Here is a 72,089-nt window from a genome sequence, read left to right on the forward strand (position 1 = left end):
CAATAATTGAATTACAATACGTTGTTGTGTCTTAGATAAACCGAAGGTCCCAGCGGCCCTGAGAGCTCCAGTGAAAGTGTGCAGATATAATGGAAGTATTTATCAACCAGGAGAGACCTTCACCAAACACGACCTTCCTGCCAAGCCAAGCAACCAGTGTGCCATGTGCTCGTGCTCTGTGAGTCATTATTCACTTTAATTTATTGTGTAAAACACAAGTGTTTTTATCTTCTTACACTAGATCTTCTCCTGGGACAATGCTATATAAAATTGAAACATGGATACACTTTGAAGTAGTCAGGGGACACGACTGCTTAAATCACAGTATAGATTCACTATTCACCCGAAATGAGTCACCACACAGACATTATTATCCCATTACTTTTGTCCAGTTTAATATGTATGCCTTCACAATTGAGCCAATTCTTTTGGCTCGGCTTCCTAAAAAGAGGCGGTGGCTCCTCAGATTTTTGTTGTTTTTAAAATGTATTACCAGAACACATCTATGATAGAACGCCTTGGGATCCCCCGGGAAGAGCTGGACAAAGCAGCTGGGCAGAGGAAAGTCTGGGCTTCTCTGCTTAGGCTGCTGCCCCTGCGACCCGACTTCGGATAAGTGGAAGATGATGGATGGATGGATACATTTGTAATGTGAAAACACTAATTATATACGAATCAACATGACTTATATATTTGTATGTATATGTTCAACACAGCAACCCCCGTCACCCCGAAAGGGACAAGCGGTAGAAAATGGATGGATGGATGGATATTCAACATAGAATATATTACCATAAAAATAAATGAGAAACTACAAAAACAAACCAATTTCAATTAGACAAAAGATACAATTTGATTGTGTGTACTATTTATATATTTACAACTATTTAGAGTGAAAGAGCAACAACACATTACACAACTGGATACGCATTAAGATGTGCACAACTAAAAGAAAAACAATTTTGACTTGTCTTTTGAGAAAATTGGCATTAAAAAACACAAATTACCTCAGCTTTTGTTTTTTTTGCTGTTCATTTTCCTCGACTTTCCAGTGTGTAGTTTCTAATTATGTAGCTTCACTCTCTCACGCGCACTTGTCTCCTACCCTATGTGCCTTTGTGTGTGTAACCCCTCCCTCTAAAGATGGGTACCTTTCATATTTGAACTGATACGGTATCAATGCCTTGGGACTCAATGATACTGTAGAGGTTGCCCTCTGGTGGGTTCTCCTGACCACCACACACTGGCACTAGAGCCCGGTATTCAGATTGGATCAAGTCTTTTATTCCCATACACCAGCGTGGTTTGCTTTTCAGCAGTATAAAGTTAGGACTTTTCAGTCCAGCGTGTCTCTGCTTTGCTCTCTAGTGTGTCTCTCTCTCTCGCTCCAACTCCAACACTCGTGTCCCAGCCTGGCTGTTGCTAATAAGCATGACAGGTGATTGGTTGATCAGTCCCAGCTGGGTAATCCATTCACCTGCCAGCTGTGCTTTGAGGCTGGTCCTTCCACACCCCGCTCTGCGGCAGGCCCGCAGACCAGGCCCCTTTCCATAGATACCAATTTAATTTAATATTAAACACTATATTTTGTTTCCTTACGCTTTTGAGTCTCATTTGCAAGTTTGCATTTATTTCGATTTGTCCGAGGTGTGTTGCTTGAGCCAGGAAGTAGTCTTTGCCATTAAATTGTCATTATTATACTTATGACACACTAGCTCTTTAATTGTATTGGAAAAGTATAGCTCTACTCTCGAGTGCTTTCTATCAGCCGTTCATGCTTTGTTGGCATGGGAAATTGCATCATTACCTAGATGGAGTCTGCTATGATTACGCCTGTTAGCCTGCCAAGTGCTTAAACCAGTGCCGAATCTGCAACTGTACATGACGTCACATGCAACAAAGATATTCAAATATTGTACTGTTCAATTTTACGTGAATCAGTACATTGTACTGTAGTAGGGACTGGTACCGATTTTGGTACTTTAATAGGTACCGACCTATTTCTGTCCATCTCTGAGTATAAACTGAGTGTCACAGACGAACAAGTTCATGGCTAAATCCTCCTATTACCCAGATGAGAGGCATGATTTATAATCTAAAATAACTTTTGACAAGCCGAGGTGCTAAACTGTAGCAGCAGCAGATGGACATCAAAGCACAATGCAATCCGTCCATTTGCTACCGCTTGTCCTGTTCGGGGTCACGTGGGGGAGGGGTGGAGCCTATCTCAGCATAGTTAAAAAAATGTTTGCATTAGAGAACAATATCGGTAATATTTGGTTAATATTCAGGTCTCGATATGTAAATAGTGTTGTTGGCGGGTTTTGTGGGAAGAATAGAGAGCCCCCATTGACTCAGTTGTAAGTGGACTTTTTTTATGACTTAAAATAAAAAAAATGAAAACAAATATATGTGTTCATGCCTTACATAGGGATGTGAATGATAGACAGCACATTTATTTTCAATGTTTGCATATTTCCAGATATGGCCAGAGTGCAGAATCAATTCCATCCTGACGTCATCCCACTCCGAATCTACAGAGATTGCAAAAGACATTCGGAGAAGAATATTCCAAATGACCATCTGAAATTGTGGCATTTTGTGATGTTTACGCAGTATTTTGGGTACAATGAAACCTGCTCAGTGGCCTAGTGGTTAGAGTGTCCACCTTGAGATCAGTAGGTCGTGAGTTCAAACCCCGGCCCAGTCATATCAAAGACTATAAAAATGGGACCCATTACCTCCCTGCTTGGCATTCAGCATCAAGGGTTGGAATTGGGGGTTAAATCACCAAAAATGATTCCCGGGGGTGGCCACCGGGAATGTGTGTGTGACAATCATTGGTACTTTAACTTTAACTTTTCAAACGCAATTGAGCATATCACTCTACTGGTAAGTGTCCATACGCTTTCTCCGCACGGCTTTGCTGTAGTCTATACACTACTGCCATCTAACCACTTGGAATTGCAACTACATGCAAAGTTTACTGTATAATACTTGCAAATGAGACACACATGTTTAAAAAACAAGATGATAACTGGACAGCATAGTGTAAAATTAACATTTATTAACACATTTGAGCACATACAAAAGCACTGAAAAGTGCTACTGTTGAGTACTAGTATCGATGCCCAGGTTGGGCCGTTGACTTCAAACCTGGCTCCCGTTTTTCAAAGCTAGATCGTTTTTGATTGCTAACTTTGTTGCTCATCTGTATCTTGTGTGTAATTGCATTGGACTGAGTTTTCTAGGAACTTAAAACTGTGCTGAAACTACTACTCCCCAAGAAAAATAAAGTCTATCCGTCCTTAGAGCTTCCTGGAACATGCACTGAAAAATGTTCAAACTTTAAAACCGCTGACGTTTTGTTCCCCCCGCAGAATGGAAATATCTTTTGCGCTGTAAAAACCTGCCAACCAATCAGCTGCTCCTCTCCGGTCAAGGCTGCAGACACCTGCTGCTTGCTGTGTAAAGGTAGGCCAAAGTCTTCCAGCTGACTAAAGAAGTATTTTCTAAAGCTGGCACAGGTTGGTCAGGGCCGCACGAATACTAAATACTTCATTGTTCAAAACAGGTCAAGACTCCACTGGTGGATCTTCATCAGCAGAGGATGCAAACCAGCAGCTCAATAGAGGCGTCGTAAGTCATGTCATCATGCATGCTTTGAAAATATTATTCAATCAGTCCACACAACTCTTTTGTATGTGTGTTTGTAAAAAGAGGCACTCGCAGGAGCAGTGTGCTGCCGAGCAGGACGCGGCACGTTCTGTCCAAACCGGGGGCGGAACTTCCCCCAGACGCCTCAGCCTCAGTGAACTTGACCTCAGAGGGGCTTCTGGGACCAGAGTGAAGATTTTAATGCAGCAGAAACACCAGAAAGGTTTGCAAAAGAGGCGTTTTTATATTCTAAACATTTTTATATCATACATTTAAATCAGGAATATATGTAATTGCGATTAATTGCATTTTATCAATAGATAACTCATAATTATTCACAAATATAAGGTCTCTTTCATAAGTGAAACTTATTAAAATGTACATCCAACTGGGCAATTTGTTGGATTTATGCAAATATTTGCTTATAAAACATTATGTATGTACCTTATATTAAACAGCTCAACGTAAAATGGACACAAACACTCTTTTAAAGGCACACAGATGCAAGACATATACATTTTACAATATATGACACATATATATATATGTATGTCTATACCTACGACTGGCAGAAATATAGTATACCTTTTTTATAGCATGTTCTGGTTAAGTTCTTACTAACGTAATGATTAACAGGCTGAATATAAATTTTATCAATAAATAATGGAGGTTAAGACATTGCCATGCAGCAATATGAAGACCAATAATTTGTGCAACATGTAATGCACAGAACATCAGAAGCATTTATATATATGTATATATATATTCAGGTAGATATATCACATATATATATATATATGTGTATATATATATATATATATTTCATATATAACAAAATAGGCTTTATTTAGATAACAAGTACTTTATATATATATATATATATATATATATATAAAAGTACTTTTTATCTAATATATATATATATATATATATTATATATATATATATATATATATATATATATATACATATATATACATATATATATATATATATATATATATATATATATACATATATATATACATATATATATATGTGATACATCTACCTGAATATATATATATATATATATATATATATATATATATATATATATATATATATATATATATATCTATATATATATAATATAAGTACTTTTTATCTAAATAAAGCCTATTTTGTTATATATGAAATATATATATATATATATGAAATATATATGGATATATACATAACTTTGCAAGCGACTTTACAAATAAAATACTGCTGTTAAAGGAAACTATCATCAATTTGAATATATTTTGTATTTGTTAAAAAAAATACACAGCAGCAACAAAAGAGGCTTTATTTAGATGAAAAGTGCTTAACAAACAAAATCCACTAGTATGCCGTGAGATATTATCTGGTGTGTTGTGGGAAATTTTGCAACTTCACCTAATTGGTCCAAAAAATATTATTTGCAAATCAAAAATTATAATCTGCAAATAATGTGCCGTTGTCTAGTGCTGTGTCTGTGCTGTGTAGAGCTCGGCAGGGTAACCATGTAAAACTCCATATCAGTAAGTGGCAGCAGGGAGTTCATTGCTTTGTAGAACTTGGAACGCGTTGAGGATTGTTTGTCGTGATCCCAATATTCACTGCACAGCGGGAGACGGCGTGCGGGTAAAAAGTTATGTAACTCCTAAACCAAAAATGAACAAAAGCGAAAGGAAACGGCAATGAAGCATAGGGATAGCTATGCAAAACTAAAGTAAAACCAAACTGGCTACAAAGTAAACAAAAACAGAATGCTGGACGACAGCAAAGACTTACAGCGTGTGGAGCAGACACGGCATGCACAAAGTATATTCGTACATGACATGACAATCAACAATGTCCACACAAAGAAGGAAAGCATGCGCATAGCTGAAATAGTCTTGTTTGCCAATAGAAAGCAGGTCAGGCAGTCGCACTCAAAGGAAGGTGTGAAGCTGCTACAGGAAAACACCAGCAAAACAGGAAGAGCCACCAAAATAACAGCGCAAGATTGGAACTAAAACACTACACACAGGAAAACAACAAACTCAAAATGAAGCAAGACAACCTGGTGGAGTTGTTTTTTTTTTTTACCGTTTTCTGCTGGTGGTGTGCCTCCTTTTTGTTTTGTTTTTATGAAAAAAATGTGCTTTTGCTCAAAAAAGGTTGAAAAACTGCTGTAGATCCCCATGTTTTAAAGTCAAAAACCTAATTAAGGTTATTACATGTGTTGTAAATAGCTGGTTTCAACCAAATCCATACAATAATTATTTGTGTTAGTACATGTAAACATACCAAGTGTGTGTGTAAGGCAGACCTGGGCAAATTAAGGTCCGGGGGCCACATGCGGCCCCTTAAGCTTTTTAATCTGGCCCGCCCGACATTACCAAATATTTTTTTTTTAGATCTTTAAGATGGAAACTGTAGCTGCCATTATGATGTGCAGTGATGTCTTCAAATGACCATAAGTCGTAAACTATACAAAGTATTTCAATGGTTGGAATCTGCACTTTTGCATGATATTCTAGTTACTATGGTAATCTAAGTCAGCAAGCAGTGTGGGTGGGGAGCGTTTCCACAGAGTGTTTCCAGAGTGCCCGCCTGAAATGCAGGTGTCAGGGACAGGCGCGGATGGAGATTTTCATAGCAAAGTTCTAAAGCTCAGTGATGTATCAGATATATCAGATTGTAGGTAGAGTTTATTTGTACACTTCGTGTTCATATTTCGCTGTTTTGTTGCATTTCGCTTGATTGTAAAATATGTCGACGAGAGTTGATGTGACGTTCATATGTTGTCAATATTCAGTGTTTTATCCTTCATAGTTAATTTTGTAAATCCCACATTCTTTATTTTCATGTACATTCTGGGTGTCTCATTCAGTTAAAAAAAAAAATAAATACAATTCCATTCCTTTTTTTAAGGCGGTCTGTCATAACGTTTTTAGCATTCAATCAGACATCATTGTAATGTTTTGTATTAGTGTTCCTAAAAATAAATATACCGGCCCCAAGACACACTATTTTCTCAAAATTTGGCCCCTGAGTCAAAATAATTGCCCAGGCCTGGTGTAAGGGGATGGCAACGTTGGGTTGAAAGTGGGACAGGGGGCTCCTACAGGATTCTTACATATGGGAACCCAGAATTTGGTGCTCCGCCCATGTTTGCAATAATAAACCCACTCATCAATTCATTGTTTATATCACACCCTTCAATTGCATGATGTTATTGCTTTGTGTGAGTCTCTCATTCTATTGATTCCACTTAGTCACCCCACAAACTTTTAAAAGTTATGTTAACACAAAGCTGCTTTGCATTCAAGTTATAGCTCTGTATTGCATATAAAAGGGTTCTGAGAACTTTTTTTCTTATCTCAGACGTGTGTGTTCCATGTGTCAGCAGCATGTTTGTACAATGGCAAGACATACTCGCACGGAGACACATGGCACCCAGTTTTGGGGAAGGTTCTCGAATGCATCACGTGCTCTTGTAGCGACGGCCTACAGGAGTGTAAACGCATCACGTGTCCCAGTCAGTATCCGTGTCAACATCCGGTCAAGTCAACCGGAAAGTGCTGCAAGTCGTGTCCAGGTAGGTTGTAGTTGAATTTTGTTGTAAAAAAATAAAATAAATAATAATAATAATCCATCGTAGAGAGTAAAGCTGCAAGTAACCACACTGACTGTTTCCTGGGCTACAAAAACAAAGTGTTGGTCTACAAAGTCAGATCCGCTGTAAAAGTGGATTCTCCCACCAGGGTTCGGATCATCGCTATTGAAAGAGCAAGCGCTGCTCAAGTGGAGGTGCAAGTATGGAAGACAGTAGACGGTACAGTAAATATCAATTGAACTATGCAAGAAAACAATTTGCCGGGTGAATAAACACGTATTTTTTCATGCAGGTGTTTTACAATTAATGAAAATAGGTGACGTTGGAAGGAGCGATATCAAAGATCATCCTGAGGATTACACCTTGCTGACAACAGTCGATGAAGGTTTTGCACATTTAGCATTCTACAAAACCCAAAACCAGGGAAGTTGGCACGTAGTGTAAATCATAAACAAAAACAGAATACAATGATTTGCAAATTCTTTTCAACCTCTATTCAATTGAACAGATTGCAAAGACAAGATATTTAATGTTTGAACTGAGAAACTTATTTTTTTTCCTGCAAATAATCAACTTAGAATTTAATGGCAGCGACACATTGCAAAAGAGTTGGCCTAGGGGCTTTTTTACCACTGTGTTACAGGGCCTCTCCTTTAAACAACACTCAGGAAACGTTTGGGAACATTGGAGACCAATTTTTTAAGCTTTTCAGGTGGAATTATTTCCCATTCTTGCTTGATGTAAAGCTTAAGTTAAGCTTTAAGTTTATCTATGTCTAAGTCTTAAATTGTTCAACGGTCCGGGGTCTCCGTTGTCGTATTTTAGCCTTCATAATGCGCCACACATTTTCAATTGGAGACAGGTCTGGACTACAGGCAGGCCAGTCTAATACCCGCACTCTTTTACTATGAAGCCACACTGTTGTAACACATGCAGAATGTGGCTTGGCATTGTCTTGCTGAAATAAGCAGGGGCGTCCATGAAAAAGATGTTGCTTGGAGGGCAACATATGTTGCTCGGAAACCTGTATGTACCTTTCGACATTATTGGTGCCTTCACAGATGTGTAAGTTACCCATGCCTTGGGCACTAATACACCCTCATACCATCACAAATGCTGGCTTTTGAACTTTGCGCCTATAACAGTCCGGATGGTTCTTTTCCTCTTTGATCCGGAGGACACAACGTCCACAGTTTCCAAAAAAACTTTAAAATGTGGACTTGTCAGACCACAGAACACTTTTGCACTTTGCATCAGTCCATCCTAGATGAGCTCGGGCCCAGTGAAGCCGGCTGCTTTTCTTGGTGTTGATAAATGGCTTTGGCTTTTCATAGTAGAGTTTTAACTTGCACTTACAGATGTAGCGACGAACTATAGTTACTGACAGTGGTTTTCTGAAGTGTTCCTGAGGCCATATGGTGATATCCTTTACACACTGATGTCGCTTTTTGATGCAGTACCGCATAAGGAATCAAAGGTCACGGGCTTTGTCGCTTAGGTGCAGTGATTTTTCCAGATTCTCTGAACCTTTTGATGATATTACGGACCGTAGATGGTGAAATCCCTTAATTCCTTGCAATAGCTCTTTGAGAAATGTTCTTAAACTGTTCGACAATTTGCTCACACATTTGTTCACAAAGTGGCGAACATCCATGTTTGTAAATGACTGAGCATTTCATGGAAGCTGCTTTTATACCCAATCATGGCACCCACTTGTTCCCAGTTGGCCTGTTCACCTGTAGAATGTTCAAAATAGGTGTTTGATGAGCATTCCTCAACTTTCTCAGTTGTTTTTGAAGCATGTTGCAGGCATCAAATTCCAAATGAGCTAATATTTGCAAAAAATAACAAAGTTTTCCAGATCGAACGTTAAGTATCTTGTCCTATTCAATTGAATATAAGCTGAAAAGGATTTGCAAATCATTGTATTCTGTTTTTATTTACGATTTACATAACGTACCAACTTCACTGGTTTTGGGTTTTATAGATCCAAAATGCATACCAGGTTGATTGAAGAGATATTATTATGATTGCAGAGTTGTGGGGAAAATTCAAAGACGGAGCAGGGAAACTGGATCAAGCACAGAGCGTTTGTGAAAATGGCATGAAGGAGATGGTAACCTTCTTAAATCCCAAGCAGGTGGAAGGATTGTGTTCTCCCTGACTTACTTTGGGGGACGGTATTAAAAACACATTATATTAACTGCATGGTTTCATTGTACAAATGTTTTTATTACTGTATTTATTGTAAAATATATTTTAGTGGGAGTTTGACTATTTGAATGCACACATTGTATAAAAGTGGACGAAGCCTCTAAATGTGATGAGCGAAGCAATAACTGTGATTTCTTCCAGATCAGCAGAGGGCGAAGTGACTGGACATGTTAAAGCTGGTAAAAGAGATTTAAGTGAAAATACATTTTAAAATTAGCTCCCGAAGGACATCGTTCTGTTCATTTTGTAAGGCAAAATGAGGCCAAAAGTGTATTTGTTGTGTTGTGCTTCTTTGTTTAAAGATGGCGGCAGCTTTTTCGGAACTTGAATCCTTCAACCCTCTTTAAAAATATAACTGATGGTCCAACCATTAAATATTGTCTTGTCTTTTGTCTGCCTTCTCTTAACTTGTCATTATATTACTTATTTTCTGTCAAGTCCATCTTTAACAGGCAGGGGGAGCAGAGCATTGTCAACACCGTTTACTAGTATTTTCATCACTTCATTGCATGTTTTGGTCACCCTTGTCCATTAATCATGATTACTTCAAAACCCGTATAGTGAATACTGAATACTGTGAGCAAAAAATAAATATAAACAAATCGTAATTTCCGGCCTTCCCTGCACTTCCATACACACTTCCTCATGCTTTTTCAGCATTTCCTCAATCATGTTGCGGAGCAGTTAAATGAACACTTAGCATCTAACAATCTATGTGAAACCTTTCAATCCGGTTTCAGGGCAAATCACTCTACGGAGACAGCCCTCGCAAAAATGACTAATGATCTATTGCTAACGATGGATTCTGATGCATCATCTATGTTGCTGCTCCTCGATCTTAGCGCTGCTTTCGATACCGTCGATCATAATATTTTATTAGAATGTATCAAAACACGAATTGGTATGTCAGACTTAGCCCTGTCTTGGTTTAACTCTTATCTTACTGACAGGGTGCAGTGCGTGTTCCATAACAATGTGACCTCGGACTATGTTAAGGTAACGTGTGGAGTTCCCCAGGGTTCGGTCCTTGGCCCTGCACTATTCAGCATCTACATGCTGCCGCTAGGTGACATCATACGCAAATACGGTGTTAGCTCTCACTGTTATGCTGATGACACCCAACTCTACATGCCCCTAAAGCTGACCAACACGCCGGATTGTAGTCAGCTGGAGGCGTGTCTTAATGAAATTAAACAATGGATGTCCGCTAACTTTTTGCAACTCAACGCCAAAAAAACGGAAATGCTGATTATCAGTCCTGCTAGACACCGACCTCTATTTAATAATACAACTCTAACATTTGACAACCAAACAATTAAACAAGGCGACTCTGTAAAGAATCTGGGTATTATCTTTGACCCAACTCTCTCCTTTGAGTCACACATTAAAAGCGTTACTAAAACGGCCTTCTTTCATCTCCGTAATATCGCTAAAATTCACTCCATTCTGTCCACTAAAGACGCTGAGATCATTATCCATGCGTTTGTTACGTCTCGCCTCGACTACTGTAACGTATTATTTTCGGGTCTCCCCATGTCTAGCTTTAAAAGATTACAGTTGGTACAAAATGCGGCTGCTAGACTTTTGACAAGAACAAGAAAGTTTGATCACATTACGCCTGTACTGGCTCACCTACACTGGCTTCCTGTGCACTTAAGATGTGACTTTAAGGTTTTACTACTTACGTATAAAATACTACACGGTCTAGCTCCAGCCTATCTTGCCGATTGTTTTGTACCATATGTCCCGGCAAGAAATCTGCGTTCAAAGGACTCCGGCTTATTAGTGATTCCCAAAGCCCCAAAAAAGTCTGCGGGCTATAGAGCGTTTTCATTTCGGGCTCCAGTACTCTGGAATGCCCTCCCGGTAAAAGTTCGAGATGCCACCTCAGTAGAAGCATTTAAGTCTCACCTTAAAACTCATTTGTATACTCTAGCCTTTAAATAGACTCCCTTTTTAGACCAGTTGATCTGCCGTTTCTTTTCTTTTTCTCCTATGTCCCCCCCCCTCCCTTGTGGAGGGGGTCCGGTCCGATCCAGTGGCCATGTACTGCTTGCCTGTGTATCGGCTGGGGACATCCCTGCGCTGCTGATCCGCCTCCGCTTGGGATGTTTTCCTGCTGGCTCCGCTGTGAACGGGATTCTCTGTCTCGCTGCTGTGTTGGATCCGCTTTGGACTGGACTCTCCCGACTGTGTGGATCCATTATGGATTGAACTTTCACAGTATCATGTTAGACCCGCTCGACATCCATTGCTTTCCTCCTCTCCAAGGTTCTCATAGTCATCATTGTCACCGACGTCCCACTGGGTCATCATTGTCACCGGCGTCCCACTGGGTGTGAGTTTTCCTTGCCCTTATGTGGGCCTACCGAGGATGTCGTAGTGGTTTGTGTTGTGGTTTGTGCAGCCCTTTGAGACACTAGTGATTTAGGGCTATATAAGTAAACATTGATTGATTGACTGATAAAGAGGATGAAAAATAGAATACTCAAATTATTTCTTATTCTCTAGTTTTTGAGTGCCAGGTAAGTAAGTAAAATGTACTTACACAGACAAAAAGTGCTTCACAACACAGTTAAAATATCAGGAAGTACACAATAAAAAAGGCTAATATAATATACAACATAACAAACATAGTTGCTTAAAAGTAGCTGGTTAAAAGCCTGAACAAATAAATAAAATGTATGTCTGCTTTTGAAGGTGTCATCTGAGCGCAATGAAGGTGGAAGATGGTCCCAATACATGTGATCGGTCACCTCTCGTCCGCAAACGAGCGTTTTGGACCTTCGGAAAATTCTGATCCACTTAGCTGAGAGCCCGGGTATTTTTTTCTTTCTCCGTTTTAAGGATCACATTTGGCATGAGTCTTTTACACGTTTCCCATCCAAAACCCTTCTTTAAAGTCAGAATCATTAAAACGATGGCTGCCAATTACTCCCCCCTCACTTTGATTGGACAGGTCCCTACTTTCCTCATACCCCCATTATTATTTGAAAATGTATGCAGGCTGAACCCTTCTTTACTTGTGTAGCTATACAACCGCAACAATGCATTGGGCAGACATATTGGATTATTCCTTTAAATTCTGAACCCCAAATGCTACCCGAACACATACTACACAATATGAACTTGCCAGTGGGCTGTTGAAGACCCGCTCGCATTTTGGAGCTACAAACTGGCGTTCCAAAATGTGATGAAAAAAATCCCTATTGTGTTTATTTTGGAGTGAATTTTACCTGTAGATATCATTTTTATGTCCACCACTCTGAAATACCTGTTATCAGCATTAAAGGGGCCCTTTAAGGATCTGGGTCCCGAGGGGCTGTCTTGCAGCCTTTTGCGGACATCTGGGCTGGTGCCTCTGATGGGGTTCATTTAAATAGTTCAATGTTTGTATTATCAGTTTAGAGATGAAAAACCGACCTAAATAAATGTAAGTTCATTTTTAGAGAGTTACGATGAGTAAATGGCAACAATTCGGTGGAATGGCCCATCGTGATTGTAAACAGCAGTGACCTCCGACCTCACAAATGTTTGTGTTTTTGATAACTCAAAAATGCTAGGAAAATCAATTGTCACCAAAACTTTTTGACCAACTCTTTCTTTTGAAAGGCAGAATACGCGTAAAAAATGCAAAACAAGCACGTCAATGAGTCATTTCATGTCATTCCACCAAGTGATGCAGTATAATCAAGCCATCCTTGTTGAGTTGAATGCACTCAGAATGAATGAAATGTTTTATTGCCGTGCTGCAGCAAGATGTGTTCAAGTGCAAGTGAATGAATCGCAGCAAATTGCATTAGAAGATAATTAAGTCTCACAGACGTGTTTGCTTTCAAAGCCGATGCCTGCACTCTGTGGTGTTTATACACAAATACTTCAAAGATGTTATTTTCTGCACTCCCTTGGTGCCGAGTGACTACGGACAGTAACAGGATATGAGCTTGTAACACCTGAGTAGAGATCAGATGAATAGAGATTTCTTTTTTTGGCGTCTATTTTGTTAGTGCTCTTTGACACTCATCTACAAAGTGCCACCTTTTTATTACATGTTGCTCTGTTAAAAAGTGCGTTTGTCATTCCAACAGGAGGACCACATTGAAAAAAAATATAAAGTTGCATACTTTTGGGGAAAACATACACTGGTTGTACATTTTCCAGGAACAAACCATTAAGTTTTGGATTTAAAAGAAAATAAGAGAAACTTTCTGGAAATTGTTTGACATTTTGGTGTTTTCAAAAACAATGTGAAGTAGAAAGACTAGAATGTTTCCACTCGTTATGCCATATTTTCCAGAAAGTTTACATCATTTTGTAAATGCAAATGCTGACAACTATGCAATGAGGGAATTATGGTATTAGCAATTTTTTTGGAGGGTGGATTCCATTCTTTGATCAGTCTTTGAAAATCTGGTGGAATGACCACATTTCCCTTTTTTTCATTGATTGTCCATTTTTTCGAGAGAGTTTACCTTATTTTGAAATGCAAAAGTCGACAGGTTGCAATAAAATATGTAAATTATGGAAATTACAGTCTTTCCAAAAACTGTTGAAAAATCTGCTAGAAAGACCAGAATTATCTTTATTTTCATTGATTGTCCTTTTTTTCTCCAGAAAATGTATATTATCTTCAAATGAAAATGTTAACAGGTTGCAATAAGTAAATTATGGAAATTCTGATCTTTCCAGTTTTTGGTGGGAAAAAACAAAATACCTGGTGAAAATATCAGGACTTGCTTTATTTTCCTCATTGTACCTTATTTTACAGAATGTTCGCTTATTTTTCTAAATGGTAATGACAGCTATGCAATGAAGGGAAATGCAGAAATTTCTGATATTTCCATTTTTTGGGAGAACATTATAAATTGTTCTTTCCAAGTTATTTTTTGGGTGTGTGAGGGGATTACAGTTTTTCCAAAAACTGTTTAAAAATCTGATGGAAAAACCAGAATTTGCTTTATTTTCATGACTGTCCGTCTACAACTGTGTTGTATTACTGCCATGCTTTTATCTCGAAGGTCCAACTCTAGCGGTTAGAGAAAGTGTTACGCTGATGTGGCCTGAGCGTTGCTTAGACCAGAAGCTGTGCTCCTACGGCAGAATGCAGAGAGGATTTTTTCCCCCATCATAGTTAAAATAGTGGAACATGTGGGAAACTATTAAAACTCAAACATCAAGGTGGTGGAACTGAAGGACAAAATACAAAAGTTTTCTGAGGAAAACAGAAGGGTTGGCAAGTATATGAAAAAGGTGCATTAGAAAATAAAACACATTAAAAAATAAAATATATATCATTTTATTTGTATATTCTTCTATTATATTATGTACTGTAATCTATAACTGATTTTCCCTTTTAGAGTGTGTTCATCTTTTTTTCATTGTTTCTCAAATCAGAGTGTGAATCTAAAAAAACTATGCTACTGAGTGCCAAAACCATTTATTATGTCACATTTTTACATCCCTAAATTCCCTCGTGGGATTAACAAAATATATTTATTTATTATATCCAACATTTCTCTCACGGGGTGAATAATGCCTGAGCCCATTTATCTATCCAGTGTTGACAAGTTCACATTAATCGTCATATTTAAGAATTTCAACAAAATTATCTGATTTATTAACCACTGATAGAACTAATTTTATTGGCCCATATTTATGTGTAGTCATCAATATACTCAATTCAACATTAAACAAACGCAAAACAATGCACCAATCCAAAAATTTGGTTTACATTCTGTAATTGTGAATCATCTGGAAAGACTTCCAGAGGCCATATGGACTTAATAAAAGATATGCAGATTGTGCAATTTGTCTTTTCGAGCTTTGCTTGTATTAGTAGATAATTTTCACTTCGCAGGATCACAAAGTTCAGGGTGTTGTGGACCAGATGGAACTGTGTGGTGCATTTGCAACTTGTCACTGATAATCACCGGCAGGAAAATCCAGGTCAGTTTATGGACTGTGTAAACTGTCTGAGGATACGTGATGATGTCATAGGGACATCATCAGTTTAAGTTACTGCTAAACAACTTGGACTTTTCCCATTTACAGTAGTCACCTATTATTTAAATAATTTCATAAATCATTTAGCCACTGGTCTAAAGAAAAAAAGTATGCCTAATATTAATGATATTTCCAGATTATAATATGTATTCAGCAACACTTTACCTAGTCACTCTTGGCTCCTTCTTTGTTACATTACTTTCCTGTGCAGGAGCTTGTGTTGTGTCTCCAAATCCCTCAGCAGCTTGAGTGCCTCCTTGTGTTCTCTCTTCCTCAAACCAGTTCCAGTATTACAGCACCTGTGCAAGAAAACCAAAGAATATGTTTAAATTGTGTAAAAACCACAAGAGCGGCCATTGAAAAGTGAGAACCTAAAGGTGCTTGACCTTAAGTCCTTGATTATCTCATCAAGTAGTTCACTCTGTCTTGGTCTCAAAGGTGGTGGTTCCTTGATCTGTGTGAGAAAGTTGATACACCCATCATAAAATGTCACAATGTATTAAAGTGGAAATAATTCACAATAAAGCGAGCATTCTCGTCTGTCCAAACCCGTTTGAGTCTTGGTCTGTACGGCGTCTGGATGCTATTGAGTTTTGGTTTGGAGAGTCTGTTAATATTAAGATTCTTCAGTGTGCGCTCCAGCATTTGAACAGCTGTTTGGATTCCTGTTAAAAAAGAACATTCCGCTTCAGCATGGGGCCATTGTGCATTGTGTAGCCAACGTTTTTTGTAGGCCTGCATGAAGTACAAGAGTAAAAATAGCCGCCGGTCCTCACCAACGGGCCGCACCACATCAGGATCTGATTTCGCGTCCATCTTCTTCTTTCTGCTGGGAGAAAACCCTTCAGGCGCGGTCTTGTCTTTGAGTCTCATGGACGTATGGACGTCTTCAGGGAAGTTGTTTGCCTGAATAGCGTTAAAATGTCATTGTACCGACACTCCTTCAATATAAACCCATTGGATTCATTTCTGGTATCAGTCTTTCATTCAAAGGTCTCATATCATACGAAAATATTTTACAATAATTCAAAATACCGGTAACTGCCTTGATGCTGGAGTTTAGACAGTTTATAGGTACTATTAGTAAGCCCTCCTGGGAATTAGGGTTGTGCGATATACATCATATAAATGATGTAGAATAGAGCTTTTAAAAATATCTTGATTATGCATGTTGATGACACATTGTAGATGAGTCCCGCAAATTTGAGAGGAATTGTCTCCTGGATCACTGATTACTTGTCTGACAGGCCCCAGTTTGTGCGACTGGGGAGCTCCCAGTCGGATACTGTGGTCAGTGGTGTAGGTGCTCCACAGGGGATTGTCCTGTCTCGTTTCCTGTTCACCCTGTACACTTCAGACTTCCAGTACAGTTCCAGGTTCTGCCACCTGCAGAAATACTCTGACGACTCTGCTGTGGTCAAGTGTGTCAGAGAGAAAAAGGAATTGGAGTACAGGACACTGATCGCTAACTGTGTGGAGTGGTCTCAGGCGAACATACTTGCCAACCCTCCCGGATTTTCCGGGAGACTCCCGAAATCCAGCGCCTCTCCCGAAAACCTCCCGGGACAAATTTTCTCCCGAAAATATCCTGAAATTCAGGCGGAGCTGGAGGCCATGCTCCCTCCAGCTCCATGCGGACCTGACTCAGCAATGTTGTGGCCCTCTTAAACCGGACAATACTGCCAACTACTGTACATAGAATAGAATAGAAAGTACTTTATTGATCCCTGGGGAAAATTCAGCACCACAGTTCGCTCACAATAAACAATGATAATAATAAATAATATATATAATATATGAATAATCTAAATATATCCCACATATATTCTACATTTAAGTGCAGTCATTCTACATTTAAGTGCAGTCAAGGAACATAGGCATTAGGGAGTCTGTTCTGAAACAGTCATTCTACATTTAAGTGCAGTAAAGGAACATATGCATTAGGGGGTCTGTTCTGAAACCCACAGTAAAGAGACGTAACTTCATCACGTCGCCTGGTTATTGATTCCAACCCAATATATTACACCGTCGACAAGCAAAATGAAGAAATACGCTTGCAAGTTACAAAACGAATGGAAACAAGAATTTCAGTTTATCCAGGAGAGTTCGAAGGGGAAGGGGTATGTTGCCTGCAGATTTTGTAGAACAGACTTCTCCATTGAACACGGCGGCCGAACGGATATACTCAGCCATGAACGGTAAGCAAAGCACAAAGCGTCCGCAGCGCAGCATCGTTCACAACCCAGGATTATGGGCCACCTTGCAAAATGGAGACCCGATGGTGTAACTTATGCTGAGACAAAGATGGCTATGCTGATAGCTGGATATCAACATCCCGTTCTCATTTGCGGATGTCTACAACAAATCTGTGAAGGATATGTTCCCGGATTCGGAGATCGCTTGCCAGTACGCAAATGGCAGAACAAAGGTTACTCAAATAGTGAAAGGTAAGTGTTTTTTGTTTTTTTCTAGTAACCAGCAAGCAAAGTACAATTAGTAGAACAACTGTGTTTTTATTACTGTGTATTTGATAGGTGCCGTCAGAAATTCAACTACTTATTTTATTTATATATATATAATAAAATAAATATATATATAGCTAGAATTCACTGAAAGTCAAGTATTTCATACATACATACATACATACATACATACATACATATATATATATATATATATATATATATATAAATATATATATGCACATATATGAAATATATATATATATATATATCAATCAATCAATCAATGTTTACTTATATAGCCCTAAATCACTAGTGTCTCAAAGGGCTGCACAAACCACTACGACATCCTCGGTAGGCCCACATAAGGGCAAGGAAAACTCACACCCAGTGGGACGTCGGTGACAATGATGACTAAGAGAACCTTGGAGAGGAGCAAAGCAATGGATGTCGAGCGGGTCTAACATGATACTGTGAAAGTTCAATCCATAATGGATCCAACACAGTCGCAAGAGTCCAGTCCAAAGCGGATCCAACACAGCAGCGAGAGTCCCGTTCACAGCGGACCCAGCAGGAAAACATCCCAAGCGGAGGCGGATCAGCAGCGCAGAGATGTCCCCAGCCGATACACAGGCGAGCAGTACATGGCCACCGGATCGGACCGGACCCCCTCCACAAGGGAGAGTGGGACATAGGAGAAAAAGAAAAGAAACGGCAGATCAACTGGTCGAAAAAGGGAGTCTATTTAAAGGATAGAGTATACAAATGAGTTTTAAGGTGAGACTTAAATGCTTCTACTGAGGTGGCATCTCGAACTTTTACCGGGAGGGCATTCCAGAGTACTGGAGCCCGAGATGAAAACGCTCTATAGCCCAGAGACTTTTTTTGGGCTTTGGGAATCACTAATAAGCCGGAGTCCTTTGAACGCAGATTTCTTGCCGGGACATATGGTACAATACAATCGGCAAGATAGGATGGAGCTAGACCGTGTAGTATTTTATACGTAAGTAGTAAAATCTTAAAGTCACATCTTAAGTGCACAGGAAGCCAGTGCAGGTGAGCCAGTACAGGCGTAATATATGAAATATATATATATATGTATATATATATATATATATATATATATATATATATATATATATATATATATATACATATATGAAATATGTATGAAATACTTGAGTTGGTGAATTATACTCCTCCCCTCTTAACCACGCCCCCCACCCAACCATGCCCCCAACCATGCCTCCGCCCCACCCCCCACCTCCCGAAATCAGAGCTCTCAAGGTTGGCAAGTATGCAGGCGAACCATCTGGTCCTTAATGTGGACAAGACCAAGGAGCTGGTCATCGACTTCAGGAAGAGTATGACCCCGGTGGAGCCCATCAAGTTCCAGGGCCTGGAGGTGGCAGTAGTGGGGCAGCATAAGTAACTGGGAGTTTATTTGAACAGCAGACTGGACTGGAAGGACAACTGCAATGCTGTTTACAAGAAGGGCATGAGCAGACTCTTCTTCCTGAGAAAGCTTAGGTACTTTAATGTGTGCAGCAAGCTGTTGGAGATCTTTTATCAGTCTGTTGTGGCCAGTGCCATGCACTTCGCAGTGGTTTGTTGGGGGAGCAGCACCAGCAAAAGGGACTCAAACCGGATTGATAAACTGATCCGGAATGCCGGCCAAACTATTGGCTCGCAGTTGGAGGCGTTTGTGTCAGTGAGGGACAAACTGCTGGCCATCATGGACAATGCTGGCCATCATGGACAATCCTGCCCACCCACTCCACCAGACAATTGAGAGACAGCGGAGTTCATACTCCAACAGGCTCCTTCAGCTTCCTTCACGCACTCTGCGATTCAAGAACTCCTTCATTTCGCACTCCATCCAGCTGTATAATCACTCCCCATACAGCAATAGATATTATCTGTCTATTACCTGACACCTTCTATGTCAGCTACTTCTCTTTGTTTTTAATGTCTATATTCTATTTTCTGCTGGATTTACTCTCTATTTTATGCTGGGGCTGCCACATATACTGTAATATTATACATTGTAATTGGCATATGTTGTATGTATGTTATAGACATGATATATCTGTATATATAATATACTGTACACATATTAAGTATATATTGTATATATTCGCAGATATTTTATATTTCATATTGCTATATCTAGTCTATTTATACCTGCATTGTCCTTTCCATCCTTACACTCTCCATCATTGTAACTCAGCAACTGTGTTGAAAAATTTCCCTTGTGGATCATTAATTTGTCTAAGTCTACGTCTAAGTCTAAGGAACAAGCGAACAAACGCATCCTGCAGGCGATGTAGTATCCTCGCAAGTGGCTAAGCTGCTAAGACAGTAAATAATATATATTTTACATTTGAATAAAACAAACGTCATTAAAAAAACGCTAGAAGACAACAAAACACATCAACTTTTTAACATTTTAATCAGTCCCTTAAAGGGGAACTGCACTTTTTGGGGAATTTTGCCTATCGTTCACAATCATTATGAAAGACATGACGGCGGATGGATTTTAAAAAAATGTATTCTAAATATTAAAGAAAAATAAATACAAGTGCCAATGGGAGGTCCTCTATTTTGCCCATAAAATCCAATAAATAACCATTCAAAAACCGCCAACAATACCCCATTCACATTTTTGTGATTTTAAAAACAAGCTTTTAGCCTCTTTTAAACTACAGGATCCAGCTGGGTTACAATAGATGCCTATTTACGGAAGAAAAATAGAATGATTAAACTTGAAGACTGATGGATATTAATTAGCAGAGCTCCAAGCTTTATTTTGAGACGTGTGGTGAAGTCTGTATTTTTTTAATGCGTGAAGTTGTTGGTGCATTTGCATAATAGGAGACCGTTGCAAAAGTAGACAGACTGTACCTTTGTGACAAAGACGTGTTCATATGTTTTGAAGTTACTCTTTGACCCCACTGCCAACTTCCCTTCCTCAAACTGGATTCGAGCAGGACCACACTGATGCAGCAACAAAGGCTTGTGTGACACCTCCGTGACCTGCAACAACACAATTGGAGTCCGTTTTTTGTACAGATATGCCTTTGTTTTAAGTAAGAAAGCTTACAGCTAAAGTTTTGGGCTCTAGAGCAGTGGTTCTCAAATGGAGGTACGCGTACCCCTGGGGGTACTTGAACGTATGCCAAGGGGTATGTGAGATTTTTAAAAATATTCTAAAAATAGCAACAATTGAAAAATCCTTTACAATAATATTTATTGAATAACACTTCAACAAAATATGAATGTAAGTTCATAAACTGTGAAAAGAAATGCAACAATGCAATATTCAGTCTTTACAGCTGGATTTTTTGTGGACATGTTCCATAAATATTGATGTTAAAGAGGGCACTTTAAGTAGAAATCTTTATTTATTGAATGACTTGTTTATTTTTCAACACATTTTTAGTTCTCTTTATATCTTTTTTTCCAAATAGTTCAATAAAGACCACTACAAATGAGCAATATTTTGCACTATTATATAATTTAATAAATCAGAAACTGATGAGATAGTGCTGTATTTTACTTATTTTTCTCTTGTTTTCAACCAAAAATGCTTTGCTCTGATTAGGGGGTACTTGAATTAAAAAAAATTTTCACAGGGGGTACATCACTGTAAAAAGGTTGAGAACCACTGCTCTAGAGTGCCACCTGAATGGAGCATCGTTGAGAGAGCCTCATGACTATGCGTCTCTTTCTGTCGGACAGATTTGCCGTCCACAAACATGTACAACTTACTCCCTTAGTGTCCTTTTATTACATAAATTGTTGATTTGTGGAAATAAATCTGTCAATAAAGTTTGTTTATGTCATTCGAACGAAGAAGAACTAGAATCACACTGAAAAATACAGTGGGGCAAAAAAGTATTTCGTCAGCCACTGATTGTGCAAGTTCTCCCACTTTAAATGATGACAGAGGTCTGTAATTTTCATCACAGGTACACTTCAACTGTCAGAGACAGAATGTGAAAAAAAATCCAGGAATTCACCATTTTAGGAATTTTAAATAAATTATTTGTAAATTATGGTGGAAAATAAGTATTTGGTCACTTCAAACAAGGTAGATCTCTGGCTCTCACAGACCTGTAACTTCTCTGTCATCATTTTAACTGGGAGAACTTGCACAATCGGTGGCTGAATACTTTTTTGCCCCACTGTATATATTAAGTTGATTACTTGGGCATTTTTTTGTATTTTTTAGGACAAAACTGACGTTAAGTTTTGTATTTAAGAGAAAATAAGGTAACATTTCTGGAAAATAAGGATAAATCTAGTCTTTACATTAACATTTCAAAATTTAGTATAAAGATCAAAATTCCCCTGTTTATTCCCCAAAGTTGTTTTTACTTTCAATTGCAATATTTGATATGTATGAAATTCTAGTCCTTCCACTGAAAGTTAAATTTTGGGGGGAAGTACCATTGTCCTTTATCTTCTAGAAAGTTTATAGTATTTTTATGCAAAAGTTGACAGTTAGCAGTGAGTGAAAAGGAAACTTCTTGTCATTGCAATTTTTTGGAAGAAAGTATTTCAAATTTTGGTGGAAAGGCCAGAATGTTCCTTATTTTCAAGAAAGGTTCCCTTGTTTTAAAATACAAATGTTGACAGGTATACGATTAAGGTAAATAAGAGGAATTCTAATCATTAAAAAAATATATTCTAGTGGAAGGATCAGAATTTCTCTTATTTTCCTTGTTTGTCTCTCATTTTGCATCAACTTTACCTTATTTTCAAATGGAAATGTTGACAGGTATGCAATAAGAAAACAAGGACAATTCTGGTCATTTTACCAAAATTAAATGTTTTTCTCTGAATAGATAATAACTTCTCTTAGTTTTTCTCATTTTCCAGACTTGTTTCCTTCGGTTGTAGTTCGCCTATCTTGCAAATAAGTTGTTATATCGAGATTATTTATCTGTGTTGAACTGACCACAAACCCATCAAAAACCTTTTGGTGAATAGAAGCAGGCATCTGGAGTCCATGCTTGACATCTTTACATGTCACTGTTATTGCCATCTTCTCCTGGAGGAAATATGTCAGCAGTGGGAGGTTTCCTGTGTGGAAACATGAGTTATTTCATGCAATAAAATTGATTGTCAAAGCATTAAGAACACCTGAAACATTTCTTTACCGCTTTTCTTTGTGGTCAAAGCGTTGGAGCGAATGTCGATTTCTCGAAGCTTTGAGAAAACAGATGCAGGCAGCAGCGCCTCCTCCTCCTTAATCTGACGAAGATCAAACCATTGACGAGGATAAGTAGCTGACATTAAAATGAGTTTCCATTAGGGCACCTTGTTGTGAGATAAATCAAGGTACTGGAGCTCTGGTAGAGGTGACAGTAACGCTCTCAGGAAGTCACTCTCCTTGACGCAAATGTAAACAAAGATGAGAATAATTGAAACTTTTCAACTTAAAGCTTATTTCCCTACCTTTGACATGGTGCTAAAACTCCTCTGTTCATCAAGGGCTGGATTGGAAAAAGTCATGACAGATGAACAGAACTATGTGATTTCTCTCAGACAATCAGTGCAGAAAGATAATGGCAATGTATACAAATATACGTAAATAATATAAATATAATATACAAAGAAAAGACATGAAACAAAAACAGTATTCAGGTGTGGGTTAGTTAAAGTAGGGGTATTTAAAGTATATCACAGCAGTGAGCCAACGGTTTGTTTTGTTCAGGCTTGGGAATACAGACAAATAAAACTAAACAATAACAAATAGGGTCACTTTGAAAAGACAGAAAGTTTGCACCTCAGTTTTCAAATACCCTACTTTTCGTATAATTACGTTTTTTATAAAAAATTTTGCCAAATTACCAAAAATCACCAAATTTTCACTGTCGATGAAAAGGATTTTAAGATTTTAAATTATAGTCTGAAAAATATGGTAAGTAATATGCAACTATAATTATTTTATACGTGTTTACATTAATACATTTGTTGTGTTTTAGACTGCAATATTGTTTATTTCGGACACTTATTACATATGTCGAGCTTGTGTGCTATTGTGTGCTTAGCTTTTGTGTAGTTGCTAGTTCCAAGTAGCCTATAGTCTACCATGTTTACCTTTTGTAAATTACTTGGCTAAAATAGAAAAAAGACTAACCTTCTGTGCTTATTAAATGTTAACTATTTGCATAGCATATTTTAACCATATATTGTACGTTTGATTAGAAAAGAGAAGAATATCAAAGTGGCTCAAGCATGTTCTAGTTTTTCTACAAATGTGGACATTGTTGGAAAAAGTTTTACAACCCAATATTGAAGTCACTCACCACATCCTTCTTTTTCAAGGGGGGTCCGCGCGAGTCTGGAGCAGCCGGTCATCAAATTCAAATATGGTATTTTTGTGATGCGGTTACCTTGTAGGTTTAAGTGCTTCAGTCTGTCAAATGAGAGAAAAAGTAGAAATTGTTACAATTATCACTACTTAAAAAGTAATAATATTCTAATTTTATTTACAAAAGCATGAAAAAAAAGCTTAATATGTTTTAAGCAAATACATTATGTGCATTAAAACAATTATTGTATACAAAGGGAATTTAAATTATGCAAGAAATTATGCAAATTTCAAAAGTGTGATTACGGGTGTTCTGATTCATTGTTTGACATTACTATTGACAGTACTATACAACCATCTGTGGCGCAGTGACCATGAGGTAGGTCTTTAGCTCCCTGAAAACAAAAAAAATCTTTCCATTCCTGCCTTACTCCAGTTTAAATACATGCACCATTCGTGTATCCAACAAACACTTTCTGTCTAACATTTCCAAAACAAAAGCAACAAATACTACTAAAAAGTGGCCGTTAGCCACCGCTGGAAAAGTGGCAAGTTTCCATACAAAAAGTTACGACGTTAGAAATTCCAAAGATCTTGTTAAGTTCTCCTCGTACCCAACTGTCCAAAAGATTTATGAGGCATACAAATGACATGCAAAACAAATCATTTTGAACAGTATAAAAAGTCAAAAGTGTAGATAAAGGCTCATTTAAAAAGAGAAACATATTTTGTGAATAATTATGTATTATTACATTAATGTAAAAAAAAAAAAAAAAAAAAAATATATATATATATATATATATATATATATATATATATATATATATATATATATATATATATATATACATACACTGTATACATAATTTGTCCAATGAATGTCAATTTTTTTTTTTTTTTTCCAGGTACTGTATTGTATTTAAATTACTGAATTTGTACAACAAAAATTATGTTTCCTCGATTTTAGGGCTGGAGAGCCCTGAAAAAAGTCCAAACTCAAATGCAACGAAACTCACAAACCACATCAGTACCTCTTGAGGGCTGAGAGGCTGCCAAAGACCTCTGAGGACAATTTGTTATCATCGAGCATCAGGACCTCCAGGGCGTTAAAAGGATCTTCAGTGTGCCTTTGCAAAACAAGAAACAAACAAAACATGTCATACGGCAACCCACAAATAAATTTTCCACTGAGAAAAACATGACGTACAACAGTGTACCAACACACATTTAAAGGGTGTGTTTTTAAAGTTTATTCTCCAGACACAATCAAAAGAGAATATTTAAAAAGGGTTACCTTAAAAATAATGGCAACAAAGTGACATTTAATATGATTGAATAGATTTTGATTGCCATAAATTTGAGTGAAAACAATAAAGAATATGTTAAGATTTAAATCAAAACATTGAATACATTTAACTAAAAGTACCACTTGAAATGAGTTAGATTTACAACGCATCAGAATTATGTTAATTTGCTAATTACATGTCATATATAATTTCCTTTTTATCTCCACTGACAAGCGGTAGGAAATGGATGGGTGGATGGAATTAAATTGCATTTCCCAATTATTTGAACTGAAATTAAATTTACATTTGACATTTACTTTCGTAGATTCAACTTGGTGCTACTTGGTTATAAATACAGAAGGCTTTAGTGACATTTATTCATCTTTACCAAATATTTGATTTAAACTAAGTAAGGCACACACAAAACTTCTATAAAAATAAAAATTTGTAGCTATAGTAGAAATTAGGAAAATATTGACAAAATACACAACTCATCCAATTGTTCCTAGAGTAAAAGGAATACAATTTAAAAAGATTTATATAAAATTCCCTATAGGGATTTTTCTGAAGCAAAAATGTACCCTAATGTTAGACAATTTGATTTTCTGTAATGTTAACATACACAATTGAAATTATAATCTTGAAAAATGACTCATTTATTTTTAGAGGCTGCACATTTGGTGTAAAGATACCTATATATTCCAATTGACGACTAAGTTTTGCACATTTGTATTTTTTCAAAGTAAATCCTAAATTTGGTCGGTTTTAACCGATCAAACAATACACTTCAATATTACCAAATACTTCAAGTCTATTCTATCATGATCTGCTCCTGTATTTATTTAGGCTGTAATTGTTTACACTTAGCCTGTTTGTAAACTGCTCATCCTGAAATATGTTAAAATTAAAGGAGTACAAGTGTTTGTATAGTATAGTAAAATGTTTAAAAACAAAGAAAATTAAATTTTTGCACCCCCTCCTGGCCGATTGAAATATTGGGAAATTGCATCTTCAAATACAAATACACATTTTCTTATGTGTTTATTTCCTGTGGAAGTAACTCTATTGACAGATTTGCACGATGCCAGTAAACATGTCTCATTAAAGATACTAACAAAGTTGAGAGAGGGTCTTGATACTGTGATCCAAAATGAGGCGGAAACAAACAAAGCTCATTTCCGGTCAGATGAAGAACTTTCAGTAGAGGAAGGCGGCTGAAGGAGACGACATCATCAGCTGACAAACAGTTGTAGGACAAATCCAAAACCTGAAAGACAAAATGTGATTATTTAAATGACATTTAATGATTTCAATGTTTGCTTATTTTACCTGAATATGAGGAAAGTCTATTGCATCAAAGGTGACATTGCAAAGGCCGTTCACAGCCAGATTGAGTTCTTTTAAAGAAACAAAACTGCCAAAAGAGCCTTTGGAAAAACACCGTTGGCATGTTTAAAGCAGAACTAATTAACTTTTGAGTGGAAGCTGTCTGACCTAAAGAGAGGGAGTTAATGGATGCATCCACGTAGGCGACGTTGTCAAATGCCTTGAGGTCTTCTGGCTTGACCTGAGCAAGGAAAAAATAAACACCAAAGTATTTTTATGCACTGAAAAGTCATGTTGGAGCAGAGGTGTCAAATTCAAGACCAGGGGCCAGATCTCGCCAGCCATATCATTTGATGTGGCCCGTAAGAGCCGTGAAATAATATGTGTCAATAAAGTACATTATCTTTTCTTACAGAATGTATTAAATCTTCCATTTTGGACAAAAAAAAAATAGATGTACTGCATGAAATTGCATATTTTGTTGTTCAAAATTATCTGATAATTTCACAAATATTATTATCATACATTATAAAAAAAATCTTAAAATAAAAATAGATACTCAAATATTTGCCTTAATTCTGTCTGAATATGCAATATAAATGTTGTTCATGTTAATAATGTATTGTTGGTTACATTTGTATGAATTTAGGTTCAAAAGTATTTATAATTTGCAATAATAATTTTTTGATTCCAGAAAACACAGAGTGAGATGTTCTACCTCTTGTGCGAAACACAAATGCATAAAATGACTTAACACATTAAATGACGAGTAAAACATTTACAAATACAACAGCCAACTTCTAAAACATTAAAACCGAGTCCAAAACACATAAAATGACTCCGAAGAGATGCACATTGACATCTAAAACATAAATTATTCCTAAAACACATAACAAGACTCCTAAAACTCATAATAAGACACCTAAAACACATTAAGACTCCTAAAACACGTAAAAAACTCATAAAATACGGAAAAATACTCCTAAAAACATGTAAAAAAACCCCTCCTAAAACAAATTTAAAAACAGATCCTAATACACGTAAAAAATTCATAAAACACGTAAAAATACTCCTAAAAACATGGAAAAAGACTCCTAAAACAAATTTAAAAACAGAATGAGGTGTTCGCATCCTTTGTGAGCACATACACTTGGTGGCCTTGTAGGTGAACAGTGAACGTGAATGGAAGACCTGAAGGATAAAATAATTTACGGGTGCGCATCATCAGTAGTGTTCCTCTGGGTCACTGGGTGTTTCGGCCTTTAACAGTATACACCCTCTCCAGAGGCGGCCAGCTACAGGATGATCAGACCTGAGCTTGCAACCCAAGTCCAATTAGCCATGATAGTCACCTTGTTGGCAGACTTATCAGGGGACTATGCATGGCAGGGTCGTCCGGTTCCCTGAGTCAGATTTTGTTCTGCCTGACCGCATACCTCCTGATGCACTAGTTGGGGGCCCAATTGGGGTCATTCCTCTTCAGCCAGAGCCACCGGCTGCTCTTTTCGGCTGCTTCAGCGGCGGCTTTGATTGCTGTACGCAGGCACTGGCCCCCGACTCCCAAGTCCCTCAGCAGTTTTGTGGTAGAGGTTCCCACAAAGCCTCTGCACCCAACCTCCACAGGGCGGACTTCAGTATTCCAGCCACGATTTTTAGCTTCCGCGGCCAGCTCGGAATACCGGAAATGTTTCCTCTCATATGCCTCCTCCATGGATTCCTCCCAGGGTACAGTGAGCTCAACAATGAAAGCCTTTTTGTGGGAAGGGGACCAGAGCACTAGGTCAGGCCTCAAAGAGGTAGTGGCAATCTCGGTGGGGAAAATCAGCTGTTTGCCAACATCTGCCAGCATCTTCCAGTCGCGTGCTGGACTCAGCTGATTTCTCTCTGACGGGTTAACGTTGTGCCCAGCAACTGTGATCCCTTCACGGACAAATGTAGTTCTCCATGAGTTATTTGATGTTGGTGGTGGTAGTGTGTTGATGTTGGACCGTTTTACCTCCAGTGTGGAAGCAAGGCTCTTCAAAACTTGGTTGTGGCGCCAAGTGTATCGCCCCTGAGTGAGGCTGGTTTTGCAACCTGAGAGTATGTGTCAGAGGGAGGCCGGCTTAGCACAACGGGCGCATGATGGATCTTCGCCGAACCACTGCTGGAGATTGGTTGGGGTCGGAAGGACATCATAGGTAGCTCTGATGGCAAAGCTTAAGCTCCTTGCTTCCATGGCCCATACATCCCTCCAGCTAAACTTCTTTCTTTCAACGCCTTCCCACGAAGTCCACCGAACCTGTTTGCCAAGGGTGACTGCCTTGGCCCATCGCAAGGCCTCCTCCTGACGCCGTACTTCCTCCACTACCATCTTCCTCCGTGTTGGCACGGTGGCACTTCTCCAGGCAGGGCGACTAGACGTAAGTCGAAGGCCTCCTCTACCTTGCTGAACATTCCCCACAATGTCAGCATGTCTGAGAGCTGCTGTTGCCTCTTCAACTGCTCTTGCTGGTGTCCACTTGCGCCCTGAAACCAATGTTGGTGCATTTTCCCTAACCGCTGGATTCACTCAAGGTCAACTGCAGTCGTGTTTTGGCACACTTAAATTCCTCTGTAAGACTGGTAAGGGGCAACTTGAGCATACTGTCACCGTAAAGGCCTATGGTGGTGAGACAACGTGGAATTCCAAGCCACTTTTTTATGTAGACGGTGACTCTTCTCTCCAGGTTCTCCACTGTTGAGATGGGCACCTCATAAACTGCCAGGTGCCACATCACCCGGAGTAGTAAGCCGAACTGGAGGCACCAGGACTTAACCTTCCGAGGAAGTTGGGTACTGTCAATCACCAGTAGGCCTCTTTTGATGTCATTGCACACCTGCTTCACCTGGTCCTTATCTCTTAGACTTGCATCATATCGCCTTCCTAGACTTTTGACTGGCTGCTCAGATATCTCCAATGAAGAACTGCAAATCAGCGAGCACTCCCTTCACCACTGAGATGCTGCGTGACTTGGATGGGTTAATCTTCATCTGAGCCCAACTAATGTTCTCCTCGAGTTTTCGAAGTAATCTCCTGGTGCACGGGATGGTGGTAGTCAGAGTGGTGATGTCATTCATGTAGGCTCTGAGGGGAGGGAGGCGTCTGCAAGAGCCCAGTTTTTGTCCACCTACGACCCATTTTGAGGCTCGAATGATGACCTCCATGGCCATGGTAAATGCCAAGGGAGATACAGTACATCCGGCCATGATGCCTATTTCCAGTTGCTGCCATGAGGTGGTAAATTCCGGTGTTGAGAAGCAGAACTGCAGGTCATGAAATTTGCCTTTACCAGGGTTATGATGGTATCTGGGATGTTGAAAAATTTGAAGGCAGTCTAGAGGACCTCATGGGGCACAGATCCAAGAAGACTGCGTGAAGGTCCCTTTTCTCTCGCTTTGCTATTTGGATCTGGTGCCAGATCATACTGGCATGTTCTAGGCACCCAGAGAAGCCTGGTATTCCTGCCTTCTGAACTGATGTATCTATATACTTATTTCTGTGCAGGTACTCGGCCATCCTTTGTGCAATAACACTGAAGAAGATCTTACCCTCCACGTTTAGCAAGGCAATTGGGCGGAACTGACTGATGTTTGCGGCGTCTTTCTCCTTTGGGATAAGGATCCCACCTGCCCTACGCCATGCTTTAGGAATGGTTTTCTTCTGCCATACCGTTCTCATGAGTCTCCAAAGAATCCTGCAGACATCTGGTGCGTTCTTGTAAATCTTGTATGGGACTCCGTTTGGCCCAGGAGCTCAAGCTGTTGTTGCCCGATGGACAATCTTCTCGACCTCCTTCCATCTTGGAGGACCGGTCTCAAATTGATGCTTTGGGGGGTCGATTGGTGGAATGTCTGGAGGAATGGCCATGTGTTCATGACGCCTTGGATCAGAGTGAGTTGCTCTCAGGTGGTCCTCTAGTTCGTACTTTGTTGTTTTTAGGACCCCACTTTTCTCCTTGGTAAAGAGAGTCTTCAGGAATTTAAAAGGATCTTTGTAGAACCGTGTTCTTGTTTGTTCTTTCTTCCTTCTTTGTTTGCGTAGACTCTCTGCTCTGCGGAGGGATGCCAGGCGTGTTTTAATGTCAGCTTGGAGAGCGCGTATGCCCCCCTTTTCCAAATCTGGGGCCCTCTTCCACAGTTTCCTGAGTCGTCTCAGTTCTTTGACAAGGCGCTTGATTTCCTGTTGTCTCCTGGAAATGGGTGGAATGGGAGGTTGTTTAGCAACTTTCATCTCCAACAATCCAAATCGTTCTGCTCCGTATTGATAGATGATGTTTCCCATTTTCTCCAGCTTCTTCTCTGCTGTGCCTTTGAGTTGTTCAAGGGACCGCATTAGATCACTATTCACTGTTTCTCAGATTAAGTGTTAGTTTCGTGTTTCCTAATAATGTAACAAATATCATATGATACATTACAAACATTTTTGTTAACAATAAAATAAATGACTGATTGACTTATGATTTCAAAGCAAGTTATCCTATAAATTCTACATTGTAAAAATGACAATAGATTTCACGGTTAAAAAAAAAAAAAGGTTGCCAGAATGTTACCATTTAAAAAAACAGTGGTATTATTTTTCTGTTTACAGTAATACACAGCAAAACAATAACAACCATCGATTTTACGATAAAAAAGGCCACTCAATTACCAGAATGTTAGTGTAATAAACAGTGGTACCGTTTTTATGCTTAAAAAAACCCCACCATAGATTTTACGGTTAACAGTCTGCTGTGTCGCCAGAATATAATCGTTTAAAAAAACTGTGGTGTTATTTTTCTATTTACAGTAAACCACAAAAACAACAACCATCAATGTTATGATAAAAAAACTGGCCTCTCAGTTGCTGGAATTTTACCGTTTAAAAAAACAGTTGTATTATTTTTATACTTACAGTAATACACCACAAAAAACAACAATCGTCAATTTTACAATTAAAAAATCTGTCTGCTCTGTTGCCAGAATTTTATTGTAAATAAACAGTGGTATTTACTGTGCTGTAAAAATAGACCATCATTTTTACATTAAATTCTGGTGACTAAACTTCCAGTCTACAGATTTTTTTTGGGGGGGGGGGGGGGGGGGGGGGGGGGGGGGGGGGTTGGGGGGGGGGGGGTAGTACGTAAAAAAATATATAGTGATGAAATGCATAGGCAATTGTGGAAAAAAAAATGAGACCGTTACACATTTATTACTCACGGTTATAAGCGTACCCCTGAGGGCAACCATAAGTGCAATGTGGCCTTCAATGAAAACACGTTTGACGCCCCTGTATTAGAAAGTCAAATAGGTTCTTACAGCATCCAGCTTCTGCTCACTGATGTTGACAGTGCAAAGTTCAGATGGTTCCCCAACCTCATGAAGTTGCAGCTGCAGGATAAAATACATGTTTTTACAGTGCCTAAAAAGGGAATTTTCATTTTAAAAAATGGCTCACCAGGAAGTCTCTGTCTAAAGTATAACATCCATGGCAGCTCTTTTCTTTATCACAACTCTCCTTTTGTCTTCTGCACAAATTCATGCTTTTTTGCTCCTCTGCCTTTCTGAAAGATATCAGCCAGTGAGAAGCACCTATGAGAAACATGTCTGGTTAGTAAAAGTGAATATATAGTATTCACTTGTTTCATGATTTATGTGATAAAATGAAAGAACAAGATAATTCAACAGAAACACTAATGGTCAAAAACATTTCACATAAAAATAAGCAGAAAGATTTTATTAATAGTTATTTCTTCCAAGACTACTCGACAATGGACTTACCTTCTTCCTTCTGACACATTAACGTCCGAAAATCCGTTGTAACTTTTAAAGTCAAAAGCATCGATGTTTAAATACGTTGTTACTGGAGTGTGTTACACAGTACAGTACATCTCCTAGCAACACAATGGACGCGCATGACCTCCCGTCCAATAGAAGGCGGTAGTGAGTTAGACGATTAAGAAAAATAAATAATAACGTCTACTACACTATATGTAGTAAACTTCCCCCGCAAACCCAAAAAATGGATGTATGGATGGATTTGGCGATAGGCGTGTTTATTTTAATCAGATCCAGGTTTATAATAATCATAATAATAATAATAATACGTTTTATTTGATATAGCGCTTTTCTGAGCACTCAAAGACGCTTTACAGAATAAAAAAATAATTAAAATATAAAACAATTTTAAGTAATAATATGAAATACAGGAAATATAAAAGCAGTACATTGTAAAATACATAATAAGACAGGACAATTATAAGACAGGACATTAGAAGACACAGAACACTAATCACAGGTTAAAAGCAGATCTGAAGAGGTGTGTTTTGAGAAGGCTTTTGAAGGTGGGAAGGTCTGGTTTAAATACTTATCGTTATGAAGTTCCTAACATTGAGGTCACACTGCGCATGCCCATGGCTTCCTGAGTTGTCACGAATGAGTGTTATTTGTTGTGTAGTCTCTTACTGAATAAGTCCTCGCGTCTTACTAGAGTGCACTAGGCAACACAACGACACCGATAATACTAACGAGTACCTTGATGACCTGTAAAGTAAAAGCCGGGCCAACGTTTGAGAGAAAACCGCCAAACGAACACGGAAGTGAGTAGGAAGTAGTTCTCTCTTCCGCGTCTTCATCTCTTGTGTCCTTATAGTGTCATGATCGCCGCAGCTCTATGGCCACATATTATAATTAGACAGTGCATCGGTCACGAAGAGCTCAAGGTTGACAAATGTGACGAGTAAACACTGAAGGTATGGCATTTGAATTGTATTATCCGTGTTGGAAAAAACGCCATCACGTTTTTGCTACTGTGAATTATTCCTCTCGCTGTGCAACCAAGCAAGACGCTGCATGGCACTTACTTAATTAGTAAATAAACGTGCTGCATGTTCTGACAGGAGCTGCTGGTGCACCATGGGGAACGCACCATCCAAAGCTGACTGTGGAGATGAGCCACCAAAGATAACTTTATTTGAAAAGGAGCCAGATGGCATCACCTACAGAATCCCTGCTCTCGTCTATCTGAGGCACAGTCGTACCTTCCTTGCCTTTGCAGAGAAAAGATCTTCTCCTCGTGACAGCGATGCCAAACTTATTGTCATGAGAAAAGGGGTGCAGAATGCTGACGGATCTGTTCAGGTATTCATTTAAAAGTGACCCCCTGATTGCAACTAAATGGTGTGCTAATGTAGAGAGAAATTGAGGGAAATAATGTGGTTGCAGTGGACAAAGCTGATAACCTGACTCTCACCAGATCCTTGTAGTTCGCTCAGCTCTACACAAGGATCTGGGACTTCTCAACAGGAGATGTATTTCAGAAGGTGGGGCCTTGTAAAAAAAATAAATGTATGTGATTGGATAAACCACTTGTCCGTTATCTTAAATGACGTGCTACTTCAACCATCCATCCATCCATTTTCTACCGATTTTTCCCTTTGGGGTCACGGGGGGCGCTGGTGCCTATCTCAGCTACAATCAGGCGGAAAGCGGGGTACACCCTGGACAAGTCGCCACCTCATCGCAGGGCCAACACAGATAGACAGACAACAAATCAACCCCTGACGATGAGAGCGACGCTGGGAAATCCAAAACAGAACAGCCGACATATTGGATAACAACAGAGCGAAAATAATTAAATAATTAATATTCGATAGATTTGACAAAAAGGTTTTAATAGCAGAATCAATGTCAGCACACGACTCCTCGCTGCGTGCCGCCATTTTTGTTTAAATCAAACAGTCGCTTAGGCGTTACGTCACATCGGCGATCCTAATTGGTTCGTTATTTTTTGCTATCTTGAAGGAGTTTGCATTGCCCTCGATCCCAGATCCTTGTGTGGAGCTCAGCAAACTTCAAGGATCTGGCGAGAGTCAGGTTACAAAGCTGAGGCCACACTTCATAGAAGTGTCATAGCTTGTAAGTTGAGGTACTACTGTATATTGTAAGAATGATACAGGATAATGGATACAGTGCACTTTAACTACACAACATAAACATGTGTGCTATTCCACTATTCACTATCAAAATATATAAGGAACTTTGTCACTGGTGAATTCATTCTGTTCTGGCAATAACATGTGAAGAAGGCAATGGTGCATATAGTGCAAAGTCAAAACAGAGGATTATTATGTTTTGAAGGGGGGCCTATTATGCAAAACCAACTTTACTTACTTATTGGTATCTGTTTTTGTGTATTTGGGATTTGAAAGAGTCCTGTAAATGTTAAATCATACCATAGAGGCATAGCGTAGATATTTATAAAACAATCTTGCCCTCCTTCAGATTTCCTTCAAATGAGCTATTTTGATTATGCACCAAGAGTGACGTTTTTCCCAAGTTCGACATCAGTGGATTATCCATATATGGTAGAGATGTAGCTAATGTGTTTTGCGCGAGTCCACCATTGTAGTCTGACGTTGTCGTCAATAAAATCCTTCTTTTTCTCTATCCTCTTGTTGTGGGGCTGACTGGCTTGTACATGAACATGCGTCTTGCGCCTAATATAAAGTAGTATATAGTTCTCACGGACTACCTATGGAAGCATTAAAAAGTACAACATGTACGCAGTCAAAGTGGAGGCACGTAAATAAGACTACCCCCAAAATTGCGCCTCCAGAACAAACGGGTCAGAAAGCAGCTGGAAACAGTCTGTAAAACAGAGAGTAAGGAAGGGATTCATATGGCCCCATTCCTGGGTACATCTCGCGTGAGAGGAAGGGGGGGGGGGCTTATTAATTTTGCAATTGCAGTCTGCTGAAAATGATGAAAAGTGCCGCTCTACATAGCACTTGATGCTTTGGTCAAAGAGGGAATTGCCACAAATCAAATTTTAAGATATTCAACACTCCACTTCCATATATAGTGGGTAGTGCACCCCCCAATTCGTCACATTTTATGTGTCAGGTAAAGCGCAACAAATAGGGCCCTTTGGATGCCTTTCTCATTGTAATCTATGCAAAATTTTGGCCAAAATGTCACGTCTGGGTTGCACGTTTATGCGTGGGTCATTCTCCCAGGATGCAGACGGAAAACTCCAGAGGCAAGGTACAGGTAAGAAAATGATTTAATTTCCATAAGTCAGGCAGGAACAAACAAACAAATCAAGCGTGGCTATAGCACAGGGTGCTAACGGAATAGCCAACAAGAAAAGCATAAGGCAAAGCTTAACGCAGGGATCCAAAGGGTAAACAACATAACTTGTTGCATGTAAGCAAATAAGGACTCCACACTGAATTTGGCGAACAACAGGAATAAGTAGTTCTCTGATTAGTGCCCAGAAGCAGGTGAGCGTCCCGAACACTAATCAGAGGCCGGGTGAAAACAATCTGCAGTCATGGCAACTAGAACACAAACCTAGGGGTGCTCAAAAACAGGAATTGAGGGAGTCCAAAATTAAACAAAACATGATCCGTACAACGGATCGTGACACAAAAAACACAATTACATGTGTACACCCCAAGGAAGTGTTTTAAATGTAGAAAAAAAATTGTAATACGACTTATATTTAAAAAGCACAGGGAGCTTATTAAATGTCGCAATAAAAGCGTCCACCCAGTCAATTTAAGCGCTGTCCTGTCATTCCAGTGGCTGTCGAGCGAGGAGCTGTCAACAGCATGCCTGCCGCTGCACCGCACCATGAATCCTTGCCCAGTGTTTGAGAAAAACACCAGCACCTTGTTTTTATTCTTCGTCTGCATCCTGGGCCACACCACTGAGCACAGCCAGATCATCACAGGTAAGAACAAAACGCGCCTTTGCTACGTCAGTAGCGGCGACGACGGCCGCACCTGGAGCGAGGCGAAGGACGTCACGGAGAGCGTTATCGGACAAGATATCGGCAAGTGGGCCACGTTCGCGGTCGGCCCCGGTCACGGCGTCCAACTGGAGAACGGGAGGTTGATCATCCCAGCGTACGCCTACTACATTCCCTATAGGTGCTTCTCCTTCCCTGTTCCTCACACCGTCTGCCCACGGGCGCTGACCATCTACAGCGCAGACTTTGGCAAGACTTGGCACATTGGCAAGATGCTGCGCAGGAAGTCATGCGAGTGCGAGATGGCGGAGATCATCGATCACGAGGGCAGAAGTCACCTCTACTGCAACGCTCGCAACTCCGGAGGCCACCGACGCGAGGCGCTGAGCGAAAACAGCGGCGTCTGCTTTGACAAACCCCGCACGGCCCGAGAGCTAGTGGAGCAGCCGAGAGGCTGTCAAGGTAGCGTCGTCGGCTTCCCCGCGCCAGAGTTCATCCCTTGCGAGGACGCAGAGAACAAAGCGTGTGACACGTCCCCGGACACCCAAACGTGGCTCCTCTTCATGCACCCCACCAGCCAGCGCACTAGGCGGGACATGGGCGTCTACCTGAACCGATCCCCCCTGCACTCCAGAGGGTGGGACCGGCCCAGGATCCTCCACTGCGGGCCCAGCGGGTACTCAGACCTGGCCTACGACCCGGACAAAGACCAGTTCTCGTGCCTGATGGAATGCGGAAAGGAAAGTGAACTGGAGCAGATTGCGTTTGTGTCGTTCACGCTTAAAGATGTCATGAAGACAAACAGGAAAAACAACAACAAAATGTGCTGAACAACATATCCCAGCATGAAAGATGCTAGGCTAACATCTCTGTGTTTACTAGTGTTCCTCTCGTGCATGCAGGATGTTTACTTCAGTTAAGGATCTCTTCAAATGGTGGCCATTCTATTTTAGAATGGTGGCCATTCTATTTTAGAATACCGATATCACTTTTATTAAAGTAGTACAACTATTTAGATAGGGGTTGTTATGACAGTGTGAAGACAAACAAACACATGGAATTGAATTAGGTTTCATTACATAGAAATATGATCAGAGTTTGATTCTTGCCGGGGCGACGCATTCATTAACAGACGGATCAGGTCACATGGTGTCAGAACACTGCCGTTAAGTTGAGAACTTTGAATACATTTTTGTATTGTACATTTTTTTAATAGACAGTGTAAAAAATTCATTGACACATTTTAAACATGCACATAGAAAGGTAAAGTATATTTTGGGTATTTAATGTCAGTTTTTAGATTTTCGCCTCACATCCATCTTTTTCAGTGACGGTTCATTGATCTATTTTTTGGGGTCATCGTTTTTCATTTTGACTTCCTCGTTTTCATTTCACAACAAAAAAATCAAATAGCTCTTACTGAAAAAAGATGTACCTCAAAGCGATGGTTTTTTTGCAACTTGCAACTGCCAAAAATTATTAGCTGACCACAAAAAAAAAAAAATATCCTTGTGCCTCTGTGTGACACATACGAGCATAGTTTACATCAGTTGTCCCCAAACTTATTGAGTCGGGGGCCACATTGGGTTAAAATAATTTGGCGGGGGCCAGGCTATATATATATATATATATATATATATATATATACACACACACACAGTGAGAGTAAAAAGTATTTGATCCCTTGCTGAATTTGTTGGTTTGCCCACTAATAAAGATATGATCATTCTATACTTTTAATGGTAGATATGTATTCTAACATGGAGAGACAGAATATCAAAACAAAAATCCAGAAAATAACTTTCAAGAATATATTTTAATTCATTTGTATTTCATTGAGGGAAATAAGTATTTGATCCCTCTAGACAAAAGCAGTTAATACTTGGTGGCAAAGCCTTTGTTTGCAAGCACAGCGGTCAGACGTTTGTGGTAGTTAACCACAAGGTTAGCACACATATCAGGGAGAATTTTGGCCCACTCTTCTTTGCAGATCCTCTCGAGATCATTCAGGTTGGTGGGCTGTCGCTTGGCAACTCGGACCTTTAGCTCACTCCATAGATTTTCAATAGGATTGAGGTCCGGAGACTGGCTGGGCCACTCCATGACCTTAATATGGTTCTTCTTGAGCCACTCCTTTGTTGCCTTTGCTGTATGCTTTGGATCGTTGTCATGTTGGAAGATCCAACCACGACCCATTTTCAGCTTCCTGGCAGAGGGGAGGAGGTTCTCCCTCATTACTGCACGGTACATGGCTCCATCCATCTTCCCACTGATGCGGTGTAGTAGCCCTGTGCCCTTGGCAGAGAAACACCCCCAAAACATAATGCTTCCACCTCCATGCTTGATGGTGGGGACAGTGTTTTTTGGGTCATAGGCAGCATTTTTCTTTCTCCACACACGACGTGTAGAGTTTAGGACAAATAGTTCAATTTTGGTCTCGTCTAACCATAGAACCTTCTCCCAATCACTTTGAGCATCTTTGAGGTGATCATTGGCATACTTTAGGCGGGCCTCCACCTGTGCCATTTTAAGCAGGGGTACCTTTCGGGCACTGCAGGATTTTAACCCATTCCGTCGCAAAGTGTTGCCAACTGTTTTCCTGGTGACTGTGGTCCCAGCTGCCTTGAGGTCATTCACTAACTCCTGCTGAGTGGTTGCAGGATGATTTCTCACAGTTCTCATGATCATTGCAACCCCACGAGGTGAAATCTTCTGTGGAGCACCAGATCAAGGTCTGTTGATGGTCATGTTATACTTTTTAAATTTTCTAACAGTTGCACCAATGGTTGTTACTTTGATTCCCAGCATCTTGCTAATGTTTTTGTAGCCCATTCCAGATTTGTGCAGGTCAACAATCCTGTCTCTGAGGTCTTGAGAGAGTTCTTTTGTCTTACCCATGTTGGAGAGCTTGGAATCTGTCTGAGTCTCTGATCAGGTGTCTTTTATACAGGTGATTAGTTAGAACAGGTGTCTTCAATTCAGTCTTCAATTCCCAAGTTGATTGGGAGTGTCTAACTGCTCTGTGAAAGCCAGAAATCCTAATGCACACTAGGGGATTAAATATATTTTTTTCCCTCAATGAAATACAAATCAATTAAAATATATTCCTTAAAGTTATTTTCTGGATTTTCTTTTTGATATTCTGTCTCTCCATGTTAGAATACATCTACCATTAAAAGTATGGAACGATCATGTCTTTATTAGTGGGCAAACCAACAAAACCAGCAAGGGATCAAATACTTTTTACTCTCACTATATATATATATATATATATATATATATATATGTCTTGATTGGATTATCCAGAGAATAGTGCTTGATACCGTGGTAGAGCGCAATATGTATGTGTGGAAAAAAATCACAAGACTACTTCATCTCTACAGAACTGTTTCATGAGGGGTTCCCTCAATCATCAGAAGATGAAACAGTTCTGTAGAGATGAAGTAGTCTTGTGATTTTTTTCCCACACATACATACATACATACATATATATATATATATATATATATATATATATATATATATATATATACATATATACACATACATACATATTCCTCTTGTACTAATTGACTTAATTGACTGAAAACATGACATCAAGTGCGCACTCCATCGATGGAAAAATACATTTTTTATTTTTAGACAATATGATTAGCCTGAGCGGCTAGGAGACACAGAGTAACAAGCAGTAGAAAATGAATTAGAAAGGACAGATTTAAAAAAAATAATCAAAACTAATTGTTTATATGTTTTTTAAACTTGGTACTTCCCGCAGGCCGTATTTTGGACGCTGGCGGGCCGGATCTGGCCCGCGGGCCGTAGTTTGGGGACCCCTGGTTTACACGCTAAAAGCCAGAAGAGGGCGGGATTTAAGGCTCACAACGATTTTGAAATTCAAACAGTGAGGGTTGCAAAATGTCACTTAAGTGGAAATCCGTAAAACCAAGACTTAAAAAACAAACACTTCAAAGTATAAAAAAATTACTCGTTTTTTTAATGCCCGTGTTTTATTTTTCTGTGCCAATACGTCTAGATCTAGATCTTTTGTTTCAATGTCAACATTTATTTTCAATGCGAAAACTAAATGGCTGTATTTTAAACATGCGTGTGTCAAACAAACGTATGTAGACCCTGGGGCCGCTCCTGTCTAAAATTGGGGCCCGAGGCAAAATTTTATTTAGGGTCTCCCTTACACCTTTCAAACTTTACATGTTCAACTGTTTTCATTCTTTCTTTGAATGGATATTGACTTGAATTTGATGCATGTTTTGTACTAAAACTAATTTATGGGAAATAAATTGTTCAGTAATTTTATTTTTTGGTGCCAAATAACAGAATTTGCAAACCTTCTTGAAGTGACTACAGCCAGAAATTGAACCTAGGACAACTATTTTACAAGACCAACACTAATGCTGTGCACTACAGTTGACAGTGACAATCAGTGACGGTGCAGGAAGGGGCTAGGAAGTTGTTTAAAATTAAATTTGAAAGGATGGCGTTCTTCTACGGACATCGTGTAATCTCCGTATTATAAGACCATAGACCATAGTAACATTAGATGTCCACGGCCATGAAATAAGAAAAACAAACTCTGCATGTACAAAAAAAATACTAATCTTAATTTAAACCAATGAGGGTAAGAGTGCCAACCAAATGTACTATTTGAACGTTGAGTTATTGTTTACTGGTGTGTTGATCATTGTGTGGTAGTTTAGGCTTGCACTTGCTGCATGGCAGTGAGAGCCTGCCAATGTGTGCTTTTTTTGTCATACTTAATGAATATTTATTTAATTTTCATTTATATTTATGAGCAGACACCCAGCCACTATTTGAGGATATACCAAAGTGAGGAATGAAAGTACTAATTTGAAGAATGTTGCTGCATCATTTACCAGCTTAGTGTGTTCGTGTGTAGCATGCTTGACAAGTGCTCCTTACCACTCCCTTCATCTGCTCTTTTTTTTGTATTGTGTCAGATGTTTTTCCAACATCTTTTTCTTTCTGTTTAATCCAAAAGGGTATCATGTCTTCTTTGACACCATATTTTCTTTAATGCCAAATGTGACAATCGTTATACTGGAGAATAGAACCGATTGTTGTCTATTTGCCACAGCCAAATAGTCAATGAGGGGCCAAATATAAAAAAAATATATATTAATACTTGTGCTTATGATGTAACTTTTCATGTAAGCCTATTAGCAGGTAATGCTTATGTCACAAGAGTGTTCTAGGAAATCACAAAACGTTTTGAGGATTAAGCATTTTCCTGCAAAATGAGGGAATCAGTTTTAAAATTGCAAAACTACAAAGTCTATGATGACTGTTTTTGTAGTGAACAATGACTATTTAGCCAAAGGCCATATGATTTTCAAGAAATGTAACAGTCTTTTTCAAGCAAACCCAATACATTATGGAGATTTTCTACTTTTGGGCAATATCCTACTAAATTCTGATGAGCGAAGGAGAATGGTTATTTGATTTTAGTATTTTTTAACATTTGCCTAAAGTGGTTCTTCAACTATGTCGATATTGTTTTGTTGTTGCATTACTTTTTTGTAGAAAATAAAAGCAATATCATCCTTTTGCAAAAAACTCTCCAATGTGTACAAGTACAATTATATCTAACTAAATAAAAGTATATCGTACAACAGAGAACTCCGATATTTTTTTTTCCTGACCCCAGACTGAGCAGCCCCCACACCCTCATAGGAGATTAGTCTGGGATCGACTCTTAAATTTTTTTTAATTTTTTTTTTACTCATCCCATCCCAACACCTGCGTGGCGACCCATCAGCGTTTATGTTCTGTCCCCCTGTACGTGTCTGCTATTGAATGGGTTTGTGCTGAAAATGACATTTTGTTTCACTTGTGCAATGGCATTAAAGTTCCTTCCTAAATAATAGGATATTTGGTGAAGTTTTTATAAAAAATACTCAAATAAATGCATTAATGCATAAATGCTGAGTATACTTCAAGACAGATTTGACCTTTGAACTACTGTACCTTTTCAATCTCCTCATTGTCTTGCTTAACTGGAAATGTCTCTTTGTTTAAAAGGTGTGTCCGTAACACTATTTGTAAAGCACTCTTCATTGTTAGGCATTGTAAGTGAAACAAATGAAATCTTATATGGTTTATTTTTCCACTTTCGGTTTTACCCTGTCATAAAGTACATGGAGCTAAAACAATAAGGCTGTCAAGGTGTGAGATGTCTCCATGGTATTAAACTGGTTAGAAGAACTGTGTGTTAAAGTTAAAACACACAACACATAAAATAACATACATTTCACATTACAATGGTGTGTTCAAGTACAGGCTGAACAAAGCGTGAAACCTCAACGCTCGATGAAAAACACGGTTACAGTGGGCAAAAAAACAAACTGGGCTTTCTAACAGTTACCTTTTAAGAATTTCCGCACAAACCATGACAAAACAATTGATTACTTGTACTGCGATGTTTGAAAGCCCTTAGCAAATAAAACATTCGTATAAGAACTGTCAAATGCAGATATATTTCTTGCAAACAACTTTTTTCCTTCATTTTTGGCCATTACCAGGATAATGGCACTATATCTGCATTATTGTGGTCGCATTATGGTTTTGGGGCAACATTGTTCAAAAACAAATAAAACATTTTTGAGGCTTTTTCTTTGCTTTTTTAAATTTATTTACTTTTTAAAAATCACTTACTCCAGCATTTTCCCCAGATGGGATCAATCACAGTACGAGTCAGTATGAGTCAGTTTGAGTGTTTGTGGTGACAATTTTTCAGCACATATGATCATTTTGATCACCAGGTGGCTTTAACACACACACACACACACACACACACACACACACACACACACACACACACACGCGCGCGCGTCAGTGTTGGCGGAACAGATGTTTGCTGTAGATGTGACAAATGTCTCTGCATTTACTGCACTTTAAAAACTTTTTTTTTTTTTTTTTTGTCCTTACTGCTGGGAGTGATCTTTTTAAATGGAGCATGTGTCAACATTTGCACCAACAAATGAGTAAAACGCTTCCTTTACAAAGATGATCTTGTTCAGTTTTAATAACTTTGTTGGATTATGCAGCTGTGTTTAAATGCAATGAATCATGCTGACAGCTGTAGGTAATATTTTGCTTCCTTTCAGCGAGTAACCAAAATATAGGGAACATGAATCACCACAGTAATACGCAAACTGTAAATGAATGTTGACTTCTAACAATTATGTTTTTATGTAGGTATGAATACATGTTACTCGGGGACTATGAAATAAGGTGTGGGGTTCCCCAAGGCTCAATTTTAGGCCTCCATCCATCCATCCATCCATCATCTTCCGCTTATCCGAGGTCTCATTATTTTTAATCTAAGTGTTGTGTTGCCCTGGTGTACCCCACAAAAATTGTACAAATCTACAATTATTACAAAACTTAGCCGCACACTTGCTGATGGGGACCAGAGGGCAGGACCACATTACACTATAAACCAGCTGCATTGGGTCCCCGTCCGCCCAAATTAAATTCATGTTATTACTTTTTTGTGAATCTATTTGACTTGCTTTTACCATATCTGAGGCCCTTTTATCTTTACCTAATACCAGAACAAAGACCCAAGGTGAGATGGCATTTAGCCACTATGACCCCTCACCCATGAAACAGCCTACTGGAGAGCCTTTGGACTTCAAAGATTTTAAAAGAAAAAAAAAAAAAAGTTAAAAGCACTTTTTTTTTTTATCAGATTTTACATTTTACATTTATATTCTGTTATTTTAAAATGTGTATATATTACAACTATCACTACTAATACTTACCATTTATTGTTGTAATTATTTATTTAGATAGATAGATAGATAGATAGATAGATATATAGATGGATAGTACTTTATTGATTCCTTCTTAAAATTCCAGCAGCAGAGTACAGAGTTGAGATCAATTTTTAAAAAAGTAAAAAGTAAACAATGGGGGTTTAAATGGAAACAAAATAGAGAAATATTACAATAAGAATAATAAAATAAAAAGCAACAATGGAAATAAAAATATAACAGTAAAATAAGAATATAACAAGAGAAAGTAGGCAGTAGTGACCATGTTATGAAAACGTATTGCACTGTTATTGTTTGGCATCCCCTGTCATCCTTGTACCCTCCACCCCCCGCCCCAGAGAGGAGTTGTACAGTCTAATGGCGTGTGGGACAAATGAGTTTTTTAGTCTATTAGTCCTGCACTTGGGATGAAGCAGTCTAGCACTGAAGAGGCTCCTCTGGCTACTGATAACGCTATCCAGAGGGTGACTGGCATCATCCAGGAGGCTCACTAGTTTGTCAACAGTCCTCTTCTCTGCCACCGTCACCATTGAGTCCAGCTTCATTCCGATTGTAGAACCGGCCCCCCTGATCATTTTCTCAAGTCTGGAGCTGTCCTTCCTAGATGTACTGCCCCCCCAGCACACTACTATGTAGAACAGAACACTGGTAACCACAGACTGGTAGTACATCCACAGAAGTTTTTTACAAATGTTGAAGGAGTGCAGTCTCCTGAGGAAGTACAGCCTGCTGTGTCCTTTCTTGTACTGGTGGTCCGTGTTAACAGTCCAGTCAAGCTTATTGTCCACCCAAACCCCGAGGTACTTGAATGAGTCCATGGTCCGTACCTCAACTCCCTCGATCACAATAGGTTGTGACCGTGGACTCGACCTCCCAAAGTCAATGACCAGCTCCTTGGTCTTTGACGGATTGAGCTGCAAGAGGTTCGTGTGGCACCAGACAACAAAGTCCCTCACCAGGTTCTGAAACTCCTCCTCTCTGCCGTCCCTGATGCACCCGACGATGGCTGTGTCATCCGCGAACTTCTGGATGTGACACAGCTCTGAGTTGTAGCAGAAGTCAGCGGTGTACAGGGTGAAGAGAAGAGGGGCCAGCACCGTTCCCTGCGGCGCTCCGGTGCTGCTGATCACAGTGTCAGACGTGATGTCCTTCAGTCTGACGTACTGTGGCCTGTCGGTGAGGTAGTTCGAAATTTAGTATTTAAATTTTATTTTTACATATATTTTATGTGACTTTTTTGAGATGATGTTAATTTTTATTTATCCTCCAGTTTCGACGCCTCATCATTATCTTTGCAAAGGCAGAATTTTTTGTTAGAGCCTTCGAATTAGAACCCAGGTATATACTAAGGCAGTGGTTCTCAAATGGGGTAGGCGTACCCCTGAGGGTACTTGAAGGTATGCCAAGTGGTACGTGAGATTTTTTTTAAATATTCTAAAAAGAGCAACAATTCATAAATCCTCTATAAATATATTTATTGAATAACACTTCAACAAAATATGAATGTAAAAATACAACAATGCAATATTCAGTGTTGGCAGCCAGATTTTTTGTGGACATGTTCCATAAATATTGATGTTAAAGATTTTTTTTTTTTTTGAGAAGAAATGTTTAGTATTAAGTTCATGGATCCAGATGGATCTCTATTACAATCCCCAAAGAGGGCACTTTGAGTTGATGATCACTTTTATGTGTAGAAATCTTTATTCATAATTGAATCACTTGTTTATTTTTCAACAAGTTTTTAGGTATTTTTATATGTTTTTTTCCAAATAGTTCAAGAAAGACCACTAGAAATGAGCAATATTTTGCACTGTTATGCAAGTTAATAAATCAGAAACTGATGACAAAGTGCTTTATTTTACTTCTTTATCTCTTTTTTTTCAACCAAAAATGCTTTGCTCTGATTAGGGGGTACTTGAATTAAAAAAATGTTCACAGGGGGTACATCACAGAAAAAAGGTTGAGAACCACTGTACTAAGGGTTATATTCCCTGTGCCTGTTCTCTATTATAGAGCATTACAAGGTGTGTTAGATGCCTCCAACTGGCAATGCATTTGAAGACAGAAAAAAATCCCTGCAGGGAGATTTGCCCCGGGGCACACCAAAGATCGGCAATCTACTGAAATCGAGTGTAAAACAACATGGATCTGATGGACAACATGAGCAGCAGAAGTGTCCAAAGTGCGGCATACTATTTTACATACATATTTTTTTGCCCCTTTATGAAATTGTAAAAAAAATATCAAAGTGGCTTCTCTTGCATTATTTTATTTTTCCGTGTGTGGTTCTGTGTTTTAATCAGTTTGGACACCCCTGATATACAGTAGAGGCTGTAAAAACACCGCTTGCTTCTTCTTTGCCTTTGCTTAGAAATACACTGTAAACGGCTTAAAATGCTCGGTCAACGTATTTTTGCTTGGCGTTAGTGAAAGAAAACATTTTAATGGGAGAAACACTACCAGCTGTTACATACACACACGCACGCACACACAAGAAAGTTCATTGACTTTCTGCCACTTGGCTGGAGCTTCTCCCAGTTGAACTTTGGTCTAGACCAGGGGTTGGCAACCTTTACCACTCAAAGAGCCATTTTGACCCGTTTCACAAAATAAAGAAAACTATGGCAGCCACAAGACTCTTTTGAAATTTAAAATGAAATAACACAGCGTACAAAGTTTTTTTTTGCTTTGTGCTATGTATTAAACAGGGGTCTCAGACACGCGGCCCGCACCTTAATATGAAAATTTAATATTAGTGCGGCCTGTGAGTTTTATTTGAATGCCGTTTGACAACATCACATTTGCCAACCATCTCAATTTTTCCGGGAGACTAACAAGTTTCAAAGCAACTATTCTCTCGACTGCCTGCTGGTTTTCAACCAAACAACAATTATAAAGGCCTGCTGTGATGACAATGCGTTTAGCACACTCTACAACCGTAACACACAGCTTACCATCTCATTCACGTGTTGTATGAGGTTTCTGCAGACACACACAAGGGACTGCAAGGCAAACTTGTTCAACAGCCATACAGGTTACACTGAGGGTTGTAAAATAAACAACTTTAGCACTCTTACTAATATGCCCCACACTGTAAACGACTCCAAACAAGAATGACAAACACATTTCGGGAGAACATCTGCACTGTAACACAACATAAACACAACAGAACAAATACCCAGAATCCCATGTATCCCAAACTATTCCGGGCTACATTATACACCCCCGCTACCACCAAACACCGCCGCCCCCAACTCCGCCTACCTCAATTGACACACAAGGGGGTGTAATACATGGGATTCTGGGTATTTGTTCTGTTGTCTTTATGTTGTGTTACAGTGCGGATGTTCTCCCGAAATGTGTTTGTCATTCTTGTTTGGTGTGGGTTCATAGTGTGGCGCATATTAGTAAGAGTGTTAAAGTTGTTTATAGCACAACCCTCAGTGTAACCTGTATGGCTGTTGAACAAGTATGCCTTGCAGTCGCTTGTGCGTTGAGTCAGCACACTAGATGTGGCCGGCCGGCACTCAGATAGCATAGTTTCAAAGCGGACGCGACGACATGGTCGAGAGGACGTTTAAGGCATTTCCATCACGGCACGCCCTCAATATTGTTGTCCGGGTGAAAATCTGACAATGTTATCCTGGGTAGATTTCTGGGAGAGACACTGAAATCCGGAAAACCCCCCGGAAAAATGGGGGGTCGGCAAGTATGCAGCTGAGACACATCAGAGTGATCCAAGAGCCACATGCGGCTCCGGAGCCGCGGGTTGCCGACCCCTCTAGACACATTTTAACAACCAACCATTTACACCTCTAAACAATTTAGAGTCTCCAATTGACCTTTTGTAAACTGACTGACACACTTAACAGTTTGTAAACTACAAATGCATGCTCATAGATGACCACAATGTAACCCGCTGGTTATTTTCCAATTGTTTTATGATTCTCACCATGTACAGTACATGTGTAGTAAACAGCATACTAATGTAAAACATGTATAAATACCCTTTTTGAACCATGTTGGTGGCTTGAACCCAGCACGCACAAGACATTGATACAAGGTTGATTATACACACATGTCCTCTGAAACTGACTTTGAAACAACGTTGCAAAATTTGTAAATTGGGACAACGCTGATGTCTAACGTTGGATCCACGTTGTTGGTTGGGAAATTACCAAATTGCAATGGTCAAGTCCACGTCACAACCTGACACTGAATAAACCTCATGTTGTTCTGACGTTGTATTTGTGTTGTAGAATATTGGTTGGGAAATGACCAAAATGTAATGGTCAAAACAACGTCAGAAACTATACATTGGTTAAACGTTCTCAAAAAGCATTTTGTTCCAACGTTAGGTTTGAGTTGCTCAATGCCAGGACGTAATTCAATAAGTTTTCAACAATGTTTTAATGTCTGGTGCCTGCTGGGAAGGAACAATGGCGTTCAGATGCAATTTCACAAACAAGTTCCCTTTATGTTTTTTCTTCCTGAAATTGAATCTGGAAGTTATTTCCCATTTTATCAATTCGTTTTTGAGTATAACTAACTGTACTTGGATCTCCCCCTTTCCTTTGCCAAACTCGATAGTCATCTACAACAGTGTTTTTCAACCTTTTCTGAGCCGAGGCACATTTTTTTAATTGAAAAAATCCCAAGGCACACCACCAGCAGAAAACATTCAAAAATGAAACTCAGCACCCAATATTGACAGTATTGGATATAAATTTAAACCATAACCAACTACGCATCATTATAGCAGTAGGTGTACTGTCAAAGTAGGTGTACTGTCACGACCTGTCACATCACGCCGTGACTTATTTTGAGTTTGTTGGAGTTTTCCTGTGTGTAGTGTTTTAGTTCCTGCCTGGCGCTCCTATTTTGTTGTTTATTGTCATGTCATTTACGGATGTACTTTGGAGACGCCGTCTGCTCCACGCAGTGTAAGTTTTTGCTGTCGTCCAGCGTTCTGTTTTTGTTTACTTTGCAGCCAGTTCAGATTTATTTTTGTTTTGCATAGCCATCCCTAAGCTTCAATGCCTTTTGTTTATTTTTGGTTTAAGCATTACATACTTTTTTGCCTGCACGCTGCCTCCCGTATATTGTGATCACGACAAATCGTGTTCCTGACGTCTACAAAGGAATTAGCTACCCGCTGCCACCTCCTGATATTGAAGAGTATTATACAGTTACTCAAGCTCTTGACAGCGCAGACAATAATTATTGGTTTGCAAAGAATATTTTTAACCCAATTAGGTGAAATTAAATAATATCTCATGGCACACTAAACAATATCTCACGGTACAGTAGTGTGCTGCGGCACAGTGGTTGAAAAACACTGATCTACAGAAGTAGAGCTAAGTTCCTCACATAGACAGTGTGGATAAAGGCATGTAAAACTATTATTTTGATGACTTGATTGCATGTGTTTGTCGCTCTGGTGCATGATTATTTCAAATCTGATATGGTTATCATTACGAGCAAAAATAAATATCAATATATGATGATATATCGTAGGGATGTCACTCTCACAATAACTCACAATTTGGTGACGATTCTTGGGGTGACGATTCGATTCATAAAAAATTCTCAATTCAACATGTTTTTCGGTTTTAACCAATTTTCGCAATGTATTAGTGGATACAAAAATGATAATAAAAACTTTTTAAAACAGGTTACAGGTTACAAAAGCGCCCTGGGTTGCGGACATAGGATGTAAAGTATACACGCAGTGACTAAGCACAGAGATGGCCTAAAAAAATATATTTCTAAACATTGATTGCAATTGAAAACAATTTTTATTTTTTAAATACCGTATTTTCCGCAATGTAAGCATTGGAATATATAAAAATCTAAATTCGGATATAAATCGATTTTTTTAAGCAAACAGACACTACAGCCTGTGTTGTCTGATCTTCTGTGTCTGCATGTGATGGGTATTTTCTTAACTGTATTACGACATGTTTATTACATTTTATTTGTTTGGGTTTTTTTTAGCCCGCGACCCCAAAAGGGAATAAGCGGTAGAAAATGGATGGATGGATGGGTTTTTTTAAACCTTGCACGCGCCGGTGTTCCCACTCTTGTAAAGCTGCTGGAAATGTAAATTTGTCTTGAAGACAAACATCTATGTTGTGTTTTTCAAATTTTCTCAAGCACAATTCAACACAACTCCAGCAATAAAACATCAAGAGAAGAGGACGCAAAAAAGAATACTAGTGGCTTACCTTCTTTTTCTGTACTTCTTCAGCACGGGGGGTGTACGCAGGGTTTTTTTTGTTTTTTTTTTACCTGAAGCCCTGAACTATGAAATAATATGATGGTGTGTGTGTGTGCATGAACCATTATGATAATAAAAATGTTTGCATAAGAAAAACAAAACAGAGCAGAGCTCTCATCAAGTCATGTAATGTGCTTTCCCTTTAGACACAGCAACAGACACGGTACATTCAGCATGGATTTTTGCCTCTTTTCACATGTTCTCCTTGTTGTAAGACAGTAAAATAGAAGGTATGCAGGCAAAGTTTACATGTTCATAGGTTGGATTGAAACGTTCGTGTACACTGGACGCAACACTCAGATCACAGAGTAACAAAGGGGAAGTCCTTCATGTTTCCTAAACAATGCCTTTTACAGGATATCTCGCTGACAAACTATATACACTTTTACTGGTGTGCCGACCCAAACAAATCCTCAAAACACCCCCACATGTATTTTGTTTCATGGAGAATGAGAGAAGGAACATCGCTTCCCTTCCCCCCCACTCTTCCAAGAAGGGAAAGGGAAAAAACCACATTTTTACAAACAAAGGAAACAGACAATTCCCAGAGATATGATTAAAGAAGCAATGAAAACGACTTCCGTATTTTAAAAAAAACAACATATATTTGCTGAATCATCTGCCCCCCCATGTGATCAGTACTTGTACTCCCAATTGTCATTTAAAGATGCTCTCCTGGTCATTTTCCGTAATACCAGGCTTACAAGGGCACTGCAAATCTACATACCATTTAAAGCCATGCCACATTATACACCCTGTTGAGGGCGAGGGGGGGCTTTCCTCTCTTAAAGGGACATGCGCACAGTTTAGGGAACAAGGGGGCAACCGCAGGTGTGGTGAATAGGATTGTAACCCCCAACCCCCTCCTAACTCCCAGCCTGCTGTATAGTTCATTAAAAATAAAAGCAAAATGCATGAAAATACTTGTCATCTTTTCTTGTTTTTTTTAAATGCATTCATTTTCATTAAGAGCAGGGATTCTCAGCCAAACTTGTAAACTTTATAATCTCATCTCCTTTAGTGCATTTTTTTTTCATACCTCTGAGTTGTCGGCCTATTTCTATAAAGCATGTGATGTCTTTTTTTGAAATTTTTTAATACTTCACAAGTGATCCACTGTGAACAGCAGTTCCCGACCAGTCACATGCACGCCATGGGAAATGTTGGGCTTGACGCATGATTACTAACCTTTGACCCCTTTTGACGCTGCTGCTAGTGCTACTACAGTTCAGGCAGTAAAGGGGCTGGAGACTCCAGCGTGCAGTGAACGCACCACTAACACAGTCATCTTAGCACAGCCGTCCTCTTTTTCTTAGCTTTTTGCAAGCAGCTACTTTTATAGCCTGAGGCCACCTCTACTGTCACTGAGTGTTAATATGACCTGTTTTTGTAGAGATATATTTTTTTTGTTATCCATACATGATACATTGTAATGCGCACAGTGGTTGATGCGCTCGTTCTGGAAGCATAATGTTGCTGAGGACATGCAAGTTATTGAGTATACAGCAGAGAAAAAAGCTTGATCGTTTTCAGGGATGCTCAAGCGCGAGACTCCTTCTTCAAGTGTGGTTTGTTTCCCAGCACGCCGTCCATCTCGCTGACAGTTTGCGGCGTCATTTGGGTTAAAATCTGCACAGGAAGAAGAGAAAATGAGAAGCTGGTGTTAGTTTCAGGTTGTTTTGGTTCCTCTTTTTTTCGCATACAGTACTAGAAATTTAAAAATTGAAAGGTACATTTATGGGATTTTCCCTGGATGCGGAACGGTGCATTCTTCCCGTTTCCGTTCAAGCCAGTGCCGTACCGCATCCCTGCACTAAATCTGTGCATTATTCATCCATCCATCCATTTTCTACCGCTTATTCCCTTCGAGGTCGCGGGGGGTGCTGGCGCCTATCTCAGCTACAATCGGGCGGAAGGCGGGGTACATCCAAGTCCCCACCTCATCGCAGGGCCAACACAGATAGACAACATTCACACTCTAGGGCCAATTTAGTGCTGCCAATCAACCTATCCCCAGGTGCATGTCTTTGGAAGTGGGAGGAAGCTGGAGTACCCGGAGGGAACCCACGCAGTCACGGGGAGGACATGCAAACTCCACACAGAAAGATCCTGAGCCCGGGATTGAACCCAGGACTACTCAGGACCTTCGAGGCAGACACACTAACCCCTCTCACACCGTGCTGCCCATCTGTGCATCAATTTAGCTAAAATTTGTTTGTTTGGGTCAGGAAGTCACCCACAAACATGACATAAATGAGCCGGTTAACTTTCAAAATAAAATATCCCGTGCTCAAGGGGAATCGTATTTTAAGCTTTAAAACGTGCTACTAAAACAGACCTGAAGTTAACTTTTAAAGAATTTCAGACATAATTTCATGCTGATTCTGGAGGTACAAAATCAATTAATCATAATTCAAGCTTATCCTGGACAGCTATTTGAGGACCTGTGTCAAATATCAACTGACACAGGGGCCGGGGAAGCAGGGGACGGTTATGGCGGGGGTCAGCATACCGCGGCTCTATCTTAAGTGGCTCCCTGGCTTTTTCAAAAATGTATTAAAATAGAAAAAGATGAGGGGGAAAAAAATGTTTTGTTTTAATATGGTTTCTGTAGGAAGACAAACATGACACAAACATTCCTAATTCTTAGAAATCCCATTTATTAAACATGCTTAATTGATGAGAGTATTTGGCGAGCGCCGTTTTGGCCTACTAATTAAACTCACCGTAGTTTGTTTACATGTATAACTTTCTCTGACGCTGCCACAGAAAGACGTGTTTTTTGCCAATCTTTGTCTCATTTTGTCCACCAAACTTTTTATGCTGTGCGTGAATGCACAAAGGTGAGCATTGTTGATGTTATTGACTTGTTGGAGTGCTAATCAGGCATATTTGGTCACTGCATGAGTGCAAGCTAACCGATGCTAACATGCTATTAAGGCTAGCTGTATCTACATATGGCATCATTGTGCCTTGTTTGTAGGTATATTTCAGCTCATTTAACTTCCTTTACTCATGTCCTACTTAATTTATATTTGCATGTCTCATGACACATTAACTGTATGTAATATTGGCTGCAATACTGATAGTTGTTGTGTGCCACAGCAAACGTCAGCATGCGAAAAGTAGTCATTTTGATAGTATATGCTAATATAGACACATCATGTGTTGCCTTCATTGTAATATATAAGGCTTCTAACCTTTTGCAGCTCCAGACAATCTTTTTTAATTTTTGTATTTTTGGTCCAGTATGGCTCTTTTAACATTTTGGGTTGCCGACCTCTGGGTTAGGGGGAGTTGATTGAGAAGTTTGTGTTCGAGATTGACCGATATGGTTTTTTCAGGCCCGATACCGATACCAAATATTAGTATTCAAGAAGGCCGATAACTGGTATTTGGAAGCGATATTCACTTGCAGTAAAACATATTTAAATATGAACAGAATATGTCAGTAAACAGATAGGCTTTAGGTTGTCTATTTAAATATATTTTTTTAGGAAACGTTGGACCGGTTGCGACATGTTGATTGTGGCACTAACGTTGAGGGATTTTACACAAAGTTGCAGTGAAAAAAAAGGCAACTCATCAGCTTGAGGAGTGTTTAGAACTATCTACTTGACTAATTATGTATTTTTCAAAACACTAAATACTGGTATCATATGCGTATATATTGTATCAGCTGATCAAAAAGAGGAAAAGACTGATACCTATAAAATGAGGCTGACACCGATCTATGTCAAAATCCCAAATATCGGCGCTAATAACCGTCCGCTCTCGAGTGTGTGTGCAACGCTCGCCAGGGATGATGTTACTGTTGTTTTGTTGCTTGCTACAAATAGAAAAATGAAGTTCTGCATTGCAAAGCCGTTGTCTTTTCCAGGAGTCAAGTCAGTGCCGTCACAGACACCTGCCTGTGGGTATTGATGCAAAGCTCGAGACGTTCTACGGGCTTGTCGTTACGTATCTCGAATAGGGAACACTTTTTAATAAGTACACACTATCAAGCATTAATGAAGCAATAGTAAATACTGGATTCATAATTTATAAAACATATCTCTGGCATTAATACTCACTAGTATGCTGTTTGTAAACAGTTATAAATGTTCTACTTATTACTGTATTAATAAGCTCATCTATAAAAAGCCTTAATTGTTGCAATTTTATACTTGAGTGGTTTAGCATTTCTACATTATATGTATTGTCAATGGTTTGTTGGATCAGTGGTTCTCAAACTTTTTCACCGAGTACCACTTTAGAAAACACTTGGCTACCACCATAATGACCAACATTAAAATACAGTAGCGTAGTAGGCCTAAGTATGCATTAAGATAAATTCAGACATTTTATATAACAAGTTTATTTATTATTTTTGGCCACTGTACCATTACACACTGTTTGAACAGTACAACTGTATTTGAATATAGGAAAATAAAACACTGTTCTTTAATCAAGTGTTTCATTGGCGTACCACAAGGTGGAGCCCGCGTACCACTATTGGTACACATACCACAGTTTGAGAATTGCTATGTTAAGTCATTTAGAAAGTGTATGTAAATAAGACTTAATCATTTCTGTAGGTATTTACAGTATACATGCACTTACACATTCAATATTCAGACTTGTGCTCATGGTCATCTTCTCAAATGTGTTTATAAACCATACTGATGAGAATTCATGTCAGGAATGTGCTATATATACATTCTGAATTCATAATTTACAGTAGGGAAGGGATTCAAATGGCCTCACTCCTGGGTAGATCTTGCGTGAGAGGAAGAGGGGTGGGTTAATTCATTTTGCAAATGCAGACTGCTGGGGCCATATGAATCCCCTACTACTGTACGAATGCTTTATTATTGCTTAATAGTGTGCGCTTGTTATCAAGTACAGTATCTCACAAAAGTGAGTACGCCCTTCAACCGTTTTACTACAGTACATCTTTTCAAGGCAGAATGCCAGAAAATTAGCTTGGATATACAAAGTGTCATTCCAATCGTAATGTCCTTAGAAATAAATCATTCTTAACGGTTAAAGGTTTTACTTTTTTTCCTCATATAAAGGCTGAGATATCATTTTTAGTATTTTCTTTCCAGTAAGAAATACTCGTGTATGTTTTATGTATGTACGAATTAAGCCTTCATTTTGCTTTTCGACAGTCTTTTTGTTTATATTTCTTCATGAATTACTTTTTCTTCAGCAAATATCTGTATTTTAATTACAAGATGTAAATTACAACAATTACTACCATGAATTGATTTACGTGGACCCCGACTTAAACAAGTTGAAAAACGTATTCTGGTCTTACCATTTAAAGTTAAAGTTAAAGTACCAATGATTGTCACACACACACTTGTTGTGGCGAAATTATTTCCTGCATTTCACCCATCAACCTTGATCACCCCCTGGGAGGTGAGTGGTCAATTGTACGGAATATGTACTGAACTGTACAATCTACTAATAAAAGTTTCAATCAAAAAAAAAAAAAAATATTGCAACTTTCACTTTTTTCTGCAATGTTATTGCATCCAACCCCTAAAAAAACATATTTGTATTGCAATTTTTGGTAAAAACTTCTAAAATAAGGCCCGCGAGATTTTGCGGGTGACTGGTGAATTTCTGTCGGTGTTCAAAAATCAAAAATGTTGAATTTAAGATGTAAATAAAGCATATTTGGTTAGATTTGTTGACATCCTAAGCATTTTGGTGTTATTGTTACAAATAAAACAATGATTACAAATTCGTCAAATCACAATATTATTAGAAAAAATAAGACTTAAAACTTTGCATCTTTTGCCACAACAATCAGGTGTTTTAGGCTGCAACAATCACACAAAAAATCCAGCATTAAGACAAATAAAAATATAGCTTAATGTAAAGTGAAAGCTGTTTCGCCCCTCTCCCCGTCTAAAAGCTCGCACAGGTGGCTTTATCTTGCTTGTGACATAAAAAGCAACAGCAAAAAGAAGCGACAAAAGGAAGTTCCTTTATGTTTCCTAAAATATTTCCGTTGCTCACGTTTTGTCTCTCCGGTAGCGTCCGTGAAAATGTTCATGCACATGCCTCATGTCCAATCATGCAAATTAGACCAAGACGTCATCTAACCCGCTCGTATTTCGCACAAACCCACCGCCACAAATAAATTGCTGTCCTGTGGGAAAACACGGTTGTCTCTATTTGTCTGATTTCCTCCGGGAGACGTCAATTGTAAATGGAAATGCATTGGAGGTTAATGAAGTGTTTGACTTTCGACGTTCCGTTGTACTTTATGGACTTTAATTTGTCACATACAGGCGAGAACGGGGTTGCTTGTCACAGATTTTACTCTAGTCTATGTTTCTGAAAATAAAAACATCCCCCAATAAACATTCCTAGGTTGAGAACCAGTGCATTACAGTATATATACATGTAATAATATGATATGAAATTATCTAACATTAAAAAGATACAAGACGATATGAAATGATACCGTTTGTCTATCCGTCTTAGTCTAGAGAACACTATGTAAGTGGGCTCTGTTCCTAAGTCCACACGTTTCCATACCACAATTTGAGAGGCAGCACCCTCTAATGGCAATATATGAGTGTGACGTTTCCTTAACATTAATATGTATTGCATTTGCAACTAAAACTAATGCTAAAGAAGTCATGGACATCCACATTGAATCAGTCATTTCAAGGCCAGGTATTCTCAAACTGTGGTTCGTGTACCCAAGTGTTACACGGGCTCTATCTAGTGGTACGCCAAAGAATCACTTAACTGAATTGAATTCAATGTATTCGAATGCAGCTGAGATATGCTCCAGCACCCCTGCCATGGTTGGGTTTTGATTGATGATTTAAGTACAGTGTTTTATATTTCCTATATTTAAACACAATGTTACTGTTCAAAGTGTGTTTAATGTTACATTGGCCAAAAATATTAAAAATAATTATACTATATATATATATATATATATATATATATATATATATATTTATATATATATATATATTTATATATATATATATATATATATATATATATATATATATATATATATATATATATATATATATATATATATATATATATATATATATATATATATATATATATACATATCGCGGTTTCCCAACTCATATGGAAACGGGGTTTGTATATTGGACTCCACTTTGGGGGGGGCTCTACCGAGGATGTCGTTGTGGTTTGTGCAGCCCTTTGAGACACCTGTGATTTAGGGCTATATAAATAACCATTGATTGATTGATTGATATATATATATACATATACATATATATATGTGTGTGTGTGTATGTGTATATGTACAGCCAAAGTTTCTGGTTTATCCGTTATACAGTGCTCAATACCAGGGCATAGCGGAATATATGATAGGTCAGGAAAAAACACAAGAGGCTATATCATCCCTACGAGCCTGTTTCGCAGGTTTCCCTGCTCGTCAGGGGATTTTTATTAAATAAAGTCCCCTGACGAGCAGGAAAACCTTTTCTTCTTCATAATTTCTTGTGGAATAATGAATCATGTTGAGAGGGACAATTGGTAGAAAATGGATTGATGGATGTTGCATAAAAACAAAATACGCAATGACGCCAAAAAACCTTGTGAAGGATTGCGCTTAAGACTAGGTGGAACCGCACTTTTTTTTGGAATTTTCTAACTTGTAAATATATATATATATATATATATATATATATATATATATATATATATATATATATATATATATATATATATATATATACATATATAGAGAGAGGGAAAGAGAATTTATAATATACTATGCCTCTGCCTTGTTTTTAATGAACACTTAGCCATACTAGGCTACTGTATTCTAATGATGGTCATTATGGTGGTACTTGGTGAAAAAAGTTTGAGAACCACAGTTCCAGGCCATGCATGGCAAGGTAGCTGACATACAAAGCGTATCTGGAGAATAGCTCAACATATGGCATATAAATAACCATGTAGGACTTTAGGGATAAACTAAAAATAGAAAAAAAGCAAGAAGCAATTTTACCCGGAGGGCTCCAAGGTTCTCCAGTAGCTGATCTGTGTTTGAAACACCCAGAAGCACCGAACTGACTCCCTCGCTACGAAGACACCAGGCTGGGAAAAACAAGAACAAAGTGTTCAGCATGCTTTAAAATTTGGCTTCAAGGGTAGCAGTCGGATGGTTCCTTCAAATTCAATGAGAGGTCACACACAAACAAGTTAAATAATAATCATAATCATAAATGTTACATTTCATGAAGAGAATATTTGACTCCGTACCAATGGCCAACTGTGCGGCGGTGCAGCCCAGTCTGTCTGCCAGTAGGTGGAGCTCTTTGATTTTAGCCAGCTGCCTGCGCCCCTCCTCACTGTTAACTCGCTCTCTCAGCCACTGGTATCCCTTCAGAAAAATCGAGGTGGAAAAAGTAAGATAAAGTGTTTTTTTTCCCCCTGCTCTCGCTCTCAAAAAAAAAGAACGCTCGACTGATCGGGTGGAGAATTACATGGAGAAGAATCCCAGGGGAGGATGCAGAGTCCAATCAAACTGACCTTCATTGCTGCTCTGGAGCACTCTGGTACTCCGTCGCTGTACTTCCCTGTGATTAATCCACATGCCAAGGGAGACCACGTCATTGCTCCAACCCCTGAAGCAAGCAAATGAAGCTCAAAGTCATTCTATGTTTCAACAAAATCACAGATTTCAAATCCAAGACGAATTGATACCGATCTTGTGGTAGAGCTCAGGAAGCTGCACTTCCACTTTATCCCTCTGAAAGTAGTGATACTCTGCCTGCTCACACACAGGTGGTATTAGATTGAACTGTCGGGCCACCGAGTAGGCCTCCTGATGCAGCAGAAACAAACATGGCGAAAACCATCAGTGTGCTCATGAACCAACTGGAGAATAGGACTTGAATAATAATGACCATGATTTCCATGGCGCTCCAACGTGAGGTGCCCCAGTACATGGCCATGCCCTGGTTGATCACAAACGTCATGGCACGCACGATCTCTGCAAAAACCATACCTGAAATGATTCTTTTCTGGCATACACGATATCATGTCGATCATGCTGACACTCACCTTCCATTGGACTGTTGACATCATTTCTATTGGCAAAAACAATATCCACGTAATCAAGCTGTAGTCTCGATAAGGATCCTCTTAAACCTGCCAGTGATAAGAACCATACTATATTAATACATTGTAAATTACACCGCCATATGATACCATCCAGAATCATTCATTTTGAAAAGGTTCAATTCGATACAAAACTATACTATACTTTAATGCATGGTTCAATCACATGGTACAAAATGATACATTATGAAGTGATATAATTCAATACTATACATTATGAAACTATAAAATGTGATCCCATTATCATACTATAAATTATGAAACTATAAAACTTGATTCCATCATGATACAAAATGATACCATACATTAGATCAGTGGTTCTCAACCTTTTTTCAGTGATGTACCCCCTGTGAACATTTTTTTGATTCACGTACCCCCTAATCAGAGCAAAGCATTTTTGTTTGAAAAAAAGAGATAAAGAAGTAAAATACAGCACTATGTCATCAGTTTCTGATTTATTAAATTGTATAACAGTGCAAAATATTGCTCATTTGTAGTGGTCTTTCTTGAACTATTTGGAAAAAAATATATACAAATAACTAAAAACTTGTTGAAAAATAAACAAGTGATTCAATTATAAATAAAGATTTCTACACATAGAAGTAATCATCAACTTAAAGTGCCCTCTTTGGGGATTGTAATAGAGATCCATCTGGATTCATCAACTTAATTCTAAACATTTCTTCACAAAAAAAGAAATTTTTAACATCAAAATTTATGGAACATGTCCACAAAAAATCTAGCTGTCAACACTGAATATTGCATTGTTGCATTTCTTTTCACAGTTTATAATCTCACATTCATATTTTGTTAAAGTATTGTTCAATAAATATATTTATGAAGGATTTTTTAATTGTTGCTATTTTTAGAATATTTTAAAAAAAATCTCACGTACCCTTTGGCATACCTTCAAGTACCCCCAGGGGTACGCGTACCCCCATTTGAGAACCACTGCATTAGATGATCGATTGTGCAAATCGATACAGTACAAAATGGTACGCTATCCCAGTGATAGGATTAGAAACAGAAAGATACCACACATTATGAAGTTATAATCAATATTGAATCATATTATACAAAATGATCCATCCATCCATCTATTTTTTACCGCTTATTCCCTTAGGGGCCGCGGGGGGTGCTGTTGCCTATCTCAGCTACAATCGGGCGGAAGGCGGTGTACACCCTGGACAAGTCTCAACTTTATCCCAGCATACAATTTGATACCAAATTATACATTATAAAGTGATTTGATTAAATAAAAAAAATACTATACATTTTTAAACTATAATACATGATTCAATCATATTATACAAAATAATACCATATGATTAATTATATGATACATTACGATACATTATTATAGATTAGATTAGATTAGATAGTACTTTATTTAATCCTTCAGGAGAATTCGTTCAGGAAAATGAAAATTTTCAGCACAATCCCATTCAAGAACACATACAAACGTTACAGGGAGACAGAACAGGATCGCTGACCGGGCTGCCGGCTTCCAGCGCCCCTATACAAAAAAGGTGAGATACAGGTAAACAAGTGGGACTAGCGCTATACTCTCGGCAGTGTCCTTGAGGGTGCATGGGAGTTTGCCCAACCAGTCTACATGTGCTTTGTGGACTTGGAGAAGGCATTCGACCATGTCCCCCGGAAAGTCCTTAGGGGAGTGCTCAGAGAGTATGGGGTATCGGAGTGTCTGATTGTGGTGGTCTGTTCCCTGTATGATCAGTGTCAGAAATTGGTCCACATTGCCGGCAGTAAGTCGAACACATTTCCAGTGAGGGTTGGACGCCGCAAAGGCTGTCCTTTGTCACCGATTCTGTTCATAACTTTTATGGACAGAATTTCTCGGCGAAACAAGGCGTTGAGGGGTTCCGGTTTGGTTGCCGTGGGATTAGTTCTCTGCTTTTTGCAGATGATGTGGTCCTGATGGTTTCATCTGGCCGGGATCTTTAGCTCTCACTGGATTGGTTCGCAGCCGAGTGTGTGGCGCCCGGAATGAGAATCAGCACCTCCAAGTCCGAGTCAATGGTTCTTGCCCGGAAAAGGTGGAATGCCATCTCCAGGTTGGGGAGGAGACCCTTCCCCAAGTGGAGGAGTTCAAGTACTTTGGAGTCTTGTTCACGAGTGAGGGAAGAGTGGATTGTGAGATCGGCAGGCGTATCGGTGCAGCGTCTTCAGTAATGCGGATGTTGTATTTATCCATTGTGGTGAAGAAGGAGTTGAGCCAGAAGGCAAAGCTCTCAATTTACCGGTCGATCTACGTTCCCATCCTCACCTATGGTCATGAGCTTTGGGTCATGACCGAAAGGACAAGATCACAGGAACAAGCGGCCGAAATGAGTTTCCTCCGCCAGGTGGCGGGTCTCTCCCTTAGAGATAAGGTGAGAAGCTCTGCCATTCAGGAGGAGCTCAAAGTAACATCGAGAGGAGCCAGATGATGTGGTTCGGGCATCTGGTCAGGATGCCACCCGAACGCCTCCCTAGCGAGGTGTTTATGGCACGTCCAACCGGTAGGAGGCCACGGGGAAGACCCAGGACACGTTAGGAAGATAATGTCTCCCGGCTGGCCTGGGAACGCCTTGGGATTCCCCGGGAAGAGCTGGAAGAAGTGGCTGGGTAGAGGAAAGTCTGGGCTTCCCTGCTTAGGCTGCTGCTCCCACGACCCGACCTCGGATAAGCTGAAGAAGATGGCTATATATATATGTATATATATATATATATATATATATATATATATATATATATATATATATATATAAATGTATATATATATACATATACATATATATATATATATATATATATATATATATATATATATATATAAATGTATATATATATACATATATATATATATATGTATATATATATATATATATATATATATATATATATATATATATATATATATATATATATATATATATATATATATATATATATATACACACATATATATTATACATACATTTTCTACCGCTTATTCCCTTCGGGGTCGTGGCGTGTGCTGGAGCCTATCCCAGCTACAATCGGGTGGAAGGCGGCGTACACCCTGGACAAGTCGCCACCTCATCGCAAGGCCAACACAGATAGACAGACAACATTCACACTCACATTCACACACTAGGGCCAATTTAGTGTTGCCAATCAACCTATCCCCAGGTGCATGTCTTTGGAATACATAGGAAACGAAATGATACCATACTATGCAAAATGATACTGTGAGTTATTGTGAAATGTTTTTTGTCATTTAAGACTCTACGATTCAGTAATATGAACTCATACATTAGGATAATTAAATGAGGAGCACAGAAAATGATACCATACATCAGATATGAAATGAAAGAGATACAGCAGGTTATAAAATTACCATATTTCCTTGAATTGCCGCACGCCGGGGCGCTAATTAATTTAAAACCTCTTCTCACTCCTGCGCTTACCAAAGGCATGCGGTAAAAGTAAGCATGCGCTAATTATTTTAAAACCTCTTCTCACTCCGGCACTTACCAAAGGCATGCAGTAAAAATTTGAGTGTGATGTAAGCTTGGACCTTAAATCCTACTAAATAGCTCTTAGTTTTATTCCCTTTATGCGATTTCAAATTACCGGTATTGAAATCAGCCTCCTCCATTTTGAAAATGATGACAGGGGAAGTGTCACTCGTGACCTCACGGGTTTGACCAGGCAGTAATACTAAGCATGCGCTAATTATTTTGTGAAGCGAGTTTGACCCGGCAGTAATTCAAGGCAGGCGCATACTATATGCCCTGCGGCAATTCAATGAAATACGGTATACAAACGATACTACACGGTGCCAAATGATACAATACTATGCAAAAATATACTATACACAAAGAAATCATACTTTGCAATTTAATATGATATTAAAAGGTACCTTACACTGTTATATAATACAATATAAAACAATACCACATGATGTGATAGAATGTTATAGCATACGATACTGTGCAGCCCTTTGAGACACTAGTGATTTAGCGCTATATAGATAATCATTGATTGATTGATACTTTGTGATGTCACTTCTTGTGAGGGCAGAGGGATTAAAAAAAACCTCAGCCCTAATTCAGAAGTTTTGGATCATTCAGACACTTTTCTTGAGCATACAACTTGCACCGATAGCTTTTTTGAGTAAGAGATGGCTCTTTTGTCCGTGAATATATTTTTAATCTATGTTTAAAGAGCACATGATACAACAATTGATACAGCACAATGATCGCATTACATCACAAACGCTGTGCAAAATTGACAATTTGGAGCAATCTAAGCGCATGAAAAACGTGATTATAACTGGGCTCTATATTACACAAAGGCCTCGAACTGGGGCAGCTGATAACAAGATACTTCCATACAGCAACACGTGGACAACTTTCTGCAATACTAAACTGTGGATGTCAATGTCAACAATATGGATACATGCACGTTGGCAGAAATCACAACGTCACACTTGTCGTCTTCATAAATTCACCAACAAAAAAACAAAAAAAAACAAGATGGTTTTGCTAAAGCAGAGAGGTTTGTTGAAGGGAATAAACATCTACAATTCAATCAGTGAGTATCTGACAAAAATCGTTTGAAGTATGTTACTTAAGGAAGCACGGGGTGCAAAATGTACATACTAAAGAAACCCTTGTACACAGTAAGGAACTGGACAAATACTGAACATGACATCATCTGCACTACAAGGACTTAATCCTTATGATACCGTACAATATCTGTACATAATTATATGATACAATTTGATAAAGTATGATACGAAGAGACACTTTCTAATACAATAAAAAAATACAGTATGTAACCGTTTAGCATATTATAGAGTAGGACATTGTATGATACAATACAATTAGAAAATATAATATACACTGTGAAATTATATCACAGAGTTTAGGGTGTATTTATTTAAAATAGGTAAAATATATACTAATGAACATATACATGTAAATATGAAAGATTATAGCCAACGACTAATTTCAATCATCAGCCCCTTCAGCAGGTTGATGTTTACATAGAACATACTGTACATAAGACAAGTAGAACAATTAGCCTTAAAAAGGTCAAAGTAATAAGAGGTAACTCAACAGTTCGCTATTATTTAAAAAATATACATGTTTAGGCATGATTGTGACCGCTTTATTTTTCATAAAGTAGCCAAGCGTTGAGATGTTTACATATTGTATTTGCAATTGAATTCCAAGTGTGAGATGCACGGACAGAGAAAGTTGCTTGACCAAGGACCCTCTTTCTACCAGGAACTACACAGTCACCTCTAGTACCAGCTAGTGTTGTACCGACAGCAATATTTTGGCACTAGTACCGGTACCAAAATTATTTTGATTCTTTTCGGTACTTTTCGTTACTTTTCTAAATAAAGGGAACCACAAAATATTGCATTATTGGCTTTATTTTAACAAAAAAAATCTTACGGTTCATTAAACATATGTTTATTATTGCAACTTTGTCCTTAAATAAAATAGTGAACATACTAGACAACTTGTCTTTTAATAGTAAGTAAGCAAACACATTTAGCTGCTGACATATGCAGTAACACATTGTGTCATTTTCCATTCTATTATTTTGTCAAAAATATTAATGACAAGTGGTAGAAAATGAATTATTAATCTACTTGTTCATTTACTGTTAAGACAGTATCTGCTTACTTTCTCTTTTAAAGTGGTGGACCGGTACTTTTTAGAGGCGGTATAGTACCGAATAGGATTCATTAGTATCGTGGTACTTGCTACCGATATATGGTACAACCCTAGTACCAGCTCATTGATTAACGTGGACCCAGACTTAAACAAGTTGAAAAACTTATTCGGGTGTCACCATTTAGTGGTCAATTGTACGGAATATGTACTGAACTGTGCAATCTACTAATAAAAGTTTCAATCAATCAACCAAAACTCTCGTTGACATGTTTGTGTTTTTTTTTTTCTCACAAATTCTTGTCAGGGAAGAGGTGCTTTGTCATGGAAGATTTAGTAGATGAAGGTGGCGTTCACGTATTTAACACTGTTGTCCCAGTTTAAGCGCTAATGTTTTTTTAATACCCGAAAATAATGATAAGTTTTTGGATTTTTATCTATTACTTTCAGAGCTTGACTAAACTGTTTCAATCGGCTTTACAATACCCCATTGATGGCACAATAGTATCTTCTTTCATATTGTACTGAATAGTATTGTATAATTTTAAATAGTACCGGTATTGTAAATGAAATTATAAAATACATATGATGTGATACGATACAAGACGTTGCAGTATGATTTGAGAGAATATGATACCACATGATAAAAAATACAGTAAAACCATGCCAAAACAATATGGAATTGTATAAGACAACATATAAGATAAGATAAGTAGGTACACCTGCGTCACTGCATAAGATCCACTACAAAAGAAGAACTGTGTCAATAATTTAGCTCTTACAAATATACAGTACAGTTTAGTATTATAAATTTTCATATGGGTCACATAATTTAGTGCGGGGATCAGCAACCCGCGGCTCCAGAGCCGCATGCGGCTCTTTAGCGCCACCCTAGTGGCTCCCTGGAATTGATTGATTGATTGAAACTTTTATTAGTAGATTGCACAGTTCAGTACATATTCCGTACAATTGACCACTAAATGGTAACACCCAAATAAGTTTTTCAACTTGTTTAAGTCGATGTCCACGTTAATCAATTCATGGTAACTCTTTCTTTCATGGAACTCTTTCAGATATGTAGGAAAATGGAAAAAGATGAAGAAAAAAACATTTTTTTTGTTGTAATATATTTTTTCGTAGGAGAACAAATATGACACAAATCTTCCTAATTGTTAGAAATCCCACAGTTTTTTATACAAGCTTCACTGATGAGAGTATTTGGCAAGCACCATTTTGTCCTACTAATTTCAGCTATCCTTGAACTCATCGTAGTTTGTTTACATGTACAACTTTCTCCGATGCTGCCACAGACTGACGTGTTTTATGCCACGCCTTCTTTCTCTCATTTTGTCCACCAAATGTATTATGCTGGAGTGCTTATCAGGCATATTTGGTCAATCCATGATTTACTTCCGGGGTCATGATTAATACAGACGTTTTGTTAACGCTATATTCTAAAAATATAACGCTATATTATAAAAATATAACGCTATATTATAAAAATACAGACGTTTTGTTAACGCTATATTAAAATTTTTTTTTTAAAACAATTTACAAACACAAGCTATGGGATGACATAAGAGGAAACGTGATAGGTGATTGGCAACACTAAATTGGCCCTAGTGTGTGAATGTGAGCGTGAATGTTGTCTGTCTATCTGTGTTGGCCCTGCGATAAGGTGGCGACTTGTCCAGGGTGTACCCCGCCTCCCGCCCGATTGTAGCTGAGATAGGCGCCAGCACCCCCCGCGACCCCGAAAGGGAATAAGCGGTAGAAAATGGATGGATGGATGGAAACGTGACCACGGAAGTAAATACGTCATCCCATAGCTTGTGTTTGTAAATTGTTTTTTAATTTTTTTAATAATATAGTGTTAACAAAACGTCTGTATTTTTATAATATAGCGTTATATTTTTATAATATAGCGTTATATTTTTATAATATAGCGTTAACAAAACGTCTGTATTAATCATGACCCCGGAAGTAAATGGGGGGGAAGGTTTTTGTAGGGGGGAAGAAATTTGGCGTGACAAAGCCAATTGATGCTAACATGCTATTTAGGCTAGCTGTATGTACATATTGCATCATTATGCCTCGTTTGTAGGTATATTTGAGCTCATTTAATTTCCTTTACTTATGTCCTCTGTGTATTTAAATTATATTTGCACGTCTCACAACACATTATCTGTATGTAATATCGCATTTCTCGTCGTTGTTTGTGTACCATGTTGTTCCAGATCACAGCAAACTTTACCCAACTTGCAAAGATTGTAAAGAATCAATTAGAGGAAGGCAGCTTGCCGTTTCCTTTAACTTGGACACAACACTTTGGCCATTCTGAGCCAGTAATTTTCAGAATTTATCTAACCCTCTGACAAGCCTCCATTTTATTAATGATTATGTTGCAAAAATGTGGAGAATAAAAATTAAAATACAAAATTTCTGTAAATAAAGATTTGTGTCAGCCTATGATAGTAGGCTAATATAGACACATATATCATGTGTTGCCTTCATTATAAGAGTTCCAGACAGAGTTTGTATAAATTTTTTTGGTCCAATATGGCTCTTTCAACATTTTGGGTTGCCGAACCCTGTCTTAGTGTATCAAACAGTATTATATAGTTCTTAAAATAATGTATGGAATCATTTTGTACTATATAGTATCATTTCATATGGATGAATAGTTAAGTATAGTTTCATCCTGTATCGTATGTTTCTTGTGTTGAATCATATCATGTGGCATGTTATTCAATATCACGCAGTATTGTATGGTATCACGTATTACATCATTTTCTATAATATGACAAAATAATACTGTCATATGGTATTATGTCACACTGTATGGTCACAACATATATAGGGATGTGAATAACTCACCATTTAATTGGTTGATTAATTTGATTAGGATTCTTGGATTAATGATTCATTTAAGAATCGATTCTCAATTCAAATATTTGAATTTTAACAATGTGTTTATTATTTATTTATGTATTTATTCTTTATTATTATGTAGTATTTATTATACTGTGTAATTTGCTACACAGCAACATACTGAGTTGTAATATTGTGTGTCACAAAAACATTACACATAAATAATTATGAATGTCACATGAGGCTTGAGGAAAAAGACTTAGTTTTTGACATTGGAATTTAGTTTAGTAATTCATGTGAAAGAAAGATTACAAATAGAATTTGGACAATGCTGCTGTGGCGCGGAAACAAATGTGTTTTTAGAAGGAATACGCTGACTTCCAATGCATCTGTTATGTATTCTTGTCAAATGTCAAACTTCATCATGCCTTCCAAAGTGGTGTGTGTGAGTGTGTGTGTTTGCGTGTGTGTGTGTGTGTGTGTGTGTGTGTGCGCGTGTGTCATCATCATCGCCCTCATTTCAGTGACAGGCCTAAAGCCCAAGTATGCGCGGCGTGCAAACGTTAAAAGCTGCACAAAGTTGACCTATTACGTAATAGGCTGAATTCAAAAGGCTGATGACAATGACGCTCAGACAGTCCATTCAAATCCTGATTTAATTGGACAGCTCAAGGATACACTAAACTAACAAAGTAGCCTTCTTTAGGATTACACTGTGGAGGAAGAGACGATAAAACATGTTGGGGAGGAGGGCAATAATCAGCGGATGGATTTTCCATGAGAGCTTTTGTTCCCCTCAGCCGACCGGGCTAATTCACAACAGATCATTTTTGTTATAAAGCAATGTGATGATGCTTTCCCATACCTTCAATAATGTGTTTTCTAGACAGTCCTCTCTCTGTCTCTGCTCTGTGAACGAGCCATAAAACAACACCATTAATAATACATTTTCATTAAAAATAAAACGCACATATTAGTCCGCACTTACTGGCCTCCCCAGTAGATCTTTGTTGTGATGACGAAACTCGAGCGTCTAGCCAGGGTTGAAAAAATAATTAGATTTTTTGTTTCAATAAAACAATAACATTTGCCAAACACAACATTAGTTACAATAATTTACTGACAATACATAAAATAAACAAAATGCGACATTTAGAACTAATTTAAGTACTTTACAGTCTGAAACAATGGATCATTACATAATATATATATTTTTGTATGATTACAGATCATAAAATATTACATACAATATGATATATTGTTTTTCATATTTTACTAAATATATTCTTTTTAATAATTATTTTTGGAAATAATAATTAAAAAAATTAAATTCCACTGATTTGTTAGGTTATGTTTTCCAATATAACTTTGCACTAAAAAGTTATTTTTAATGGACATTTATTGTACCATGTAAAGGGTTAAATTCATATTATTTGACATCAGAGTTACATATTAGAGAGTGTAAGATTAGTAAATGAATACACATAAAAAATAGATAACAACTTGGGCATGAAAGAACAAGTGTATTACTTTATAACTATTTAAAGAGCCACCATTTTTTAAGAACAAAACATATTTGTATACTAACTATTTTAAAACACTACTATCAATTAAATAACATATTGTGATGTAACTTACCCTTACAGTATTACTAAATGTAAAATGATTTCAAGAAATATATCTATAGTCTATATCTTATAAAAGGTAAATATGTCAAAGTCAGAACTCATACCTTGATTGTTTTAATGTGTTATATAAATAAAGAGTTGATATAAAGACATATACATTTGCTCAAAAATAAAATAGGACAGTAGTACCAACAACAATGAAACCAGTCCATCCAAAATAGGAAGCTCACTTGAGACAAATAATAAAATGTTTACATTTTATACAAAAAAAATAAAGAAATAAACAGAAATATTTAAAATTAGAACAATAATAATGTAGCATTTTAGGACATCTTCACATGCAAGAGTATAACAAACGAATAAGTGAAGTCACCTCCATCCTTTCTTCTTTATGATGTTTCCCAGAGTGATCTCTGCTCTGTACAGGTACACACAATATTTATGTTTATACATGTCTATAAATACATGTACGTCAAAACCCAAAGACACTAAGACAATAAGTCCGACCTTCCAGATGCATAAACCTCTGCCGTGTCAAACAGGTTGACCCCGTTCTCGTAGGCCACAGTCATCAGGTTCTCCGCCATCTGTGGAAGGAATGGAATTAGGACAAAAAAAACTGAAATATGTAAGTTTGATGAAAGTCTCACCTCGTCAGATATCTGCGATCCAAACGTCACCCAGGTGCCTAAACAAAAGGTTCAAGCGGTTATGAATAATTCTTCCATTTGAATCCAGTAGACAGACGAGGAATCAAATGAACCCACCTAACCCGAGGCAGGAAACACGTAGACCTGACTTCCCGAGGTTCCTGTGTGGTGACAGAGAGGAATCATATATCAATGTCAATAATAATATCTGAAACAAAAGATGGATGATGAGAAAACATATTGTTTGCAATTAGTCTTAATTGCTGCCTCTTAAAGTTGCACTGCCAATAAATGTGGTGATATTTTGATTCAAAAATCAATAGTAATAAATAATCATGAGGAAAAAAATGAAACTTATCACCATGTTTGCCTTTGTTGCCATTTACTGTATCAACGCAATCCATGTCAGCATTTCTACCCAATGAAAAAAAGGCTTGTAATAGTGATAAAATATTTACACCCCGAATACTGATCTAATAACTCACTTTTCTGGTTTGTCATCTCTACCTGAAGTTACATGAGTACCACTTCAAACAACTTTTTATTGTAATATTTTGTCGTAATGTGTCTTTATTATTGTTGTTAAAGGACTGCATTGCATCATTTCATGAGGTGTTTATAATATTTTGGATAGCTTATTTCGACATTTATTTCAATATCAATCAATATTTTTTTATTTCCTGAAATACATGAGAGGGTAAAAATGCTGTCAATAGATATTAAATATGTGGTATTTTACAATGACATTCAATACTATGCTTAATCAATTCCTACAATATGGCACCACATATACAGAATAATTAGATACAAACCGATGTGACAATAGGATACAATAGGTTAAGATATGAAACTATATCATATAATACTATGTATGTACATGATACAACACAAAATACACGATATTATGATAACAGGTATGATAAGATAACATACAAAACAAAAGAATACAATACATCATATTATTCAACATGATACGATGCAGAATGATATACAAACCCCGTTTCCATAGGAGTTGGGAAATTGTGTTAAAGTTAAAGTTAAAGTACCAATGATTGTCACGCAAACACTAGGTGTGGTGAAATTTGTCCTCTGCATTTGACAAATCCCCTTGATCACCCCATGGGAAGTGAAGGGAGCAGTGGGCAGCAGCGGTGTTAGATGTAAATATAAAAGGAATACTATGATTTGCAAATCATTTTCAACTCATATTCAGCTGAATATGCTACAAAGACAACATATTTGATGTTCAAACTGATAAACTTTTTTTTTTTGCAAATAAACATTAACTTTAGAATTTGATGCCAGCAACACGTGACAAAGAAGTTGGGAAAGGTGGAAATAAATACTGACAAAGTTGAGAAATACTCATCAAACCCTTATTTGGAACATCCCACAGGTGTTCAGGCTAATTGGG

At 38.3% G+C, this 72,089-nt stretch overlaps 4 protein-coding genes across 11 annotated transcripts in view; 2 read left to right on the plus strand and 2 right to left on the minus strand.

The window, feature by feature from the left end:
* Nucleotides 1-9,853, plus strand: part of chrdl2 (chordin-like 2) — a 13,739-nt gene extending 3,886 nt beyond the window's left edge. The window contains exons 4-11 of one of the 2 annotated variants that reach the window (XM_061898362.1): nucleotides 36-178; nucleotides 3,381-3,474; nucleotides 3,575-3,639; nucleotides 3,721-3,880; nucleotides 7,055-7,246; nucleotides 7,310-7,483; nucleotides 7,557-7,649; nucleotides 9,301-9,853. In XM_061898362.1, the coding sequence (XP_061754346.1) occupies nucleotides 36-178; nucleotides 3,381-3,474; nucleotides 3,575-3,639; nucleotides 3,721-3,880; nucleotides 7,055-7,246; nucleotides 7,310-7,483; nucleotides 7,557-7,649; nucleotides 9,301-9,428 (1,049 nt within the window). In that variant the 3' untranslated portion in view covers nucleotides 9,429-9,853. The remainder of the gene's footprint in view (nucleotides 1-35; nucleotides 179-3,380; nucleotides 3,475-3,574; nucleotides 3,640-3,720; nucleotides 3,881-7,054; nucleotides 7,247-7,309; nucleotides 7,484-7,556; nucleotides 7,650-9,300) is intronic. The other variant, XM_061898364.1, reaches the window with a different exon arrangement.
* Nucleotides 9,854-13,859: 4,006 nt separating this feature from the next.
* On the minus strand, nucleotides 13,860-33,921 carry xrra1 (X-ray radiation resistance associated 1). Of its 5 annotated transcripts, none has more exons than XM_061898368.1 (17): nucleotides 33,409-33,921; nucleotides 32,333-32,438; nucleotides 32,194-32,265; nucleotides 27,046-27,118; nucleotides 26,881-26,978; nucleotides 26,667-26,818; nucleotides 25,297-25,392; nucleotides 24,261-24,370; nucleotides 23,407-23,444; nucleotides 23,269-23,340; nucleotides 23,109-23,202; nucleotides 22,925-23,031; nucleotides 20,848-20,979; nucleotides 16,258-16,387; nucleotides 16,031-16,146; nucleotides 15,868-15,935; nucleotides 13,860-15,780 (listed from the first exon to the last, which is right to left on the minus strand). In XM_061898368.1, exons 1-17 carry the CDS (start codon nucleotides 33,507-33,509, stop codon nucleotides 15,672-15,674), a joined length of 1,674 nt encoding a protein of 557 aa, XP_061754352.1. In that variant the 5' UTR covers nucleotides 33,510-33,921; the 3' UTR covers nucleotides 13,860-15,671. The 5 variants fall into 5 exon arrangements, with proteins under 5 accessions (XP_061754352.1, XP_061754350.1, XP_061754353.1 ...); XM_061898366.1 differs by having other exon boundaries at nucleotides 22,907-23,031; XM_061898369.1 differs by having other exon boundaries at nucleotides 22,907-23,031; nucleotides 32,333-32,466; nucleotides 33,409-33,520.
* LOC133551556 (sialidase-3-like) lies at nucleotides 33,173-38,302 on the plus strand. Its single transcript, XM_061898375.1, has 3 exons — nucleotides 33,173-33,626; nucleotides 33,774-34,014; nucleotides 36,460-38,302. The coding sequence occupies exons 2-3, from the start codon at nucleotides 33,790-33,792 to the stop codon at nucleotides 37,456-37,458; spliced, it is 1,224 nt and encodes a 407-aa protein (XP_061754359.1). The 5' UTR covers nucleotides 33,173-33,626; nucleotides 33,774-33,789; the 3' UTR covers nucleotides 37,459-38,302.
* Nucleotides 38,303-50,488: 12,186 nt separating this feature from the next.
* Nucleotides 50,489-72,089, minus strand: part of LOC133551554 (voltage-gated potassium channel subunit beta-3) — a 70,074-nt gene continuing 48,473 nt past the window's right edge. For all 3 annotated transcript variants that reach the window (XM_061898374.1, XM_061898371.1, XM_061898372.1), the window contains 13 exons: nucleotides 70,793-70,836; nucleotides 70,676-70,713; nucleotides 70,533-70,612; nucleotides 70,399-70,443; nucleotides 69,386-69,430; nucleotides 69,263-69,306; nucleotides 59,795-59,881; nucleotides 59,638-59,723; nucleotides 59,435-59,555; nucleotides 59,261-59,355; nucleotides 58,991-59,111; nucleotides 58,737-58,825; nucleotides 50,489-52,354 (listed from right to left, as the gene is read on the minus strand). In XM_061898374.1, coding sequence (XP_061754358.1) covers nucleotides 52,265-52,354; nucleotides 58,737-58,825; nucleotides 58,991-59,111; nucleotides 59,261-59,355; nucleotides 59,435-59,555; nucleotides 59,638-59,723; nucleotides 59,795-59,881; nucleotides 69,263-69,306; nucleotides 69,386-69,430; nucleotides 70,399-70,443; nucleotides 70,533-70,612; nucleotides 70,676-70,713; nucleotides 70,793-70,836 — 985 coding nt within the window. In that variant the 3' untranslated portion in view covers nucleotides 50,489-52,264. The remainder of the gene's footprint in view (nucleotides 52,355-58,736; nucleotides 58,826-58,990; nucleotides 59,112-59,260; nucleotides 59,356-59,434; nucleotides 59,556-59,637; nucleotides 59,724-59,794; nucleotides 59,882-69,262; nucleotides 69,307-69,385; nucleotides 69,431-70,398; nucleotides 70,444-70,532; nucleotides 70,613-70,675; nucleotides 70,714-70,792; nucleotides 70,837-72,089) is intronic.

The sequence above is a fragment of the Nerophis ophidion genome, linkage group LG04, assembly GCF_033978795.1.
Source record: "Nerophis ophidion isolate RoL-2023_Sa linkage group LG04, RoL_Noph_v1.0, whole genome shotgun sequence".
NCBI lineage: Eukaryota > Metazoa > Chordata > Actinopteri > Syngnathiformes > Syngnathidae > Nerophis > Nerophis ophidion.

Excerpts from the sequence above, each read along its gene's own strand:
- xrra1 (XM_061898366.1), bottom strand. The coding sequence starts at position 33,509 with ATGAAGACGCGGAAGAGAGAACTACTTCCTACTCACTTCCGTGTTCGT. Across the intron at positions 16,388-20,847 it reads AACACGTCTTTGTCACAAAG|GCAAACAACTTCCCTGAAGA; the intron begins GTACAGTCTGTC and ends AACGCTATTCAG. Across the intron at positions 16,147-16,257 it reads TGATGTGGTGCGGCCCGTTG|GAATCCAAACAGCTGTTCAA; the intron begins GTGAGGACCGGC and ends CTTTTTTAACAG.
- LOC133551556 (XM_061898375.1), top strand. The coding sequence starts at position 33,790 with ATGGGGAACGCACCATCCAAAGCTGACTGTGGAGATGAGCCACCAAAG. Across the intron at positions 34,015-36,459 it reads ATGCTGACGGATCTGTTCAG|TGGCTGTCGAGCGAGGAGCT; the intron begins GTATTCATTTAA and ends CTGTCATTCCAG.